We start from the raw sequence: 72,089 nt of genomic DNA on the forward strand, positions 1-72,089 counted from the left end.
TAGAGATGACTGTTATACATATTGTTTCATTCCCATGTTTGTCTACTGAAAACTCTTTTTTTGTAACCATTGGTAACCATAATTCAGTACATTTGTCTTGAATACATATGTTGTGTTGATAAAATGCTGCTTGGTTGGATGTAATTGTACAAAAGCAAAGTATTTTTGCAATTGGTTTTCTAATTTTTAAAATGCAAGTTATTAAAACGCATAAAATATGATTGTGATGTGATATCTTAGTTATGACAAAATAAAAAAGCTACAAGACAAGATATGATCACAATAACTAGCTATATCTCATGAATGAGAAGAACAGGCAGAGATGAGTTTTAAAGCTGATCTTGTCCTGACAAAGCCGTATGAATGTCCTTGCCTGGGTCCATCAGGAGGCAGGTTTCCATTGGCCCATCAGGAGATATGTTTCCATTGGCCCATCAGGAGGCAGGTTTCTATTGGTCCATCAGGAGGCAGGTTTCCATTGGCCCATCAGGAGGCAGGTTTCCATTGGCCCATCAGGAGGCAGGTTTCCATTGGCCCATCAGGAGGCAGGTTTCCATTGGCCCATCAGGAGATATGTTTCCATTGGCCCATCAGGAGATATGTTTCCATTGGCCCATCAGGAGGCAGGTTTCTATTGGCCCATCAGGAGGCAGGTTTCCATTGGCCCATCAGGAGATATGTTTCCATTGGCCCATCAGGAGATATGTTTCCATTGGCCCATCAGGAGGCAGGTTTCCATTGGCCCATCAGGAGGCAGGTTTCCATTGGCCCATCAGGAGGCAGGTTTCCATTGGCCCATCAGGAGGCAGGTTTCCATTGGCCCATCAGGAGGCATGTTTCCATTGGCCCATCAGGAGATATGTTTCCATTGGCCCATCAGGAGGCAGGTTTCCATTGGCCCATCAGGAGGCAGGTTTCCATTGGCCCATCAGGAGGCAGGTTTCCATTGGCCCATCAGGAGGCAGGTTTCCATTGGCCCATCAGGAGGCAGGTTTCCATAGGCCCATAAGGAGGCAGGTTTCCATTTATTTTATTCCACAAAATCAGTGTCACAAAAACCCCCAGAGGAGACATATGTAATGGAAACGGTAGATAGAGGAGACATATGTAATGGAAACGATAGAGACATTTCTTAAGATCAAATTTTTTTTTATCCAAAGCCTCCCGGTTGGTGCAGTGGTTAAAGCTGTGCCACCAGAGACTCTGGGTTCGCGCCCAGGCTCTGTTGCAACTGGCCGCGACCAGGAGGTCCGTGGGGCGACGCACAATTGGCCCAGCGTCGTCTGGGTTAGGGAGGGTTTGGCCGGTAGGGATATCCTTGACTCATCGGTTAAAGGCGACTCCAGTGGCGGGCTGGGTGCAGTGCGCGCTAACCAAGGTTGCCAGGTGTACGGTGTTTCCTCCGACACATTGGTGCAGCTGGCTTCCGGGTTGGCTGCGTGCTGTGTTAAGCAGTGCGGCTTGGTTGGGTTGTGTATCGGAGGACGCATGACTTTCAACCTTCGTCTCTCCAGAGCCCGTACGGGAGTTGAAGCGATGAGACAAGATAGTAAGTCCCGAGACGAGGTGAAGGACAGACTGAAAGCTGCTGACATGAGATTTGACACATTATTTGTGTTGTAGTAGAGAGGTCTACTACTAATATCTTGTAGAGATGTGCTTGACAATCTGGACCCTCTATTTCTGAAACTATCCACCGCGCAACCCCTATAACCAGCCTGTTCAACCTCTCTTTCATATCATCTGAGATCCCCAAGGATTGGAAAGCTGCCGCAGTCAATCTCCTCTTCAAAGGGGGAGACACCCTGGACCCAAACTGTTACAGACCTATATCCATCCTGCCCTGCCTATCTAAGGTCCTCGAAAGCCAAGTCAACAAACAGGTCACTGACCATCTCGAATCCCACCGTACCTTCTCCGCTGTGCAATCTGGTTTCCAAGCCGGTCACCTCAGCCACGCTCAAGGTACTAAACAATATCATAACCTCCATCGATAAAAGACAGTACTGTGCAGCCGTCTTCATCGACCTTGCCAAGGCTTTCGACTCTGTCAATCACCATATTCTTATCGGCAGACTCAGTAGCCTTGGTTTTTCTGATGACTGCCTTGCCTGGTTCACCAACTACTTTGCAGACAGAGTTCAGTGTGTCAAATCGGAGGGCATGCTGTACGGTACTCTGGCAGTCTCTATGGGGGTGCCACAGGGTTCAATTCTCGGGCCGACACTTTTCTCTGTATATATCAATGATGTTGCTCTTGCTGCGGGCGATTGCCTGATCCACCTCTACGCAGACGACACCATTCTGTATACTTCCGGCCCGTCCTTGGACACTGTGCTATCTAACGTCCAAACGAGCTTCAATGCCATACAACACTCCTTCCGTGACCTCCAACTGCTCTTAAACGCTAGTAAAACCAAATGCATGCTTTTCAACCGTTCGCTGCCTGCACCCGCACGCCCGACTAGCATCACCACCCTGGATGGTTCCGACCTAGAATATGTGGACATCTATAAGTACCTAGGTGTCTGGCTAGACTGTGTAACTCTCCTTCCAGACTCATATCAAACATCTCCAATCTAAAATCAAATCTAGAATTGGCTTTCTATTCCGCAATAAAGCCTCCTTCACTCATGCCGCCAAACTTACCCTAGTAAAACTGACTATCCTACCAATCCTCGACTTCGGCGATGTCATCTACAAAATAGCTTCCAATACTCTACTCAGCAAACTGGATGCAGTTTATCACAGTGCCATCCGTTTTGTTACTAAAGCACCTTATACCACCAACCACTGCGACCTGCGTACTCTAGTCGGCTGGCCCTCGCTACATATTCGCCGCCAGACCCACTGGCTCCAGGTCATCTACAAGTCCATGCTAGGTAAAGCTCCGCCTTATCTCAGTTCACTGGTCATGATGGCAACACCCACCCGTAGCACGCGCTCCAGCAGGTGTATCTCACTGATCATCCCTAAAGCCAACACCTCATTTGGCCGCCTTTCGTTCCAGTTCTCTGCTGCCTGTGACTGGAACGAATTGCAAAAATCGCTGAAGTTGGAGACTTTTATCTCCCTCACCAACTTCAAACATCTGCTATCTGAGCAACTAACCGATCGCTGCAGCTGTACATAGTCTATCGGTAAATAGCCCACCCAACTTTACCTACCTCATCCCCATACTGTTTCTATTTATTTACTTTTCTGCTCTTTTGCACACCAATATCTCTACCTGTACATGACCATCTGATCATTTATCACTCCAGTGTTAATCTGCAATATTGTAATTATTCGACTACCTCCTCATGCCTTTTGCACACAATGTATATAGACTCTTTTTTTTCTACTGCGTTATTGACTTGTTAATTGTTTACTCCATGTGTAACTCTGTGTTGTCTGTTCACACTGCTATGCTTTATCTTCGCCAGGTCGCAGTTGCAAATGAGAACTTGTTCTCAACTAGCCTACCTGGTTAAATAAAAGTGCTATGGGTATTAGCTTGGGTATTACAAGCTCTCCCTCACCTTAGTCACTGTAGCTGCTCTTGTCACTGTAGCTCCTCACTATACTGCAGCTCTCCCTCACCTTGTCACTGTAGCTGCTCACTGTACTGCAGCTCTCCCTCACCTTGTCACTGTAGCTGCTCACTGTACTGCAGCTCTCCCTCACCTTGTCACTGTAGCTTCTCACTGTACTGCAGCTCTCCCTCACCGTGTCACTGTAGCTGCTCACTGTACTGCAGCTCTCCCTCACCTTGTCAATGTAGCTCCTCACTGTACTGCAGCTCTCCCTCACCGTGTCACTGTAGCTCCTCACTGTACTGCAGCTCTCCCTCACCGTGTCACTGTAGCTCCTCACTGTACTGCAGCTCTCCCTCACCTTGTCACTGTAGCTGCTCACTGTACTGCAGCTCTCCCTCCAAAACAGCATTAACGGACAGAGTAAATCACAGGCTGTGTCCCTGGCTAAAGTGTTGAATCAAATCTGTTGTGTGTTTAATAAACTACTCTATGCCAGCACAACAAACATTTCTACACGACTTGTGCATCAACCCTTCCTTTATTGACCAAGGAAGTAAGGCTAAGTTTCAAATTAACATAATTAGTTTGTTATTTCAGTAGACGACACAAACACTTTGAAGTAGATGAGTGAAACCAAATGGAAATACAATATACTGGTCCTACAGTACTCAGGGTGTCCACCCACTCTGCAGGGTGAAAATACGATTTGGTGATGACATTTCACTTCCTTATGTTTTACAATACATTTTATCAATACAAATAGAATTATTCATGTTCTGAATCGTTCAGTGGGGTCTTTCTCAAACATATTAACATTATATACAAAAAGACAGATTTCATACCCTAATACATCCGATAATAAGCACCGAGTTCTGTTGACAGAGCAGTACTGCTTTATCGCTGAAACTTTTGAGGATTTTACATTTGTGGTCATCGTCTTCCAAGCTGTTTCCACGGGTAGCAAACAATTATTTACATATACACTAGATGATGAGAAGAGGGCGCTTTTTTAATAGCGGCCACACCTCCATCTTTGTGTTCCCCCATCATTGGGAGATAAAGAAATGCATTTACTAATGTCTACAATTGTTTTTGCCTCGCTCATTATATTACAGACACCTTATTACTTTAAAATGATATTACGTGAGCTAAACATTTAAAGAAAATATACAAACATTTTCCATAAAGTATATATTTTTTTTTTAAATACTAATGTTACTGTCCCTACTACAAAAAACTACTTAAAAACATGTAATTTTGTCATTGAAACATTTAAATGAAATGCTGTAAAATTCAATTCATTCCTATAGAATGGACGTGTTATAATACCCATGAAGGTCAAACAGGGAAATGGTTCCAATTACTTTTTCCACCATTCATTTTTCCCATAGGGAATTTTAGAAACACTTAAAACTCTTTTGGGATAGGGGGCAGCATTTTCACATTTGGATGAATAGCGTGCCCAGAGTGAACTGCCTCCTCCTCTGTCCCAGATGCTAATATATGCATATTATTATTAGTATTGGATAGAAAACACTCTGAAGTTTCTAAATCTGTTTGAATGATGTCTGTGAGTATAACAGTACTCATATGGCAGGCGAAAACCTGAGAAAAATCCAACCAGGAAGTGGGACATCTGAGGATGGTAGTTTTTCAAAGCTTGGCCTACCGAATACCCATTGAGATATGGATAAAGTTGCACTTCCTACGGCTTCCACTAGATGTCAACCGTCTTTAGAAACTTGAATGAGGATTCTACTATAAAGGAGGGGCTGACGAGAGCTCTTTGAGTCAGTGGTCTGGCAGAGTGCCTTGGTCTCATGACGCACGCTCCTGACAGAGTTACCTCTCGTTCCAATGCTTTTCTTCAGACATAGGAATTCTCTGGTTGGAACATTATTGATGTTTTATGTTAAAAACATCCTAACGATTGATTCCAAACATCGTTTGACATGTTTCTAAAGGACTGTAACGGAACTTTTTGAGTTTTTGTCTGGACAAAGTGCCTGCGCCTCATGAAGATGGATTACTGGGCTGAACACGCTAACAACAAGTAGCTATTTGGACATAAATTATGGACTTTATGGAACAAATCAGTCATTTATTGTTGAACTGGGATTCCTGGGAGTGCCTTTTGATGAAGATCATCAAAGGTAAGTTAATATTTATAGTGTTATTTCTAACTTCTGTTGACTCCAAAATGGCGGAAATTCCTCTGGCTGGTTTGGGCTCTGAGCGCCGTTCTCAGATTATGCTTTTCCGTAAAGTTTTATTGAAATCTGACACAGCGGTTGCATTAAGGAAAAGTCTATCTTTAATTATGTGAATAACAGTTGTATCTTTTATCAATGTTTATTATGAGTATTTCTGCAAAATCCCAGATGTTTTGGAATCAAAACATTACTGCACGTAACACGCCAATGTGAACTGAGATTTATGGATATAAATATGCACATTATTGAACAAAACAAACATGTATTGTGTAACATGATGTCCTATGAGTACATAGTGAATATACATAGTGAATTGTACCTTGTCTCTGTATACATAGTGAATTTCACCTTGTCTCTGTATTAATCGTGAATTTCACCTTGAGGATCTATTGTCCAATAGAACAGGATCTAGTGTCCAATACAACAACAGAACAGCATGTAGTGTCCAATAGAACAACAGAATAGCATATAGTGTCCAATAGAACAACAGAACAGGATCTAGTGTCCAATAGAACAGGATCTAGTGTCCAATAGAACAGGATCTAGTGTCCAATAGAACAGGATCTAGTGTCCAAAAGAACAGGATCTAGTGTCCAATAGAACAGGATCTAGTGTCCAAAAGAACAGGATCTAGTGTCCAATAGAACAACAGAACAGCATCTAGTGTCCAATAGAACAACATAACTGGATCTAGTGTCCGATAGAACAACAGAACAGGATCTAGTGTCCAATAGAACAGGATATAGTGTCCAATAGGACAACAGCACAGGATTTAGTGTCCAATAGAACAACAGAACAGGATCTAGTGTCCAATAGAACAACAGAACAGCATCTAGTTCCCAATAGAACAGAACAGGATCTAGTGTCCATTAGAACAACACAACAGGATCTACTGTCCAAAAGAACAACAGCACAGGATATAGGGTCCAATAGAACTACAGAACAGGATCTATTGTCCAATAGAACAGGATCCAGTGTCCGATAGAACAGGATCTAGTGTCCAATAGAACTACAGAACGGGATCTAGTGTCCAATAGAACAGGATCTAGTGTCCAATAGACAACAGAACAGGATCTAGTGTCCAATAGAACAGGATCTAGACCCCAACAGAACTGGATCTAGTGTCCAATAGACCAACACAAAAGGATCTACTGTCCAAAAGAACAACAGAACAGGATCTAGTGTCCAATAGAACTACAGAATGGGATCTAGTGTCCAATAGAACAGGATCTAGTCTCCAACAGAACAGGGTATTTTGTCCAATAGAACAACACAACAGGATCTACTGTCAAAAAGAACAACAGAACAGCATCTAGTGTCCAATAGAACTACAGAATGGGATCTACTGTCTAATAGAACAGGATCTAGTGTCCGATAGAACAGGTATCTGGTGTCCAATAGAACTACAGAACGGGATCTAGTGTCCAATAGAACGGGATCTAGTGTCCAATCGAACAACAAAGCAATATCTTGTGTCCGATAGAAAAGGATCTAGTCCCCAACAGAACTGGATCTAGTGTCCAATAGACCAACACAACAGGATCTACTGTCCAAAAGAACAACAGAACAAATCAAATTTATTTATATAGCCCTTCGTACATCAGCTGATATCTCAAAGTGCTGTACAGTAACCCAACCTAAAACCCCAAACAGCAAGCAATGCAGGTGTAGAAGCACGGTGGCTAGGAAAAACTCCCTAGAAAGGCCAAAACCTAGGAAGAAACCTAGAGAGGAACCAGGCTATGTGGGGTGGCCAGTCCTATTCTGGCTGTGCCGGGTGGAGATTATAACAGAACATGGCCAAGATGTTCAAATGTTCATAAATGACCAGCATGGTCGAATAATATTAAGACAGAACAGCTGAAACTGGAGCAGCAGCACAGTCAGGTGGACTGGGGACAGCAAGGAGTCATCATGTCAGGTAGTCCTGGGACATGGTCCTAGGGCTCAGGTCCTCCGAGAGAGAAAGAAAGAGAGAATTAGAGAGAGCATATGTGGGGTGGCCAGTCCTCTTCTGGCTGTGCCGGGTGGAGATTATAACAGAACATGGCCAAGATGTTCAAATGTTCATAAATGACCAGCATCGTCGAATAATAATAGGACAGAACAGTTGAAACTGGAACAGCAGCACGGCCAGGTGGACTGGGGACAGCAAGGAGTCATCATGTCAGGTAGTCCTGGGGCATGGTCCTAGGGCTCAGGTCCTCTGAAAGAGAGAAAGAAAAAGAGAAGGAGAGAATTAGAGAACGCACACTTAGATTCACACAGGACACCGAATAGGACAGGAGAAGTACTCCAGATATAACAAACTGACCCAAGCCCCCCGAAACATAAACTACTGCAGCATAAATACTGGAGGCTGAGATAGGACAGCATCTAGTGTCCAATAGAACTACAGAATGGGATCTACTGTCCAATAGAACAGGATCTAGTGTCCGATAGAACAGGATCTGGTGTCCAATAGAACTACAGAACGGGAACGAGTGTCCAATAGAATGGGATCTAGTGTCCAATAGAACAACAAAGCAGTATCTAGTGTCCGATAGAACAGGATCTAGTGTCCAATAGAACAGGATCTAGTGTCCAATAGAACAGAATCTAGTGTCCAATAGAACAACAGAACAGGATCTAGTGTCCAATAGAACAGAATCTAGTGTCCAATAGAACTACAGAATGGGATCTACTGTCCAACAGAACTGGAGCTAGTGTCCAATAGAACAACATAACAGGATCTAGTGCGCAATAGAACAGAACAGCATTGTAAACAGGATATGTAAACAGTGTTCCATTGTAAACTTAGTATGGTTCTAACCCTTCTTATGCCCTGCTACTAGTAAAATCATTTCTGCATTACATACCTTAAGGGAACATTTCGACATTTTCTGTATGGTTAGTGAAAAAGTCCATATTGCAAATGTAAGGTCCCTTTCTAGACGTCCGAAAACATTTGTAAAATTCGGGGACGGCGTCGGGCCGAGCGGCAGGGCCAGACCTACCGGGAAGTCATCAAATGAACTTTGTCGGACATTCGCTTTTCGTTTTATAAAATAATCAAATTTTGGTCATTTTTCCGCTATCCCGGAAAATCCCACAAGAGGGCATAAGCAATCATATTGCAATTTGACAAAACATCACGAATCACGACGGGGCCTTATCTCGAAAACTGAAAATATTTCGAAGCCGAAACTTGGTGAGCATAGGTTTGGCATAATGGGCAGTTGGCCCCGAACAAGATGGCGTCTAGGCCTCAACGGTTTTTGAGTTATGGCCATTTTTCTGGGATTAAAGGTCCAAAATGAAAATAGAGAAGTCAAGGAGCCTCCGGTGTCAATAAAAAAAAATCAGCCATTTATCTATATTCATTTAAGAGAAATCGTACAATGACAGATTGATGATGTTCAAATATAGTTTTTTTTTTTCAACAGTTACAGATCCAGTTGCAGGGTGTTCCTACGAATATTTTTAAAGTGTGCTGCGGAGCTCTCCGAGATTTCTGTGATTTTCTATGATTTTCTGATATAACACACACTCACTAAACCCTCTGTAAATAACTCAGTTCTTAACGTAAAGACTTAAAACTCAGGATTCTGTAAAGGCATACCCCAATCAGGATATGGCTTTATTTATAGCTTCCTGTGCCAACAGGAAGTGCCTTAAATGGTGTCATAGTGGCTGTTTCCAGGGGTTAAAAAGGTCAGATCTTTTCAAAACCTCATATGTGTGATTAGGCAACCCTCCTGAACTGTAAAATCAGTCATTTCTCCCAACAGATGTCAAAGAAAAGCTCTCTCACACACACACACAGCAAGGATGGAGTGACAAAGCGCGGTGCTTAAATACTTAGAGAGCAGGCAATGGCATAAACATAATCCCAAGGCCGTGCCGAGTTCAACGAGATATCCCGCTTGACCGTAGCTCGCTCGGTCTAAGCGCAGCGACCATTAGAAAAGTAGGCCCAAAATGAAGCCTGCACCACAATGTCATTTGCTTTTGGGTGACAGTGAGAGAACCGTTAGGGTGAGAAACACAATTCGACCTCAGGTACGTTCCTAAGGTCCCCCCGATCCGTGCAAGCCTAACCTTGACCGTGTGGCATTAACCCTTCACAGTTAAAATAAGGTGTTTACATCAAACAGTTTGCATTGACTTCTCTCCCCATAGGAATACATTGCCTGCTCCTCTAAATTCAACCTGAGGCCTATGTGGGTTATGAATGCCTTATGAACCTGTCTTTGATGACAGTCCATCAGGACACTATGAGGTCTACCTGTGTCGATTCTAAGCTTCCTGGACCAACCCAGAAGTGCTTAAAATCACCCTAAAAGTGTATATCCATACCCTACCTGCAATTTGATAGACATAGTGCATTGAACACTCAATCAGTCAATTCTTAACGTAAAGACTTAAAACTCAGGATTCTGTAAAAGCATAGCCCAATGAGGATATGTGTTGACTTATAGCTTCCTGTGTCAACCAGAAGTGCCATAATTGGTGTCTCATGGGCTGTTTCGAGTGGTTAAAAAAATCAGATCTTTCCAAAACTTCATATATGTGATTAGGCAACCCCCATGAACTGTAATTCAGTCATTTGTCCCATAAAATTTCAAAGGAAAACTAAATCACACACACACACAGCTTGGAAGGAGGGACCCAATTGGGGTGCGTAGAGACATAAACTCCCTGCATTAGTTAACCTTGCTGGAACTTTTAAAGAACCGTCAGACCTAGAGTTCCGAAACTTTAGAATCCTGTTCTAGACCTCAGGTCGATAGTGCGTGGTGAGTTACGTTGCTCATTTGCAATGACTTCAATTCATTTTTGCATCACGAAAATGTCGACATTTAGAAATGTCTCAGAGTCACAGGACTAGGTGCATTGTGACCGTCTCGGCCCATAGAGACAGAACCCAACGTTTCTGTCCGATAGCTCATTCAAGGACCCCGTAGCAAGTCATGTAAAAAAGTGGATTTTCAGCACCAATTAGGGTTTTGCTCGGACACCAAATGACCTATCGAGCCGAAACTTGGGATTCGGGGTCGCCTCAGCTAGGCCTACACATAACACAAGAAATGGACCCGCAGCTAGAACGTGTTTTATGTTTTTTTTATGGTTTGAACCGAAGGCGTTGTGAATTTTGGGCCAGCTCTGAAGTATGTGATACTTGGCTACTAAACGAGTTGGGAAAAGTGGGTTTGGTGTCAGTTTGTTTCAGTTTGGTGTCAGAATGATATCAAATTGACTGATGGACGGTGACTTGCTGGTGACTCTTGTCCATTTGCAATATGTTTAAACAGTGAGGTACCATCACCAAAAGTGACATTCTGAAATCAACCCTAACGAGCGATGGAGAGGTACCAGAATCACTGCCCAGCCATCCCGAGTTCATCGGGCCAGTCAATTTGGCATTCCTTCACGATTTTCAGTGACTTTGCAAAAGTGAAAAAACATTTGCAATATGTTTAAACAGTGAGATACCATCACCAAAAGTGACATTCTGAAATCAACCCTAACGAGCGATGGAGAGGTACCAGAATCACTGCCCTGCCATCCCGAGTTCATCGGGCCAGTCAATTTTGCATTCCTGCACGATTTTTATAGCATGACAAATTTGTGATGGTGAATGCCCATTGAGCCATATTGCAAATGCACAGTGACTTTGCAAAAGTGAGAAAACATCACCAAATGGACATGATGAAATCAACACCACGAGTGATGGAAAGGAACAACAATCACTGCCCGGCCATCCCGAGTTCATCAGGCCAGTCAATTTTGCATTTCTGCAGGATTTTTGAGCATGTCAAATTTCTTATGACATTTGGCTTCCACAAAACATATGCCTTATGCACAAGTTAAAAAGAAAAAAAGAAATTATGATAATAAAATATGACTAAAGTATGTTGATACAGTTCTTATATGTGTGTAATTGACATAAAATTCGAAAGAATTTCGAAAAACGGTCCAGAAAGCACTTTTTAAGGGTATGTGAAGTTTTTTATAAAATGTAGCTTTATTTGACTTTTGACTTCCTATGAAATCATATTCCAAATGGAGAAAACATATGCCTAATGCACAAGTAAAAAATAAATAAAAAATTATGATAATAAAATATGACTAAAGTATGTTGATACAGTTCTTACACGTGTGAAATTGACACAAAATTCAAAAGAATTTCGAAAAACGGTCAAGAAAGCACTTTTTTAGGGGTGTGTGAAGTTTTTTATGAAATTTTGCAATTTTTGACTTTTGACTTTTGACTTCCTATGAAATCATATTGCAAATGGACAAAACATATGCCTTATGCGCAAGTAATTTAAAAAAATGATGATAATAAAATTGGACAAAAGTATATTCATACAGTTCTTACACATGTGTAATTGACAAAAAAAGCGAAAGTATTTTGAAAAACGGTCCAGAAAGCACTTTTTTAAAGGGGTGATAAGTTTTTGACAAAAAAAAACATTTTTTCAAAATTTGGCTTTTGGATGTTGACTTGGGGTCCATTTCCTATATGAAAAACCACGGTGGAGCGCACACGCCACCTGTTGGATTTTTGAAGTGTTACAACTGGCAATTGCCATATGGCATTTGAAAAACATTTTGCATGAATCAACGCCAATTTGGGTGGTATTGGCCATCGTGTACATGGTTTTCCCTATGCCAATGTTTTCCCATTCATTTTTGGCCATTTCAGGGGGTTATTCCCTTACGAACAATTATTCATCAACAACAAAACAAGTATCAGAGCTCCTGAGTGGTGCAGCGGTCTGAGGCCCGGCATCTCAGTACAAGAGGTGTCACTGCAGTCCGTGGTTTGAATCCAGGCTGTATCCAGCTGTGATTGGGAGTCCCATAGGGCGGTGCATAATTGATTCAGCATTCGTCCGGGTGTCACGTACACTCCCTCTCCGGTCTCTAGGTCATCAGGCTGCTGATTATCCCGCACACCTGTCACCATCGTCTGCGCCTCATGACCTGCGTCTCATGACCTGCGCCTCATGACACTCACCTGGACTCCATCACCTCCTTGATTATCTTCCCTATATCTGTAATTCCCCTTGGTTCTTTCCTCAGGTGTTACTGACACTGTTTTCATGTCGGTGCCTTGTTTGTGTTTCGTGTTCATTGTTTCTTTTATTTAGTAAAACACTCACTCCCTAAACTTGCTTCCCGACTCTCAGCGTACTTGTTACACCGGGTTTGGCCGGGGTAGACCATCATTGTAAATCAGAATTTGTTCTTAACTGACTTGCCTAGTTAAATAAAAAAATACATGTTTTTAAAAATCAATAAATGAACTGAAACATACACGGAGTGCACAAAACATTAGGAATACTTTCCCAATATTGAGTTGCACTCACTTTTGTCCTCAGAACAGCCACAATTCCTCGGGCATGGACTCTAAAAGGTGGCGGAATCGTTTCACAGGGATGCTGGCCCATGTTATCTCCAATGCTTCCCATAGTTGTATCAAGTTGGTGGGTCTGGATCTCTACTCTTAATAGCTCGTTCCATCTCATCCCACAGATGCTCAGTTTGTTTGACATCTGGCGACTGGGCAGACCACTGCAATAAGCTGAATTCACTGTCATGTTTGTGGAACCAATCCTAGCCTTGTGGCATGGGGCTGAAAAAAAATATTTGCAGATGGATACACTGCTGCCATGAAGGGATGCACCTGAATGGCAATGATGTTCAGATATCCTGTGACATTCAAACATTGCTTCACTTTTACCAAGGGGTCCAATGTGTGTCCTGAAAACACACCCACACCATCATACCAACAAGCTGCAATGTTGGCACGCGACATGGATGCATGTACTCATGGTATTCTCCATACCCTAGTCCTCCTATCACAACATTATGTACTCATGGTATTCTCCATAGCCTAGTCCTCCCATCACAACATGATGGATACATGTACTCATGGTATTCTCCATACCCTCGTCCTCCCATCACAACATGATGGATAAATGTACTCATGGTATTCTCCATAGCCTAGTCCTCCCATCACAACATGATGGATACATGTACTCATGGTATTCTCCATACCCTCGTCCTCCCATCACAACATGATGGATAAATGTACTCATGGTATTCTCCATAGCCTAGTCCTCCCATCACAACATGATGGATACATGTACTCATGGTATTCTCCATACCCTCGTCCTCCCATCACAACATGATGGATACATGTACTCATGGTATTCTCCATACCCTAGTCCTCCCATCACAACATGATGGATACATGTACTCATGGTATTCTCCATAGCCTAGTCCTCCCATCACAACATGATGGATACATGTACTCATGGTATTCTCCATACCCTAGTCCTCCCATCAGAGTGAAACAGCAGGAACCGGGATTCATCAGACCAGGAAATGTTTTTCCAATTCTCCAGTGTCCAGCGTTTTCGTTCCTTAGCTCACTGCAAACACAGTTCTTTTTTTAAGAATTGGAACTCTGTAAGGTTGTGTCAAGGTACGACAGGTTGTGCATTATTATATGGGTCTTTGGGCAGCTGTACTGGACTGTCAGTTGACTAACTGTAGCCCATCTGTTGCTCTGCACAGCTTTCTCTGTCCTCTTTCATCAATGACCCATTGGCTGAATGTTCTTTGGGTGGTAGGACTGTTGAGCGTGAAAAACCCAGCAGCGTTGCAGTTCTTGACACACTCAAACCAGTGCGCCTAGCACCTATTACCATACCCTATTCAAAGGCACTTAAATATTTTATTTTGCCCATTCACCCTCAATGGCACACATACATATTCCATGTCTCAATTGTCTCAAGGCTTAAAAATCCTTCTTTAACATGTCTCCTCTCCTTCATCTACAATAATTTAAGTGAATTTAACAAGTGACATCAATACATCAATACTTTCACCTTGATTCACCTGGTCAGTCTATGTCGTGGAAAGAGTCCTAATATCTAGTACACTCAGTGTACATACATGATGTTAATGAAGCACAGATTCCAATACATTAAATATGGCCAGCTACATACACTACCACACAACTAACTGATTAAACTCATCAATAAACAACATACATTATACATAGCTCAATATCTACTGCTAGCCATACATTATACACAGCTCAATATCTACTGCTTGCCATACATTAAACACAGCTCAATATCTACTGCTAGCCATACATTATGCACAGCTCAATATCTACTGCTAGCCATACATTATACACAGCTCAATATCTACTGCTAGCCATACATTAAACCCAGCTCAATATCTACTGCTAGCCATACATTAAACACAGCTCAATATCTACTGCTAGCCATACATTATACACAGCTCAATATCTACTGCTAGCCATACATTAAACACAGCTCAATATCTACTGCTAGCCATACTTTATCTGTATATTACTGAAAGTACAATATGCAATTCTTTAGAATCTAGAACATAGTTAATTCCCCAGGTTGGAGTTAAAATCTGTCCAATTGAACCCTGACACTAACTAAAGCCTAACCCTACCTTTGTGTGTGTGTGCTGCTGTGTTATCCAATCAGTGTCTTCATACAGGCAGGCCCACTGAAGGGCCAGTTGTACTGGTTATGAACAGGACCGTTGACGTTACACTCGAAGAAGGAGAACATGGGAAACCAGATCCGAGCACGGCGGCTGTGTTGGAAGGCCCTGGTGTTGGCCAGAGTGTGGTAATACAGGAACAGTCTGGTGGTGATGTAGAAAGCTATGAACACATCTATGGAGTAGTGCTCATGAGCCGCCAGGATGAAGAAGATACCAAACAGATTCAGCACCCAGGAGATGGTATGGATCAGGTGCCAGCTACGAGGAGTATCTACAGGAAATATACAGGATATATAGTATATAATCAGGCATTATAAAATCCCTCTCTGATCTCTAGTAGGGCATGTTGTTCATCAGCACTTGTGACAAATGTTTTTGTTGCACACACACACACACACACACACACACACACACACACACACACACACACACACACACACACACACACACACACACACACACACACACACACACACACACACACACAGAGTACGACTCACACTCTGTGATGAAGAAGTTGAGTATGGTGAGTACCACAGTGTGACCAGAGAACATGTAATCTCCACAGGTATCCACTCCATTCAGCGTCATGCCAAAGCCACTCCATATAGCTAACACCCTCTGGACCTTAGACCACGTATCACCATACATCTATATATATATATACACACACACACACACACACACACACACACACACACACACACACACACACACACACACACACACACACACACACACACACACACACACACACACACACACACACACACACACACACACACACACACACACACACACACACACACACACACACACACACACACACACACACACACACACACACACACACAGTTAGCAATGATCTGAGCATTGTGTCCAGTAATCACCCAGTCATCAGACTCTGCCCTATAATCACCCAGTCATCAGGTAGTCTGGGTGAGTTAGTATGTGTATCCCACCTTACTGGAGCACTGTAGATGTTGTCCAGGTACAGAGAGGGAGGTAACAAACATGGTGACGCAACGCAGCAGAAACACTGTTCCAATCAGAGAACACAGACGCCGCAATATGATAGACCTAGAGAGAGAGAGAGAGAGAAAGACATATTATAGACGTAGATAGAGAGACACCTCAATATGATAGACCGAGAGAGAGAGAAAGACATATTATAGACGTAGATAGAGAGAGACACCTCAATATGATAGACCGAGAGAGAGAGAGAGACCTCAATATGATACACCTAGAGAGAGAGAGAGAGAGACCTCAATATGATACACCTAGAGAGAGAGAGAGCCCTCAATATGATAGACCTAGAGAGAGAGAGCGACCTCAATATGATAGACCTAGAGAGAGAGAGACCTCAATATAATACACCTAGAGAGAGAGAGAGAGACCTCAATATGATAGACCTAGAGAGAGAGAGACCTCAATATGATAGACCTAGAGAGAGAGAGAGAGACCTCAATACAATAGACCAAGAGAGAGAGCGAGAGAGATCTCAATATGAAACACCTAGAGAGAGAGAGAGAGAGACCTCAATATGATACACCTAGAGAGAGAGAGAGAGCCCTCAATATGATAGACCTAGAGAGAGAGAGACCTCAATATGACAGACCTAGAGAGAGAGAGACCTCAATATGATAGACCTAGAGAGAGAGAGAGAGAGAGAGACCTCAATATAATACACCTAGAGAGAGAGAGAGACCTCAATATGATAGACCTAGAGAGAGAGACCTCAATATGATAGACCTAGAGAGAGAGAGAGAGACCTCAATACAATAGACCAAGAGAGAGAGCGAGAGAGACCTCAATATGATACACCTAGAGAGAGAGAGAGCCCTCAATATGATAGACCTAGAGAGAGAGAGCGACCTCAATATGATAGACCTAGAGAGAGAGAGAGAGACCTCAATATAATACACCTAGAGAGAGAGACCTCAATATGATAGACCTAGAGAGAGAGAGACCTCAATATGATAGACCTAGAGAGAGAGAGAGAGACCTCAATACAATAGACCAAGAGAGAGAGCGAGAGAGATCTCAATATGAAACACCTAGAGAGAGAGAGAGAGACCTCAATATGATACACCTAGAGAGAGAGAGAGCCCTCAATATGATAGACCTAGAGAGAGAGAGACCTCAATATGACAGACCTAGAGAGAGAGAGACCTCAATATGATAGACCTAGAGAGAGAGAGAGAGAGAGACCTCAATATAATACACCTAGAGAGAGAGAGAGACCTCAATATGATAGACCTAGAGAGAGAGACCTCAATATGATAGACCTAGAGAGAGAGAGAGACCTCAATACAATAGACCAAGAGAGAGAGCGAGAGAGACCTCAATATGATAGACCTAGAGAGAGAGAGACCTCAATATGATAGACCTAGAGAGAGATAGAAGTACAGCAGTAGTAGAAGCTGAAGTAGCAGTAGTAGTAGTAGCATAAGTAGTAGTAGTAGTAGCTGAAGTAGTAACTGAAGTAGCAGTAGCTGAAGTAGCAGTAGTAGTAGTAGTAGCAGCAGTAGTAGTAGTAGCTGAAGTAGCAATAGTAGGAGCTGAAGTAGCAGTAGTAATAGTAGTAGTTGTAGTAGTATTGCAGTATTACACATGTTTGTCTAGTTGTAGTAGTAGTAGTAGTCGTAGTGCAGTAGTACCTGTGTTTGTGTAGTAGTAGCACCAACAGGAAGATGTAAACTAGGATTAAACCACAAGCCTCCGCCATCGCAAAAGCCCAAGGGATTCTGGGTACACTGTCAGAGAAAAAGAGAATAATAACGTTGGAATAATAATGTGAGGCCAGAGGTTAGAGGTCTAGCTCACCTATTCAGGAAAATGTCTGGCAGTGGGATTAGAGGTCAGGGGTTAGAGGTTAAAGGTCAGACTCACCTATCCAGGAAGATGTCGGGCAGTGGTGGGTAAATTGTCATGTCGGGAACGCGGTCGTGGACGATCACCATGACGAAGGAGGTAAATCCGAAGACGAGCATGACATAAACAGAGCTGACTACTGTCTTCCACAGCTCTGGGTCCAGACGCCCTAGAAGGCACTTCCTGTCCCCAGTGGAGTGAATGTGGCACTGGTCTTCTTCAAACGCCATCCCTGACCGGGGTCGCGACCCTGACCATGACCCTGAGACCCCACAGTCCACCTGACGGCGCCCTGCCTCCTTACACACACAATCCCCTCTATTACACCGCCTGTCAGCCCTGTGATCCCCCGGTCTTCCCCGTGACAGGCCCTGTCCCCCCCAGCAGCAGCCCCTAATCCCCCTAACCCTATCCCCAGCTCCTCCATTTGCTTCTGATTCTGTATTTGGAGCCTCCGCAGGGCCAGGGCCAGCCTCTTGATGTCCCCCAGCACAGTGAGGCTCAGAGGGGGTTCACGCAGGTCAGCCTCCCTTAGAGTCAGCAGGCTGGGGCCATCCACACGATGTTTAGAACACAGCAGCTCCACATACTGCCCAAACCCCTCCTGCTTCAGCCAGCCAGACACCTGCTTACTGCTCCACGTACTAACACTACTCTGAGACACCGCCATAGCATTCCTCCCTCTGAGAGAGAGGGAGAGAGACAGACAGTGTTAATACAGTGGTAACACAACGGCAATGTAATAACAGACCTAATAGTTTGTTCTGGGAAGACAGCATTAAGTCACAGAGGCCAATCACAACAGATAGACCACATACAGTATATACTCATTATTGGCTTAGACCACCAGCTCCATTCAAACTAGACAGTACAAGTAGCCAGTAAACATGAATAATGATACTGAGACTGAAAAACAGCTGCTATCTCAAGGCCATCAGACTGTTAAATAGTCACCACTAGCCAGCCTCTGCCCAGTACTCCGACCTGAATTTAGTCACTGTCACTAGCCGGCTACCACCTGGTTACTCTACCATGCACCTTTAGAGGCTGCCGCCCTATTTACATAGCCATAGAACACAGGTCACTTTAATAATGTTTATATACTGTTGTACTCATTTCATATGTTTATACTGTATTATATTTAACTATTGCTGTACATATACTATTCTATCCTACATATTCTACAGATATACAACATATTATATCCACATACTGTCTATAATGTCTATACATCCCATCATCGTGTTTGGGGTCACTTAGAAAGCATTTTTTGTCCATTAAAGAAGCATTTTTTGTCCATTAAATTAACTTCAAATTGATCAGAAATACTGTGTAGACATTGTTAATTTTGAAATTGACTATTGTAGCTGGAAATGGCAGATTTTTAATGGAATATTTGCATAGGTGTACAGAGGCCCATTATCAGCAACCATCACTCCTGTGTTCCAATGGCATGTTGTGTTAGCTAATCCAAGTTTATATTTTAAAAAGGCTAATTGATCATTAGAAAACCCTTTTGCAATTATGTTAGCACAGCTGAAAACTGTTGTCCTGATTAAAGAAGCAATAAAACTGGCCTTCTTTAGACTAGTTGAGTATCTGGAGCATCAGCATTTGTGGGTTCAATTGCAGGCTCAAAATGGCCAGAAACAAATAACTTTCTTCTGAAACTTGTCAGTCTATTCTTGTTCTGAGAAATGAACGCTATTCCATGTGAGAAATTTCCAAGAAACTGAAGATCTCGTACAACGCTGTGTACTACTCCCTTCACAGAACAGCGCAAACTGGCTCTAACCGGAATAGAAAGAGGAGTGGGAGGCCCCGGTGCACAACTGAGCAAGAGGACAAGTAAATTAGAGTGTCTAGTTTGAGAAACAGACGCCTCACAAGTCCTCAACTGGCAGCTTCATTAAAAATAGTACCAGCAAAACATCATTCTCAATTTCAACAGTGAAGAGGCGACTCCGGGATGCTGGCATTCTAGGCAGAGTTTCAAAGAAAAAGCCATATCTCAGACTGGCCAATAAAAATAAAAGATGAAGATGGGCAAAAGAACACAGACACTGGACAGAGGAACAGAGTCACCTCTTCACTGTTGACGTTGGGTTAAGCTCCAAAATGCAGGTGTTTCAGCCTAGCTCAGTGCTTTCTGTGGTGGTGAGGCAGCCAGTGGAAAATATGGAGCGTAGGGGTTGGTAATGTTCTCTAGATGGGCCGTGATTGGCTCAGTGTTCTGTCACTCATGGGGACACTACGTCACCACCAAATTCAAAAGGGTAGAGCTTGAACATTCAAGCCCCCTTGGGTGCTGCCATAGAGTTACATTAGAAGTGCCCATCCAAGAAGGCTCAAAATCATTGGCCACAGATAAAATTACGTCAAATCACGTTATATCTACACTAGCTTTGATTGTACTAATCATGTCAACATCATACTTTCAAAATCTTAGCGAGCAAACTAGCAGTCATCATCACGAATCAAGTTGACAATCTACAAGCAAATCCTTTTAAATCCTTGTCATATGAAGAGAATTAATGATGAAAAATTATAGATAAAACATATCGGTGCTCAATGGCAATTGGACATACATTACACAACAAGTTGGAAATCGTTAGTTCAAAAATGAGTGGTTTGGAAGGAATCAGTTGCTAACTGCAAGCATTGCAAAGCAATCACTAGCCTGCTATTCAGTGGAGTGGGTCTTTGGTCCCAAGTCTGGGTTTAAGGGTCTGTTTTCCAAGCTTAAATGGATAAACATTCAACATTGGCCTTGCTGTCAATCCAGCACGACTTCTACCGAGCTCAAAGCAAATGGAAACTCAGAACTGGGAAATCTGACATCAGTGAGTTCAAGACAACTTGTTCTGGGAACTCAGAAAAAAACGAGCTCCGACTGGAAAAATACGTTCTGACGGTCATCCAACTCAGAATTGCAAGTCGGGAACTCGGGCCTCTTTCTAGAGCTCTGACCTGAAGATCACTGACGTCATGATTCAACCTTGTTTTTTTTCAGTTCCCAGTTGTCTTGAAAGCACCATAAATCTAGAGAATGCCAGACTATGATGACAAAGGTTGATTATGATAATTTCCCCACAAAGGACCGCCGCGCCACCTTCCTGTTCAAGTGAGCACAGTACAACAGGGTGAGTCCAAAAATATATTGTATGCTGCTGCATAAATGATGTTATATGCCAGGGAGATATGTATACTGTAGCTAAGAAAGTAATACTAAGTGTATGTTGTGTAGTAAGCTGTTAGTAGCTCATGTTCCTCACCCTAATAATAGGGTGAGGAGCCTATAGCCTGTTATAGAGAAATATAATCATTGAATATTGTAAGAGCTTTCATTGTCTGCTTACAGTGCATTCGGAAAGTATTCAGACCCCTTCAGTTTTCCACATTTTGTTACGTTTGCCTTATTCTAAAAATGATTAAATACATGTTTTCCTCATCAATCTACACACAAAACCCCCTAATGATCACTGAAAACAGTTTTTTTATATGTATATTTGCAATAAAATAACCAATTATTTACAAAATTATTCAGACCCTTTGCTATGAGACACGAAATTGCAGTCAAATTGTGCATCCTGTTTCCATTGACCGTCCGTGAGATGTTTCTACAACTTGATTGGAGTCCACCTGTGGTACATTCAATTGATTGGACATAATTAGGAAAGGCACACACCTGTCTCTATAAGGTCCCACAGTTGACATTGCATGTCAGAGCAAAACCAAGCTCCGAGACAGGATTGTGTCATGGCACAGATCTGGGGAATTTTACCAAAACAATTCTGCATTGAATGTCCCCAAGAACATAGTGGCCTCCGTCTTTCTTAAATGGAAAACATTTGGTTTCACCAAGACTCTTCCTAGAGCTGGCAGCCTGGTCAAACTGAGCAATCGGGGGAGAAGAGCCTTGGTCAGACAGGTGACCAATAACCCGATGGTCACCCTGACAGAGCTCCAGAGTTCCTCTGTGGAGATGGGTGAACCTTCCAGAAGGACAACCATCTCTGTAGCACTCCACCAATCAGGTCTTTATGGTAGAGTGGCCAGACGGATGCCACTCCCCAGTAAAAAGCACATGACAGCCCGCTTGGAGTTTGCCAAAAGACACCTAAAGGACTCTCAGGCCATGAGAAACAAGATTCTCTGGTCTGATGAAACCAATATTGAACTCTTTGGCCTGAATGCCAAGCATCACGTCTGGAGGAAACCTGGCACCATCCCTACGGTGATGCATGGTGGTGGCAGCATCATGCTGTCAGGATCGAGGGAAAGATGAATGGAGCATAGTACAAAGCAATCCTTGATGAAAACCTGCTCCAGAGCGCTCAGGACCTTAGGCCTGGGCAAGGGTTCACCTTCCAACAGGACAACGACCCTCAGCACACAGCCAAGACAACGCAGGTGTGGCTTTGGCACAAATTTCAGAATGTCCTTGTGGCCCAGCCAGAGCCCGGACTTGAACCCGATCGGACATCTCTGGAGAGACTTGAAAATAGCTGTGCAGCGACGCTCCCCATCCAACCTGACAGAGGATCTGAAGAGAAGAATGGGTGAAACTCCCCAAATACAAGTGTGCCGGGCTTGTAGCGTCATACCCAAGAAGACTCAAGGCTGTAATCGCTGCCAAAGGTGCTTCAACAAACTACTGAGTAAAGGGTCTGAAAAGTTATGTAAATTTGATATGTTTTTATTAAATTATTTTATTATACGGTCGTGTCTTTGGCACCATTAAAGTGAAGACTGTTATTTTATCAAATCAATTCTCTGTAATTATTATTACGTGATTAAACTAATCATGTAAATGTAATTAACTAGGAAGTCGGCGCTCCAAGGAAAATCTTCAGGTTACAAAGTTATAATTTTAATATCTGATCAATTAGTCTTCTGATTAATGAATTATTCTTTACCTGACGTTAGTCTCATTCCAAATGTCGTAAATGGTTGGTTATCTGCATGAACCCAGCTTTTACTATGAATCATCCATACACCAATTGTCTTAATCATTTATTTACTAACTAACTAAATAATCACAGAAATGCATAAACAAACACAGTAGATATGGTTACAAGGAAATGATATGGGAGGTTCCCTAGTGGGCTAAGCTGATATGACAGCTTGGTGGACAGAGGGAAGTGGGTGTGGACTGAAAACAGGCGGGAATGAACAGAGGGCTCACTACACACAGTTGATAATTATATTAATTGAGATGCTAATCCTTTGCACATGAACGCTCACTCATTCGGGAATAATTGCAATCAATATATATTTATGCCCAGTGTGTCGTCGTGATCTCTGTTGGAATCGTCAGTTGTTGGAGTCAGTTCATCATCGTCTCTCTCTGCTTCCCTGAAGATCAAAGTATTTCCTGGTTAGAATGGGTACTTCAGAGTACCATTCAGAAATGTTCTCATAGAATAGATATTTCGGCAGTTGTCGGTCTTCGCACCCCAGGTTGACATAATTTATAGCTGCAGACTAGTAATTAGTATCTAAGATTTTCTCTTATTCTGTCAGGATCAATAGTCTCAGAGTTTAACCATTTCCCGCCGTGTAGCCAATGCTCCACATGGTATGGTTAGGAATTCAACAGCCATTGCCACCTTAAACTGAGATTTTTGTGGTCTAAACTCAACCTGTGCCCCCTCAGTGTCCATCAAGGTATGAGTGGGCTAATGAGGATTTCCTTAGGAGGATTTTTTATTCATAACAATATATATATATATATATGACGCCAGATCATGTCTATGCTCACGGGGGCGTGCCAATGCCTTAGTTAAACTTTGAATGGAATACAATTATCTTTCATTAAAGGTTTAATATCACCTTACATAATTTCACAAATAGTTTAATCTTTACTCATTCATTTTCTACAAGAATTAGATGCAAACCCCATAATGGAGAAATGTACATATTCAGAGATATAGTTATGTGTGTTTCCTGTCCTCTCTGAGGTCACCAAATGAAACACACTCGTCATACCCATTCCTTAAGTGTCCACGAACCATCTCCACCTTCTCACAAGTGGACCTTTGTATCAAATTCCCATTTTGGGGATTTCACCATGTGAACTCCTTTGTTCTCTATGTGTCTCTCTTTCTGCATGGCTTGTGGGAGCGAGTCTCCTCCAGGAATTTACAACCTGAGATAATAGAACATGGGTGTAGGAGGGAGAGGGGGATGCCATGATCTATACCCAGAAAAGGCCACGTCACGACAATACATTTGAAAACATTTCTAAAAACCTCTTTTTGCTTTGTCATTATGGGGTATTGTGATGTCATTATGGGGTATTGTGTGTAGATTGATGTGGGGGGAAAAACTATTTAATCCATTTTAGAATAAGGCTGTAAGGTATCAAAATGTAGAAAAAGTCAAGGGGTCTGAATACTTTCTGAATGCCCTGTATATATAATACAAAAGAAATTCAAGTTTTTGACAGCACTGGGCCTTTAACCTCAGTCATTCAAATCAAAGTACAGAGACAAAACTGTCCAAATATTTTTGGAACTCTTTGTATATTTAGAATGTATTATTATTACTATTATTGTTATTGTTATTATTCCAGTTAAGTTAGAGAGTATACAGTACTACCAGTCAGTTAAACTAGAGAGTACATTACCAGTCAGTGAAACTAGAGAGTACATTACCATTCAGTTAAACTAGAGAGTACATTACCAGTCAGTAACTAGAGAGTACATTACCAGTCAGTTAAACTAGAGAGTACATTGCCAGTCAGTTAAACTAGAGAGTACATTACCAGTCAGTGAAACTAGAGAGTACATTACCATTCAGTTAAACTAGAGAGTACATTACCAGTCAGTAACTAGAGAGTACATTACCAGTCAGTTAAACTAGAGAGTACATTGCCAGTCAGTTAAACTAGAGAGTACATTACCATTCAGTTAAACTATAGAGTACATTACCATTCAGTTAAACTAGAGAGTACATTACCAGTCAGTTAAACTAGAGAGTACATTACCATTCAGTTAAACTAGAGAGTACATTACCAGTCAGTTAAACTAGAGAGTACATTACCAGTCAGTTAAACTAGAGAGTACATTACCATTCAGTTAAACTAGAGAGTACATTACCAATCGTTCTCTCTCTGTCTTCTGTGACTCCAATACTCCTTTGCTCTCCAGCACACACTTCCTCCTAATCCAAAGGACTGTTGGACCTAAACTGCTGCGTAAACTGCTCTCCATATCAGGACCTTTCTCCTACTGATAGATAGGCTGCTGTCTCCATATCAGGACCTTTCTCCTACAAATTGGAGGTATCAAGGAGATGTGCTCTGATAACAATGTTGTCCACACTGATCTACCCTGATCACTGATCAACCCTCGCCAACAGAACTCAGTAGAACCACTACATGATCAACAGCATTAGTTTAGTAAAAACACATGTGTGAGTAAATACATGTTATCATCCGTGTTTAGAAAAGAAACTCAGCCTTTGACCTTGACTCTTGAGTACTGGTGAGTACACTAGCCAAGTAGTTGGCGGTAATGAGCCATTAAAGTTGGTTGACACACTCAATGAACACCACAGAAGAAGAATCTTCTGATGTCAATATTGTGCAATCTTGTGTGTTAGCTGGCAGAGTCGAGTGGAGTTATGGGATGAAGTAACTTCAGGTGGTTCATGAAATTCACAACTTTCAGCAATGAATACTGTAGTTCCAGAGACGCTACGGGCTATGTGGTGCTATTTCTGGCTAGTGTTGTAAAATTGTTAGCTATAGATGCACACAGTAGCTAGTTAGCTAGCTAACGTTAGCTAGGTAGGTAACGTTATCACAAGCAGACAGACCATTTGGTCCATTATTAGCAATGACAACTTATCAAAGTAGCTAGACATATCTAGCTAGATACATATTAAACCCTCATAAACAAACTATTGTATACTGTAGTTTACTGCTAAAAGGAACGTTTTGGTCCACCAGCCACTGTGGCAGGAAGCTTAAAATAAATAACAATCTACCAGCCACTCAGATGACTTACTAGTCAAAAAACAGATGACCATGCTTTGTAATGTTTCTAAAACAGGAAATGTATTAGTAAGAAGTAATGTGGTATATTGCTACATTTCATTAACGTTTTGGTTACCCCAAGTCTTTTAATCAAAATATCAGAAACAAAATGTTCAGCTGCCCCTTTAAAAGTTTGAAGCTACCGTGATAACGAAGCTACTCGGGTCTTGTCGTGTGTGTGTGAAATTTGTGATCTGACTAGGCCGTCTCCTCTCTATAAATTGAAGCAGCAGACTCAAACAAACATTGAAAAACGACAGAGCTTGATAACAAAACAATTCACACTGAACAAACATATAACGCAACATGCAATAATTTCAAAGATGTTACTAAGTTACAGTTCATACAGGGAAATCAGTCTATTTAAATTAATTCATTAGGCCCTAATCTATGGATTTTACATGACTGGGAATGTTGGTCACAGATACCTTAAAAAAGGTAGGGGCCTTGTCCCACTCCTCTTCAATGGCAGTACGAAGTGGATGGATATTGGCGGCACCAGGAACATGTACAATGGGTGATATGTCGGGTGAGTATGCAGGTCATGGAAGAACTGAGACATTTTCATTTTCAGTGGGCCACAGGATCTCAAAGGTTTCTCTGTGCATTCAATTTGCCATCGATAAAAAGCAATTGTGTTCATTGTCTGTAGCTTATGTCTGCCCATACCATGACCCACTGCCACCATGGGGCACTCTGTTCACAACGTTGACATCAACAAAGCGCTTGCCCACATGACGCCATACATGCTGTCTGCAATCTGCCCGGTACAGTTGAAACCGGGATTAATCCGTGAAGAGCACACTTCTTCAGCGGGCTCGAGGCCAATAAAGGTGAGCATTTGCTCACTGAAGTTGGTTACGTTGCTGAACTGTAGTCAGGTCAAGACCGTGGTGAGGACAACGAGAACGCAGATGAGCTTTGTCGTGTTAGAATCAGAATTATTTAGGTAACATTTATAAATAAAATGTTTTATTTATTTTATTGCATGCTTATTTGAGATATGTCATTAGAATGTCTATTTTGGATAATACTGTTGGCCGGTTGCAGTTGTCTGTTCTCTGTCAGGGTTCAGTTACTTGGGCCACAGAAGGGGAGTGGTCAAGCTTGTCTTCATATGTAAACAAATCTTTTACCATGTTAAGGGGTGATTGAGGGGGAACCAATGATCTCTTGGCTCCACAATGTCTGTGTGCCAGTCACTGTGTCTCCGTGAGCTTGTCCAGAATGGGAGTGTCTAAAATGACAATTGATATATATCCTAATATCTTGGTACTATGTTGTACCAAGAACGAGAAGTTAAAACTCATTTTAGGAGAGCAAACCGAACGATAATTTCTAGCTAATTGTCACGGGATTCTTCTGTTGAAGGATAGGCGGACCAAAACGCAGCATGGTTATTTAGATACATCTTTAATAAGGATGAAAATAGAACAATATACAAACACAAGAAACGTGAAAAACCGAAAACAGCCCTATTTGGTGTAACAAAGACAGGAACGATCACCCACAAAACCCAACACCAAACAGGCTACCTAAATATGGTTCCCAATCAGAGACATTGACTAACACCTGCCTCTGATTGAGAACCATATCAGGCCAAACACAGAAACAGACAAACAAGACATGCAACATAGAATGCCCACTCAGATCACAACCTGACCAACCAAAACATAGAACATACAAAGCAAACTATGGTCAGGGTGTGACACTAATGCTGTCTGGCTATGGAATACTCCTCTATCAAGTAAAGTCTTCCTTTGTAATGTTCCTAAGATCTGTTATTCGTCATGTGAGTTGAGATGGGTGTGTCTTGGCTATAAATGATACTAAGAACTGTTTTGTAAGCACTCTCAGAGAATTCATGTATAGACACTGAATTGATCTGAGAGTCACAGGGTTGTGATGGAGCTCATATAATTAAAGATGGACTTTATGATAACTCTAACTTGTGTGTGGTTTGCTCTCATGATTTGGTAAATACAGGAAATTTCCATTTGGCGACGAGGAAGGGATGTGAATCTTCACTCGGTGACCGTTCCTGATGATCTAGGTAAATAAATCGTGCACGAGGGATCCCCCAAACTTGGGACCTTAGGGAAACCACACTTCGGGAACAAAGCAGATGGACCAACCTTTGATCTGAGAGGAAGCGAGCCGAGTGGATATCACATCTCGAACTGAGTTTTTTTTAAAGAAAAAGGTGAGCGAACCACACAGAGATTTGAAGTCAAGTTTTTTTTAAATATGCCTGTTACGTATACTCTGAGCGTGAATTCCTTTGTAAGGAAGGCACCTTGGCGGCGTAAGCAGGCTCGAGGCAGAGGAGAGTAATCTGAAAGTTTGTGGACTCAAAAGATACTCTGCCACTGTCCGGTTGCGAGTGACCAAGAGCTGTCCTGACACTGAATTGATCACAGTGTGGATTGGTGAGGTCTGTCGGAGTGAGGGGCCAGGGGACTGTGTATTCTAGGTGAAACATGGCACTTGGTGAAGCCCTATTGGAAGAAGGACCTCATTATGTGCGTCTGTGTGATTGTCTAAGGGACCCTCAGAGGTGGTGAATTCCAATTATTTTAAATGTGCTAGCCAGGCATGACCTGGGTTACTCTGTGTGAGTATTGTGTTATGGGATCACTAGGTAATAGTTGTTGGACCATTCTGTGTGAGCGGGGTAGGTTGACTCTGTGTGGGTAAACGTTTTATGTCCTGATGTTCTGTGTGGACGTCTGACCAATCCTGTGTGGGTGATCCTTAAAGTTCTGTGTGAGTACCTAAGATTTCTTAAGTTTTATATGGATTCTGTGAATTATTTGAAATTATGATCAATTGTATGTGTGTTTAATCAATTACTAGAGATTTGATAAAGTAATTCTGAGAATGATTAGATACAATTTAAACCACCCATTCGTAGACGTACGTAGGTTTTGAGTTGGTATCTTAATATGGATAATTTGATAAAGATGAGGTTTTAAGCACTATTAAACTAGTCTACAAAATCTGGGAAATTGATCTCTGGAAACTGATTAGAGTGTGTCCACTTTTGGTTATCTTACCCTAACGATGTAACTATAAAACGCATATTGGATTATCTCCGTCTGGGTGAAACATTTGAAATTAAACTGCCCTTAAGGTCTGAACATGTTATATTTTTTTCTTCCCAGTATGAGAGAAGTTGCGGGATTTATTGAATAAACTGTTTTCCATAAAGTTAGAGAGATGTAATTTATAATGTCGTACAAAGCCTAAGGTTTTCCATCAAACTAATTATCATTGCGTGATTAATGTGATGTAGTAAAGTAATTGAAATACGTTGCATAAGTAAACTTTTATTAAAAGGCGCAATATCTGTTTCCTAGTCATTATCTGTCGATTTTATTCTTTGATTGCTAATCTATTCATTTGGAATTTGAGAATCATAGCTGGAGTAACGTTTGTACTATTAAACTTGGGCTATTATTCTCCTGGGAATTGCCGATAGTGACGTGTCTTGATTTGACTTGTAAAGAGGGTTTATTTGCAGAGAATCTTAGTCATTTACTTAGCATTCGTGGTAGAGTTCTCGCCTGCCATGCGGGAGGCTCGGGTTCCGTTCCCAGTCAATGCGCTAACTGAATTCTGAGTTTTTGATTGTAAATCATCGATTTGTATGTTTTGCCTGGAAAGTTATGGTCGCTAGTGTTTGTATAAACTGAACGTTTTAATAGCTTTTTTTGGTTCAAATTGATAGAAGGGAGAAATTGAACGTTTTTAATAGATTGTTTAGGTTAAATTGATAGACTAATTCATTCAACTTAAAATAATAACGAAGCGAATTTTGATGCAAGACGATGTCTGTTCACTAAATTATCTGCTGGAATAATGTATTGAGAATTGAGTCGTATTTAAATTACTGTATCAATAGAGAAGACAGTTACCTAAGTTAAAGAAATTTGGAATAATAGCGGAGAGATGATGGCGATAGGAAGTGATTACCGAAATGATTTTCATTCTTATAGATTGACTGACGCATGTTATAATTTTGGCGCTGCGTGTGTTATTTTTAAAGAAATAGGATACATTTCATAAGTGTGAAGGGCAGAGAGAAGAGGAAGTTATACAGTTTGGGTTTTAAATCTTACATAGAGGTAAGGAAACCGTTGAAATGAGAGGGGTTATATATTTTTGCCCAATGGGAAAAAAGGAATAGGATGAGTTGAGCTGAAAGTATGGAAGAGAGTTAGTTGCTATGCTGGCTACTAATTGTCAGGGTAAGTTGCTAGAGGCAGGTAGATTGTTGTAGAATAACGTACATTTGCGTTATTAGTTTGAATATACAATAACCTTACTCAAATTGTTTTGACCATTGTTCAGGTACACTCTTTTTCTGTACTTTTGGCAGTACAATTTTGATTGCAAGATGTTGATTGGGCTTTATTTGGCTGTAAGAAAGGGAGATTACATTTAACATTTACATTTAAGTCATTTAGCAGACGCTCTTATCCAGAGCGACTTACAAATTGGTGAATTCACCTTCTGACATCCAGTGGAACAGCCACTTTACAATAGTGCATCTAAATCATTAAGGGGGGGGGTGAGAAGGATTACTTATCCTATCCTAGGTATTCCTTGAAGAGGTGGGGTTTCAGGTGTCTCCGGAAGGTGGTGATTGACTCCGCTGTCCTGGCGTCGTGAGGGAGTTTGTTCCACCATTGGGGGGCCAGAGCAGCGAACAGTTTTGACTGGGCTGAGCGGGAACTGTACTTCCTCAGTGGTAGGGAGGCGAGCAGGCCAGATCTGAAAGTTTGAATTGTAAAACATTGTGAGAATGGATTCTGATGGTTATTGATTATTGGTTTGATTGTTTAGGTAACACCAGTTAATTTGAGCAGTTCATGTAGTTCATGTAGTCTAACATTATAGTATGTTTCCATTATGCGGAACAATGTCAGGTCATTAAAGTTGATTGCTGGTTGAGTAGTTTGAGAGCCTGTTGGCAGAAGACTGAATGGGTATGAATGTTGAAAAGCAAGCTTGGGCCAAACTAGTAAACTAGTATGTTAAGTGGGGAAGTATCATAGATTTTAATTATAGTGTTGTTACCACAATTTCATATGTTTTGGGAAATTAGCTAGGTTGAATTTGGTTATTTGAGTTCCTTTTTTATTTGCTTTTTAAAGGAGAGGTTGGAATCAAGTATGATGCCTTGGCACTTAAAATCAGATACCACCAGGAGCTTTTTCCATCAGTAGTTGTTTTTTGAGGAACATGCAGACTGTGTTTTATTTTATTGAGATGTAAACATGAGTCTCTGAGCAATTTTGTCATCTGAACCATTATAATAGTGAGTTCTTGTGTAGTTTGTTATTTGCATGAATTTATCACTATCATCTGCATACATTGGAATTTCAGACCCTGTACAGACTAAAGGAAGATCATTAATGGATGTGCTGAACGGTATTGACCTTTGGGGAATGAAAACTTTGTGGATATGAGTGGAAAAAAAGTTTTTTTGATTTTTACGCTGATGAGACAGCGCCAACTTTTGAAAGATTTTAGATTTGTTTAAAAAAATCAGGATTGTTTTTACTAAATTTATATCAACAGGTTGAAATTATTAGTTTGCTGATTAAAGGTGTTTGTTTATTTGTTTATGGTTTGTTTTAGGAGTTTATTTAACTTAATTAAATATTGTATCATACATATACATTGATGTTGATTAAAACTTATGATTAATGATTTGAGGTACAGTGGAATTATCATTAGGTTTGGTTTATAGTTCACTTTTGAGCTTCTGAATCGAAGTAGTATAATGAATACTAACAAAGTGTTTTGTGTTTTCTCTGGGAAAATGGATATTTCACTGTCTCTATCTGGAATGTTTCTAGGGACTAAACTCTTGGGGAGAGTGAGTGAAATTGAGGCCATAAACTATCACATTGGAGGGGGCCTGGAGGAAGTGTTTTGTTTCAGTGCAAGGGTATTAAAGGTATCTTAAAGGGGCACTCACCACATGGGATTTTAATGAGTTTTTATTTTCTGAGTTTTCATTACACACTCTAATTCTTTTAATAAAGGAATGTTCTGGGAACATGGGATACAACATGTTGGAACTATTTGACTATTGTTTGCAATTTGTCTAATATAGTGAACAACACTGCTTTGAAGGGTTTTGTATGACCTATGACCTTCTGATGACCTTCCGTTGTGGCTTGATCACCCGCATTGGAAAGCCGTTTGATAATGAATTTATGGTCATTTGTAATACTGTTTTCAAGATAATTTGTGTAATTGGTAAATATGTTTCTTAGCCATATCTGTAATTTGGACCACTGTGAAGAGGGAGAGGGCATTGCTTTTAACTAAGGGTGTGCTGCTTTAAGTCTATTTTCCTATGACCATAGGGGTTAAATCATTTTTCTTCGTGGAGTTTTTTTCAGTTTAGTGATTTTAATTTGATTAGGTTAGTTAAAATGTTGTTTTATATTTTTTTCAGTTTTTGTTTTACATTACTCTCATACGGAGAGATGTGTGTAAAACATGGGGGGGATTCAGCTTTTTGAGGGTTTGAATTGAAGTTATACACCTGAAGTGATATGTGAAGGAGTGTATTGTATTGTTGTGTTTGTTTTGTTCTATTCCCGAGGGGTATAGGTCTAACTTCTTGATCCTTGGCTCTACGATGGAGTTGACAGTGAGATGGGGAGTATAATCCAATTTGAAAGAATAGTTTCAATAGAATGTGTTGATATTCTCTGTGAAATATGTTTAGATAAGTGTATTAAGAATAATTGGTAAAAGTCATAATTTATCATGTAGTTAATGAACTGAACTAAACTGTTGTACTGATCTGTTCTTTCGAGGTTATCATGAAAGTGACATCAGACGGTATCTTAATGCATGGAAGAGATAATTGGACCGAATAGTGTGTGTACCTCAAAACCCCCTCTAACTGGCTGAAGAAGAGTGACAAAGACGTTGAAGAAGGCCTTCTGAACCACTTCTACCAAGAGAAAAGAGCCAAGCCATAAATTGGTGTACAGTATCAGATCTAAGCTATCAACTGCTTTTCTTTCATGGTTCTCTCATACTGTGATGAGTCCACTTGGAGTGATCATGGAGAAAGATCTGTTCTAACATTTTCTTATGATGCTGTTATATTGGTTGATGAATGGACAAGACATGAGTGGTAAAGATGAGACATTGAAATTGGGATATTATCATGGGCCGTCCACTTTGAACTGTAAAGCTATCTGAAGAAGAACGAAAGAGACGCCAGAAGAATCAGTGCCTGAGAGGGGGGGGGGGTTGGTCAACTGTGCCAATAAAATTGTTTATACTTTTGTGGTATCAGGTTGATTGAAGAGGTCTACACCATGTAAATTGTAGTAATTTAGATTAAGAATGCATTGAGATACTGATCTGTATTATAATCATGATTAAAAAAGTGAATAGTAGAATTATGGGATAATTATGCTGAATGTAAATCTGCTAATATTGATGTGTGTTAAATTGAGGATTTTACTTTGAGTGATGAGACATTTGATTCACTGAGGAATGCCATTCTTAATATTGGTTGGATAAATAGTTGGGTTGTTAATTATGATTTGGAATATGAATGATTTCCCTGACCTATTCTCTATTCCTGAGTAGATTTCTGAGCATGAGGACTTAGAGGGATGTCTGTCCTATATGTTGTGAGGAGGCCTGTGTTTAGATACTGGTTCTCATGTAACTTAGGGAGCATTTCTATGTTATGTTTTTCTTTTCCTCAAATGGATTATTCTGTGTTATTAAACATGTGCAAGTTTGTCTTGTAGAATAAAGGTTGTAAACTTAGTTTCAGAAGGGAGAAAGCTTACATATAGGCTAAGGTATTTGACATTGAGGGGATTTGATTTTTTATTTTATTTTAAATATTGAGTTTGTAATTAATATTCTGATTCTTTAGAAGGGACAATGTCCCTGAGAGGGGTATGTCGTGGCGGAATCAGAATTATTTAGGTAACATTTATAAATAAAATGTTTTATTTATGTTATTGCATGCTTATGTGAGATATGTCATTAGAATGTCTATTTTTGGATAATACTGTTGGCTGGTTGCAGTAATCTGTGTTCCTAAGATCTGTTATTCTAAGATCTGCTATTCGTCATGTGAGTTGAGATGGGTGTGTCTTGGCTATAAATGATACTAAGGACTGTTTGTAAGCACTCTCAGAGAATTAATTTATAGACACTGAATTGATCTGAGAGTCACAGGGTTGTGATGGAGCTCATATAACTAAAGATGGACTTTATGATAACTCTGACTTGTGTGTGGTTTGCTCTCATGATTTGGTAAATACAGGAAATTTCCACTACAGCTTCCCAGAGACGGTTTCTGACAGTTTGTGCAGAAATTCTTCAGTTGTGCAAATGTTGGTGCTCCTAAGTGTCACAGCAGTCTTAGCTAATGCATCTCAGCACTAGGGATGACACTACAAACCTGTATCACAACCGGCCGTGACAGTGAGTCCCATAGGGCGGCACACAATTGGCCCAGCATCGTCCGGGTTTGGTGAGGGTTTGGCCGGGGTCGGCCATCATTGTAAAATAATTTGTTCTTAACTGACTTTCCTTGTAAAATAAAATAAATGTTTTAGAGTGGGCTTTCATTGTCCGCAGCACAAGCAATGTGCATCTGTTTAATGATCATGCTGTTTAATGAGCTTCTTGATATGGCTCACCTGTCGGCTGAATGGATTATCTTGGCAAAGGAGAAATGTTCACTAAACTGGAAGAACTTGTCCCGATTGGTGTTTTTAAATCATTGATGAAGGATTCCTTGACCTGTCAATGTTTTTAATTTGTTGGTTATGATTTTGTTATACTCCTGTGAAATCTATGTTTTTTTTAATAGATTACCTGTAGTTTTCATGTTGTCTGTCTGTAATTGTGTAATGATTTAGTGCTGCCAATCTTGGCCAGGAAGCTCTGAAAAAGAGATTTCAAATCTCAACAAGCCCATCCTGGTTACGGGGAGTACGGGGAGTCAAACATTTAATACATTTAAAAATCGGACATGGAATGAGACAGGAACAGCGTCAACACAAGGGTAACAAAGACAAAAACAATTAATGCACAAAAAACACAAATAAAAACTAAGTTGTGCACAAAATGTTATAGAAATAAGCTTTTTGTGTGGAACATTTCTGGGATATTTTATTTCAGCTCATTAAATATGGGACAAACACTTTACATGTTGCGTTTATATTTTTTCAGTATAAATAGCAAAAAAATGTTGGACTTGAGTAAATTAGACCAACTTTTATGCCTGCGCCTCCTGAAATGAATCTATCAGAGGTGGAATATAAGATTTGTATTTCTTTGAGCAATTAGCAGCTATGAAACCATATAGCAGAAATAGTTTGAAAACAGCTACTGCAGTCTAACCCTAACTCACATGTGCTCATACTTGACTTTTGGCTATTTGTATTTGCAAATATAATGCTCATACTCATAGAGCCCTGCAAATTGACCACCCGCCAATGTGGCTGGTGAAATAGACATTCTTACCCGACAATACCTAAATTGATCCGCATTTGACGGGTGGTGAATGTTAATTTTATGCCCTGGTTACTGCACAGAATGTCGTGTCAGTTTGCTAGCTAACTAGCCGAGTCTCAGCTAGCTAGCTAGTAACTTAGTCTGTCTGATTGTCAACAGCGAACTTAGCTAGCTAGTGTCTACTGAGTATAACAGTCAACTGTTTATGTTTACACACGTATTCGGCTCATGCAAGATAGCTAATTCGCACAAGTGGGCACCTCTTGTCTTTTTTCCATTAACAAGCTATGTAAGATGGAGATATGGCCGTGTGGGAAAACTAGCCCAAACCCTATCAAGGTGTGAATCAATTTAACTGTCTTTTTCTTGTGATGCGTGTTAAATGTGAAGAGTAAAGTAATGGAACTGAGAGTCTTGATCAATGGCTAGCACTTAAGCAGCTTATTGCTGCTCTGTAATTCAACCATCTCACTCAAAGATGTTGAGTGAGTAAAGGGTGCTTTGCTATTTGGTATTTTATTAGGATCCCCATTATCTGTTGCAAAAGCAGCAGCTACTCTTCCTGGGTTCCACACAAAAATTTCTACAGAATGACAATACAGAACATCAATAGACAAGAACAGCTCAAGGACAGAACTACATACATATTTAAAAAGGCACACGTAGCCTACATGTCAATGCACAAACTATCTAGGTCCAATAGGGGACAGGCGTTGTGCCGTGAGGTGTTGCTTTATCTGTTTTTTGAAACCAGGTTTGCTGTTTATTTGAGGAATATGGGATGGAAGTTCCATGCAATAAGGGCTCTATGTAATACTGTTGTACGCTTTCTTGAATTTGTTCTGGATTTGGGGATTGTAAAAAAAAAAACGGTGGATGGTCAGTGCTTGCATCCGTAGCTCCGTCTTTGAATTTGAGGTTGGTTACATTTCTTCAGCTTTTTACCGAAACCGGGGCAAGGAGCTGCTTTGTTATTATTTCAAGTGCTGATGATTTAAATTCTTGGAGTGTTTCTCAGGGTTATTCACTGGGTTAATATTGGCAGCATTTGCAGTCAATGCCTAGTGCAGTTAAAAACGTGTTATATAGGTTGGAATAATACTGTGAAATTCAAAGAATGATGACAATGCCCTTTTAGTGTAAAAGCTTTTTAAAAAGAGCCTGATTTGGTGGGATGGAGTTTGTGGCGTGCCTGATGACATCACCAGGCAGTAAATGAGTTAATAGACCAATAAGAAAGATCTTTCCAATTTCTCTGCCAATCCATGTTAATTGAAAACAATTACAGTAAGGTACATAATTGTTACCCTGAAATGATTTTTTTTCAGAAAAGATTTTGAGATTTAAAAAAGAAAAACAGCTGCATTGGACCTTTAAGATAAATGTGAAATTAACCCGAGATTGTCTTGTTTATAAGGATCTCTTTTTAACAGATACAAGCAAGAAAGGAGGCAAGAAGAAGGGTGGTTCCATGCAGACTGTGTCCTCGCAGTTCAGGGTGATCTTTTGAAATGTGTGTATTCAGTCCTTCAAAAGGTGCATTGATTGTCCCAAATTAAATATTTAAAAATTGGTTTGTAGTCCTCTTACAGGAGAACTTGGGCAAACTGATGACCAACTTGAGGAGCACTCATCCTCACTTTGTGTGCTGCCTGATCCCCAACGAGTCAAAGACTCCAGGTACAAGAAATATTGAGTTAAATATTATACACTATGGGTCAAAAGTTTTGAAACACATACTCATTCAAGGGTTTTTGTTTATTTTTGAAAACAATTTTTTACATTGTAGAATAATAGTGAAGACATCAAAACTATGAAATAGGACATATAATAATGTAGAAACCAAAAAAAGTATTAACTTATTCAGGGTCAGTGTCCCGTCCGCGGGACGGTTGAGCTAACGTAGGTTAATGTGATTAGCATGAGGTTGTAAGAAACAAAAATTATTCCCAGGACAAACATATCTGATATGGGCAGAAAGCTTAAATTATTGTTAATCTAACTGCACTGTCCAGTAGCTATTAGAGTGAAAGTATACCATGCTATTGTTTGAGGAGAGTGCCACAGGAGAGAGGAGAGTGAACTTAAAAATGTCTGAATAAAACAATAGGCACATTTGGGCAGTCTTGATATCCCATTTTGAATCTGGTCTCTGGTCTCTGGTCTCTGGTTTAAGGTGAGCCGAATGTGTCAGGGCATTCAAATTGGTTCACTCACCAATAAGGATATTAACTTTATTAAAATAGCTTAACTGATAAGGGAGCTGGTCACAATACCCACACAAAAATGGATAGAGAGAGCCCACTGAATGAGCCTCTGGGTTATATATCGTCTCAGGATAGGTCCAACCTCAGAGATGACATGGTTCCAAACACCATCTCCACTCAGCCAGCACTTGGCCTCCAGTACAAAGAACTTGTTTGTTCAGTACTAAGAACACTTTTCGTTACTTAGTCTCCACCTTGCTAAAAGGAGGGGGTGACTGACGCACAGACACTGTGGAGACAACTGATTGGTTCCCCGTTACTCATATATTCACTTATGGAAACAATGTTTCTGCCTGACCTCCTTTGCCCTATTCTCTTTCTGATATTCTGCATAGCAACAGGGACATGTGGTAGACAAGCCTGACTTCTCCCCTCTCTGGACCCCAGGTGACTTTGAGAGGACGTGCATCTGCCAACACCATAGTCCGAAGGGATACATTCAAATAAGAGTTCAATCATATACACATATTATGCAGATTATCTATGTTACTTAGCCAATTCTGATTCTCCTACCACATGTGTTACAGTGGTATGGCTGCAGTTCTGTATCAGTTTACATTAAATCATCTACCGCTGCCCAATACCTTTCAACTTATGAACACACTATCCCATGGTCTGTGGTGTTGTTCCCCTCTGTTGATCCAACCCTTTATATCTGTTACCATCTGACTGTGGTTCCATTGACCATGTTTACCTGTGGCTCAGTTGTTCTTCAAAGCCGGTCTGCTGGGGGTCCTGGAGGAGATGAGAGAAGAGATGCTGGCCTCTCTGGTCGACATGGTCCAGGCTCTCAGCCATGGGTTTCTCATGGGGAGAGAGTTCACCAAGATGATGGAGAGAAGGTGAGGAATAGTAGACATCTTGGCAAAGCTTCCTATGAACCACCTGTATGTAAGGAATTATTATTATTATTTATTTATTTCACCTTTATTTAACCAGCTAGGCAAGTTCAAAACACATTTTATTTGTCACATACACATGGTTAGCAGATATTACAGTTTTTCTCAATTGCTAAAACACAATTTCTGAAACCTTGCTCCATTTCCTGAAAACATTAAATACAAAACCTCATTTTCAAGCACGATTTACATAACCTCTGACTCTTACGAAATGAAACATTTGCCTCAAAACAGTTTTACCTGTGTTCAAAATAAAACACTGCTCTCAAATCATAAACAAAGTGATCAAAATGATATACACTCTCAAGCAGTCAGTAAACAATACACCGAAAAATAGAAAACACATTGTTCAAAACATACAATTCTCAGGGAGAAGTACATGTTTAATCTAAACAAATATTCATTTTTTTCCGTCATTGTCTTTTGATGAACGAAAACATGTTCTATCATAGTAGCTCAAAATTGATCAGAAATTATTACTCTGCTTTGCTCTTTGTAATTTTGTTTTTTGTTCTTCCTCCTCCTTGTACCCCTAAATTTACAGTACTGTACTCTGCATCTCACAAACTTGTCCTTTGTCTCTGTGATACTGTAATTCTTGTTCTTTGTTGATATGAACCTGCAACCAGTCAAAATCTATTGAGCAGTCAGTACTGTTAATAAATGGAAAGCACAATGTTCAGGACCATACAATTTGTCCACAGCCTACAATGCACTGTACTACAGTATCCATTCTCAGACTTTCTCCTTCCCACCTTCAACAACCTGTTTGCTCTCTGAACTGGCTTATATTGGTTGTGTCGCATCATTTGAACCAGGTTAAATCAATTTTGAGTGGCTGTGTTCAATCAATGACATATGTTCTCTATTTGTATTTGATTGTTGCCACTTGTGTTTACCAGTATGGATGACATGTGCATTAGAGTGCAGAATGTGTTTTGAGAATGAGAATGTGTTTAGAGTTTTGCTGAAAAGTCTAAGTGAGATCTGCAAATTGTGTTTTACCATCTGAAATGGTTTAAGGTATTGACAACAGACTGCGTAATTAGCTAAATGAGTCCAGGCAACTGAGAACTTTGTTCAGCCAATGGGTTTTAGTGTTTTAGCAATTGAGAAAAACTGGAATGCGAGTGTGCAAAATGCTTGTGCTTCTAGTTCCGACAATGCAGTAATAACCAATGAGTAATCTAACCTAACAATTCCACAACTACTACCTTATACACACAGGTGTAAAGGGATAAAGAATATGTACATAAAGATATATGAATGAGTGATGGTACAGAACGGCATAGGCAAGATGCAGTAGATGGTATCGAGTACAGTATATACATATACATAGGAGATGAGTAATGTAAGGTATGTAAACAAGATGCAGTAGATGGTATAGAGTATTTGAGTGTGAGGTTATTTTTCTGACACCACACTCCGAGGGCCCTCACCTCCTCCCTGTAGGCCGTCTCGTCGTTGTTGGTAATCAAGCCTACCACTGTAGTGTCGTCCGCAAACTTGATGATTGAGTTGGAGGTGTGCATGGCCACGCAGTTGTGGGTGAACAGGGAGTACAGGAGAGGGTTCAGAACGCACCCTTGTGGGGCCCCAGTGCTGAGGATCAGCGGGGTGGAGATGTTGTTGCCTACCCTCACCACCTGGGGGTGTTTGAGAACAACACAGAGTTACACATGGAGTAAACAATCATACATTCAATAATACAGTAGAAAAATAAATCTATATACAATGTTCGCAAATGAGATAAGACAAGGGAGGTAAGGCAATAAATAGGCCATGGTGGCAAAATAATTACAATATAGCAATTAAACACTGGAATGGTAGATGTGCAGTAGATTAATTTGCTAAGTAGAAATACCAGGGTGCAAAGGAGCAAGATAAATAAATAAATAAATACAGTAGGGAATGAGGTAGTTGGTTGGGCTATTTACAGATCTACAGATCAGATTTACAGATATTTGAGCTGCTCTAACAGCTGGTGCTTAAAGCTAGTGAGGGAGGTAAGTGTCTCCAGTTTCAGTGATTTTTGCAGTTTGTTCCAGTCATTGGCAGCAGAAAACTGGAAGGAAAGGTGGCCAAAGGAGGAAATGACTATGGGGTGACCAGTGAGATATACCTGCTGGAGCGCGTGCTACGGGTGGGTGCTGCTATGGTGACCAGCGAGCTGAGATAAGGCGGGGCTTTACCTAGCAGGGACTTGTAGGTGACCTGGAGCCAGTGGGTTTGGCGACGAGTATGAAGCGAGGTCTAGCCAACGAGAGCGTACAGGTCGCAGTGGTGGGTAGTATATGAGGCTTTGGTGACTACACGGATGGCACTATGATAGACTGTATCCAATTTGTTGAGTGTTGGAGGCTATTTTGTAAATGACATTGCCGAAGTCGAGGTTCGGTAGAATTTTTACGAGGGTATGTTTGGCAGCATGAGTGAAGGATGCTTTGTTGCGAAATAGGAAGCCACTTTTAGATTTAATTTTGAATTGGAGATATTTGACGTGAGTCTGCAAGGAGAGTTTGCAGTCTAACCAGACACCTAGGTATTTGTAGTTGTCCACATAATCTAAGTCAGAACCGCCCAGAGTAATGATGCTGGCAACGATCGGTTGAAGAGCATGCATTTAGTTTTACTTGCATTTAAGAGCAGTTGGAGGCCATGGAATGAGAGTTGTATGGCATTAAAGCTCGTCTGGAGGGTAGTTAACACAGTGTCCAAAGAGGGGCCAGAAGTATACAGAATGGTGTCGTCTGCGTAGAAGTGGATCAGAGACTCAACAGCAGCAAGAGCAACATCACTGATGTATACAGAGAAGAGAGTCGTCCCAATAATTAAACCCTGTGGCACACCCATAGAGACTGCCAGAGACCTGGACAGCAAGCCCTCCAATTTGACACACTGAAATCTATCGGAGAAGTAGTTGGTGAACCAGGCGAGGCAATCATTTCAGAAACCAAGGCTGTTGAGTCTGCCGAGTCGAAAGCCTTGGACAGGTCAATGAATACAGCGGTTATGATATAATTTAGGACCTTGAGCGTGGCTGAGGTGCACCCATGACCAGCTCCAAAACCAGATGGTCGGTAATCTGTTTGTTAACTTGGCTTTCGAAGACCTTAGAAAGGCAGTGTAGGACAGATCTGTAACAGTTTGGGTCAAGAGTGTCTCCCCCTTTGAAGAGTGAGGGATGACCGCAGCTGCTTTCCAGTCTTTGGGAATCTCAGATGACACGAAAGACAGGTTGAACAGCTTAGTAATAGGGGTTGCAACAATTTCTGCAGATAATTTTAGAAAGAACGGTCCAGATTGTCTAGCCCGGGTGATTCGTAGGTGTCCAGATTTTGCAGCTCTTTCAGAACATCAGCTAACTGGATTTGTCAAAAATGGGGGAGGCTTGGGCTGTGGTGGGTGCAGGGCTGTTGACCGGGGTAGGGGTAGCCAGGTGGAAAGCATGGCCAGCCGTAGAAAAATACTAAATTATAGTATATTTATCGGTGGTGACAGAGTTTCCTATCCTCAGTGCAGTGGGAAGCTGGGATGAGGTGCTCTTATCCCCCATGGACTTTACAGTGTCCCAGAACTTTTTTGAGTTTGTGTTACAGGAAGCAAATGTCTGCTTGAAAAAGCTAGCCTTGGCTTTCCTAACTGCCTGTGTATATTGGTTCCCAACTTCCCCGAAAAGTTGCATATCACTGGTCCTGTTCGATGCTAATGCAGAACGCCACATTGTGTTTTTGTGCTGGTCAAGGGCAGTCAGGTCTGGAGTGAACCAAGGGCTATATCTGTTCCTGGTTCTAAATTTCTTGAATGGGGCATGCTTATTTTAGATGGTGAGGAAGGCACTTTTAAAGAATAACCAGGCATCCTCTACTGATGGGATGAGGTCAATATCCTTCCAGGATACCCGGGCCATTGGAAATGCCTGCTTGCTGAAGTGTTTTAGAGAGCGTTTGACAGTGATGAGGGGAGGTTGTTTGACCGCAGGCCCATTACGGATGCAGGCAATGAGGCAGTGATCGCTGAGATCTTGGTTGAAAATAGCAGAAGTGTATTTGGAGGGCAAGTTGGTTAGGATGATACCTACGAGGGTGCCCGTGTTTACAGATTTGAGTTGTACCTGGTGGTTTCATTGATAATTTGTGTGAGATTGAAGGCATCAAGCTTAGATTGTAGGATGGCCGGGGTGTTACGCATGTCCCAGTTTAGGTCACCTAGCAGCACGAGCTCTGAAGATTAATGGGGGGCAATCAGTTCACATATGGTGTCCAGAGCACAGCTGGAGGCAGAGGGTGGTCTTTTGCAAGCGGCAACGGTGAGAGACTTGTTTCTAGAAAGGTGGATTTTTAAAGGTAGAAGTTCAAATTGTTTGGGTACAGACCGGGATAGTAAGACAGCCTGCAGAGTTCTATCTCTGCAGTAGATTGCAACACCGCCCCCTTTGGCCATTCTATCTTGTCTGAAAATGTTGTAGTTAGGGATGGAGATGAGGGAGATATTGTCTCTAGAAACATCATTTAAACCAGGTGATGTCATCGCATGTGTGGGTGGTGGGACTGAAATGTTGAATAAGGTATATTGAGCAGGGCTAGAGGCTCTACAGTGAAATAAGACAATAAACACTAACCAGAACAGCAAAGGACAATGTTTATTGACATTAAGGAGAGGCATGCATAGCCGAGTGATCATAAGGGTCCAGTGAGTAGTGAGGCTGGTTGGGGACACGATTCAGACAGCTAGCCGTGCCAGGAGTAGCAAGCTAGCAGAAAGCTACCGGACCCGAGGCTAACAAGCTAGCAGAAGACAGAGGAAGTTTGTTTATAGCCTCCTCATGTGTTTCCATCGGTAGACCAGTCGTGATAGATGTCAGGGTAACACACTGGCTAAACACAAAACCAGAATTGGCACAAGAACACTAGATCCTCGTTAGAACAACATCCATGTCAAAGTCACCCACACAAACTTCATCAAACTCTTCCTCTGGATGTATCTTAGCAAAAAGAGGGAAACATCTTTACGCTGTTCAGCAATCAGCTGTTTCGTAGACATCCAAGCATCAATTGAAAGGACCCTCCGATCAGAGGACCTACAAACTCATTGTTTTAGTGGGAGGGGCATCAGGTTTATACTGGGTGTGTTAGTGGGAGTGGCATCGGGTGTATACTGGGTGTTTTAGTGGGAGGGGCATCGGGTGTATACTGGTTGTTTCAGTGGGAGGGGCATCGGGTGTATACTGGTTGATTTAGTGGGAGGGGCATCGGATGTATACTGAGTGTTTTAGTGGGAGGGGCATCGGGTGTATACTGGGTGTTTTAGTGGGAGGGTGTAACGAGTTTCTTCTAACTCCACCTCTGACGAAGAGGTGGAACAAGGATCGGACCAAAATGCAGCGTGTAGATTGCGATCCATGTTTAATGAAAACGTAAAACACGAATCAATACAAAATACTACAAAACAAAAAGAACGTAACGAAAACCGAAACAGCCTATAGTAGTGTAAACTAACATAGAGACAGGAACAAGGACACTAAGGAAAATCACCCACGAAACACACAAAGAATATGGCTACCTAAATATGGTTCCCAATCAGAGACAACGATAATCACCTGACTCTGATTGAGAATCGCCTCAGGCAGCCAATGACTATGCTATACACCCCACACAACCCCAAGACGAAACACACCACAAATAAACCCATGTCACACCCTGGCCTGACCCACTAAATGAAGATAAACATAATAAATATAGACCAGGGCGTGACAGAACCCCCCCCCCCTAAGGTGCGGACTCCCAGACGCACATCAAAACAATAGGGAGGGTCCGGGTGGGCGTCTGTCCATGGTGGCTGACTGGCGGATCTGGAAGAGTCTGGCTGACTGGCGGAACTGGAAGAGTCTGGCTGACTGGCGGATTTGGAAGAGTCTGGCTGACTGGCGGATCTGGAAGAGTCTGGCTGACTGACGGATCTGGCTGCTCCATGCTGACTGGCGGCTCTGGCTGCTCCATGTAGACTGACAGCTCTGGCGTCTTCTTGCAGACTGACAGCTCTGGCTGCTCCATGCAGACTGGCAGCTCCATGCAGACTGACAGCTCCTTGCAGACTGACAGCTCCTTGCAGACTGACAGCTCCTTGCAGACTGACAGCTCCTTGCAGACTGGCAGTTCCTTGCAGACTGACAGCTCCATGCAGACTGGCAGTTCCGGCTGCTCCATGCAGACTGACAGCTCCATGCAGACTGGCAGCTCCGGCTGTTCCATGAAGACTGACAGCTCTGGCTGCTCCATGTAGACTGACAGCTCTGGCTGCTCCATGTAGACTGACAGCTCTGGCTGCTCCATGTAGACTGACAGCTCTGGCTGCTCCATGCAGACTGACAGCTCTGGCTGCTCCATGTAGACTGACAGCTCTGGCTGCTCCATGCAGACTGACAGCTCGGGCTGCGCTAAACAGGCGGGAGACTCCAGCAGCGCTGTAGTGGAGGAAGGCTCTGGCTGCGCTAAACAGGCGGGAGACTCCAGCAGCGCAGGATAGGAGAAAGGATCCGGTAGCGCTGAACAGGCGGGAGGCTCCGGCATCGCAGGAAAGGAGCAAGGCTCTGGCTGCGCTAAACAGATGGGAGACTCCAGCAGCGCAGGAGAGGCGAGGCGCACAGTAGGTCTGATGCGTGGTGCTGGCACTGGTGGTACTGGGCCGAGGACACGCACAGGAAGCCTGGTGCGGGGAGCTGCCACCGGATGGCTGGGATGTGGAGGTGGTACTTGGTAGACCGGACCGTGCAGGCGCACTGGAGCTCTTGAGCACCGAGCCTGCCCAACTTTACCTGGCTCGATGCCCACTCTAGCCCGGCCAATACGAGGAGCTAGTATATACCGCACCGGGCTATGCACCTGCACTGGAGACACCGTGCGCTCCACAGCATAACACGATGCCTGCCCGGTCTCTTTAGCCCCGGTAAGCACAGGAAGTTTGCGCAGGTCTCCTACCTGGCGTAGCCATACTCCCTGTGAGCTTCCCCCCCCAATACCTTTTTGAGGCTGACTCTCGGACTTCCTTCCACGCCGCCGTGCTTGCTTCGCCATCTCCATTCTCCTATAACCCTCTTCGCACTCCTCCAGTGAATCCCAGGCGGGCTCCGGCACTCTCCCTGGGTCGACCGCCCACCTGTCTAATTCCTCCCAAGTAGTGTAGTCCCGATATTGTTGCTCCTGCTGCTGCTGTTGCTTCTCCTCATACCAAAGCCTCTCAGCTCTCGCCGCATCCAGTTCTTCTTTGGGGCGGCGATATTCTCCTGGTTTAGCCCAGGGTCCTCTCCCGTCGAGGATTTCCTCCCAAGTCCAAAAGTCCTTTTTTCGCTGTTTCTCCTGTGGCTCCTGCCTGTTGACACGTTGCTTGGTCCGTTTGTGGTGGGTGATTCTGTAACGAGTTTCTTCTAACTCCTCCTCTGACGAAGAGGTGGAACAAGGATCGGACCAAAATGCAGCGTGTAGATTGCGATCCATGTTTAATGAAAACGTAAAACACGAATCAATACAAAATAAAATGGTCCAAATCCGGTGTTGGGTATTATATGTATCCAGTATGTGAATGCTATAAATGGAAAGGGACCATTTGGGTGCAATCAAATAGTTTCATTTCTCAAAGATCAAATTACATTTCAACAAAATACTTTTGTAGAAATTATAATCTTATCTGTTTCTACCTACAGAAACAATTTCAGAACATTCTGAGATGGTGTGGGTCATTGCTGAAGTGACATAGAACGACTCTAAATTGATCTATTATATATTTTCTGTTTTAAAACCTCAAATGGTTGTTTAAATATTCTATGCTAAATTCATGTTCAATAGGGTGAAACCTTACAGAATGTTCGACAGAAATGTATTGTGAAGAACGGATATGACTGTCTGTTAGGACATATTATGATAATATTATATATATTATTTTTGAGGCCTAGTTTTACACTAATACAGTAGCATGACACTCATGGTTTACATGCCAAATCAGGCCTGCAAGTAACATTGTGCTGGCTTGCAAAGTGATGTGTAATTGCTAATCCAGCCACTCACAACTTGCATTCAGAATGACTGTCAGGAACATTGATAAAGGAGACTACCTAAGCCATTTTAACTGGAACAATCATTTCAGCAATGGGTGCAATAAATCCAATTAAAATGAATGTATTCAGCTTAGAAAAACACAGATATATATATCTTTTAAATCAACCTGCAATAGAGCATGCTGGAAAATATGATAATGGTACAAATGTGCCATTTTAGGGTAACACCACAGTGACAAAGCTGCATTATTGTATTGAGGGTATTGAGGGTGCACAAAATATGTTTGTAGTCTGGGAAACAGAATTGTACTTCCACCTTTTGAGAGCGAGTGTGATGATTGTACCATGATATTTAAAATATTGGGTTTAAAAATGTACCATTATACTCTTTATCCACACATGTACCCTAAAAGTTACCAAACTGTACCATGTACATTATTTGGTACATTATTTGTATTTTGAGATTTTTGTACCCCAGGGAACAATACTTTACCCTAACCGTACCCTTTTTTTCTGAGAGTGTAGAATAGGGAATCGTGACATCTATTCAATACATTTCTTTCAGCAATGTTCAGAACATTTCATCTCAATGAATACACCCTGTCTGTTTCAGATGCAGTGTCCACCCAGCACATCAGTATAAGAAGTCCCATAGGGGGGAAATGACGGATGCACTAGTTGAGCAGGAGGCTGGAACTAAGAGTTTATGACATTCAAGTTATTTTAATGTGCAAGGATCTTGCATGATACATGACCAGTGTTTTTATATTTGTGGGACATGTTTCTCTAAGTTCCAAACTTGATCTGGGCAGAAGTTACCCTCCGCTAATTTGACCTCATTTGGTTGCATTTTAGTTTAATTAATCCTTGTCAACAACTTAATAAACCTTTTCACACATTTTTTGTAATTATTATATAACACATCTGAACTGTCTCCTCACCTCATACTTCAGAAAGGAGTTGGCCCTTACCTCATACTTCAGAAAGGATTTGGCCCTTACCTCATACTTCTGAAGGAGTTGGCCATTACCTCATACTTCTGAAGGATTGGCCCTTACCTCATACTTCTGAAGGATTGGTTCTTATCTCATACTTCTGAAGGAGTTGGCTATTAAGTCATACTTCTGGAGTTCGCCCTTACATCTACATTACATTTACATTTAAGTCATTTAGCAGACGCTCTTATCCAGAGCGACTTACAAATTACCTCATACTTCTGAAGGAGTTAGCTCTTATCTCATACTTCTGAAGGAGTTGGCTATTAAGTCATACTTCTGAAGGAGTTGGCCCTTACCTCATACTTCTGAAGGATTGGCCCTTACCTCATACTTCTGAACGAGTTGGCTCTTATCTCATACTTCTGAAGGAGTTCACCCTTATCTCATACTTCTGAAGGATTGGCCCTTACCTCATACTTCTGAAGGAGTTGGCCCTTACCTCATACTTCTCAAGGAGTTGGCCCTTACCTCATACTTCAGAAAGGATTTGGCCCTACCTCATACTTCTGAAGGAGTTGGCTCTTATCTCATACTTCTGAAGGAGTTCGCCCTTATCTCATACTTCTGAAGGAGTTCGCCCTTACCTTATACTTCTGAAGGAGTTGGCTCTTACCTCATACTACTGAAGGAGTTGGCCCTTACCTCATACTTCTGAAGGAGTTGGCCCTTACCTCATACTTCAGATAGGATTTGGCCCTTACCTCATACTTCTGAAGGAGTTGGCTCTTATCTCATACTTCTGAAGGAGTTCGCCCTTACCTCATACTTCTGAAGGATTGGCCCTTACCTCATACTTCTGAAGGAGTTGGCTCTTATCTCATACTTCTGAAGGAGTTGGCTATTAAGTCATACTTCTGAAGGAGTTGGCCCTTACCTCATACTTCTGAAGGATTGGCCCTTACCTCATACTTCTGAAGGAGTTGGCTCTTATCTCATACTTCTGAAGGAGTTCACCCTTATCTCATACTTCTGAAGGATTGGCCCTTACCTCATACTTCTGAAGGTGTTGGCCCTTGCCTCATACTTCTGAAGGAGTTGGCCCTTACCTCATACTTCTGAAGGAGTTGGCCCTTACCTCATACTTCAGAAAGGATTTGGCCCTTACCTCATACCTCTGAAGGACTTGGCTCTTATCTCATACTTCTGAAGGATTGGCCCTTACCTCATACTTCTGAAGGTGTTGGCCCTTGCCTCATACTTCTGAAGGAGTTGGCTCTTATCTCATACTTCTGAAGGAGTTGGCTATTAAGTCATACTTCTGAAGGATTGGCCCTTACCTCATACTTCTGAAGGAGTTGGCTCTTATCTCATACTTCTGAAGGAGTTCACCCTTATCTCATACTTCTGAAGGATTGGCCCTTACCTCATACTTCTGAAGGAGTTGGCTCTTATCTCATACTTCTGAAGGAGTTGGCTATTAAGTCATACTTCTGAAGGAGTTGGCCCTTACCTCATACTTCTGAAGGATTGGCCCTTACCTCATACTTCTGAAGGAGTTGGCTCTTATCTCATACTTCTGAAGGAGTTCGCCCTTATCTCATACTTCTGAAGGATTGGCCCTTACCTCATACTTCTGAAGGAGTTGGCTCTTATCTCATACTTCTGAAGGAGTTGGCCCTTACCTTATACTTCTGAAGGAGTTGGCCCTTACCTCATACTTCTGAAGGAGTTGGCTCTTATCTCATACTTCTGAAGGAGTTGGCCCTTACCTTATACTTCTGAAGGAGTTGGCCCTTACCTTATACTTTGCTTAGTTTGATTTATCACCCTGGTGAAACAGGGTCTTTAAACTGTTTAACAGTTCATTACATTTCAGTTCAATGTGTAGTTATTTATCAAATACAGAAGATATTTACATGCTTGTGGGTGGGGAGACATTCACTCCATGCAGACTAAGAGTTTATGACAAGTTATTTTAATGTTCAAAGATCTTGCATGATATACGATCTGCATTTTTGTATTTGAGGGACATGTTTCTCTAAGCTCCAAACTTACTCTGGGGGGGATTGATATACTGATAATTGCCAGATGTCATTAAGCAGTTGAGTAAACTGTCACTATAAAACTGTCATTGCATATATTTGAAGTATTTTGGCAGGGACTTGGGAGGACGATCGGATAGTAACACTTGATCCAATACATTTAAGAGTGCTTTAAACTACTGTCTGTGCTCGCAAAGTAGTTTTATCACCACAGACAGGAGTTTGTCTGACATCCAATGCCTTGGCTCATGTCAGGATTTGTTACACAATACCAATACAGCTAACAGCCAGTTAAAATCTAAAACGAAATGTGAAAATGATAATTAATGTCACATGCTCTGGCATGGATCCACTCAACAGCCGAGCTCTGCTTATTTTCCAGGTCACATATCTGGCTGCAGATCTATTATAGGGGCCAATGTCAGCAATGCCAGGACATCCTGGTCGACTAATAAGGTCAAAATAATGTGCTGGCCTGCATAAGATCTCTCTGTGGTCCACAGAATAGATTATCAGGTCCTCACTTTTCATCGTGCAGTGTGAAGTCAATGGAGGGCTAAATGTAATATTAATGTCATACATTTACAAGGATAAACACTTGCATCCAATGGGCAGCTGGTGCGTTTTTCAGCAAGCTTTGCAAATCTTTTTTTGAGAACCTTGTGGTCAACTAATAAGGTCAAAATAATATATTGTATATCTTTACAGATTTCAGCAAGCTTTGCTTTGTTGGCAGGTCTGCTGCCATTTGAGGAATGCACCAGATGACTATAAACAGACTTAAACCTGATGCGGTCATTAAATGAACCAGTAACTGATCTGCTTCTTATTATTACACTCTCAAATGTAAAGACAACACAAATTGTAGGAAGATACAGTCAAGGACAAGAAAAGTTCATCCATAACAGAGAACATCAATAAAACTGTGAATCCCACACCCTGCCTTCAGCTGCAGCTGTTGGAACACAAGTGTCTGTGGGAGCAGGGGACTGGTTTTAGGCAATCCTTAGGAACAGTCAAGTGACAGCCCAATCCACCAGATGGCCTGACACCAATGATCAATGTTTAGAAGTGATACACTTGACATCCCATCACACAGTTGGACGACTATTTTAATACTAGACGTGTTGACTCAATATTTGACTCAATTTTAATAAAAAAAAAAAATATGAATCATGACCCTCTCTATCATTGATTTTTCCTAAATAAGTATTTTAAGGCCAGGCACCAAATGCTAAAATAAACTGTTTCTACTCTTTTTTGTTGTTGTTCATGTTTTTGTATTATAGTCCATTAATATTAGTATTTTCAAAAAGTTAAAATAAAAACATTAAAAAAATCATGAAAATATATGTTTGATGGGGCAGCTTAGATACTCCACATATGCTAGAAACGCCGTTCCAACTTCAGAACGTGCGGAATGGTCTGGATCGAGTTGCTTGTATACAACGTTTTGATATCTACTAAACTTTTTACGTTATTTCACTTTTCTCACTCCATCCGTTGTTAACATGGGATTTGACACGATTCTACAGCGCCCTATTATGAGGTCATCACTTCCAACTGACATTCTGTGTGTAAGTGAAATCATCAGCTAATAATTACACTTTCAACCACTTAGACAAAAAAAGCTTTGTCTACTTGTCTGCTACTCAAATATGGCATTTGGACAAACGATAACATTCGGATCAAAAGTTACAGCAGTTTAAGTAACCGCATCAACATCATTTTCTGTAACATTTTGGCAACAACATCCGTTTTGACCACGAGCGCAACAAGTTAGACAAAAAGTTAGAGCGTATGGAATATTCGTCTACTTCTCTGCTATTCATAGCTGTTCCCACAATCAAAATATTCAACACGGAATTTACGGTACAGCTGTTTTTGTAACTGCATTACCACGTGTTTTTTAAACTTTCCCAAACAGCTGCCGTTTTGACCACGAACACTATTACATACCACACCTTTACAACTCCTGACAACAACCACACAACTGCTTACCTTATCTAGTGACAACAACCACACAATTACATACCACAACTACATCACTTCTGACCACACAACTTCTAATCACACATTTAACTTTCCCAAACAGCTGCCGTTTTGACCACGAACACTATTACATACCACACCTTTACAACTCCTGACAACAACCACACAACTGCTTACCTTATCTAGTGACAACAACCACACAATTACATACCACAACTACACAACTTCTGACCACACAACTTCTAATCACACATTTAACTACTATATCCACACAACTACTGACCACAACTTCTGACCTCAACCGCACAACTTCTGACCACATCTAGTATCCACAACCGCACGACCTCTGACAGCAACCACACAACTGCTTAACATATCTAGTGACAACAACCACACAATTACATACCACAAACTACACAACTTCTGATCACACATTTAACTACTGACCGTATCCACACAACTCCTGACCACATAACTACTGAACCACACAACTCCTGACCTCAACTACACAATTACATACCTCAACCATAAAACAATCAAACACACAACCACATCTCTCTGAGATATGAAAGAAACAACTAAGAGTGTTGTCTCATCAAATATTAGAAATCAACACGTGTCCGGTAACAATTGTCTTTCAAGTTTCTTGTTACCTTAATGGGTTAGGGTTAGGGTTAGCTAACCCTTAATGAGCAATAAATTATACATGTGTCATTAAATAATCTAATGATTTATCTCATGGTATTTAAATAAGTACATTGTTTAACAGAAGTAACATATTGCATCATATACTCTTGGCAAACACTTGCATTTTCATATCAGAACATTAGGATATATATTGCAATTTACATTAAATTGATCCACAAGGTCTGCAATGAGAGGTGACTGCATAGTTCCCTTAAGGAAAAGCACCTTTAGTAAATCCGCTTTCTCTGTGAGAGCTTCCCATGTCTGGAATACACTGCCATCAGACACACATAACTGCAACACCTATCACACTTTCACAAAATGCATGAAGACATGGCTAAAGGTCAATCAGATTTGTGAACATAATCCATGGCTGTGTATTGTCGCTTTCCATGTTGGCTGTTATCTGTAGCTTGTGAGGTGTGGAAACACTCTGTTGCTTTTATGGACTTTGTTTTGTTGCTTTTTGTCCTATGTTGCTCTGTCTGTATGCTTTGTCTTGCTTGTCCTATGTTGCTCTGTGTGTATGCTATGTCTTGCTTGTCCTATGTTGCTCTGTCTGTATGATACGTCTTGCTTGTCCTATGTTGCTCTGTCTGTATGCTATGTCTTGCTTGTCCTATGTTGCTCTGTCTGTATGCTATGTCTTACTTGTCCTATGTTGCTCTGTCTGCATGCTAGGTCTTGCTTGTCCTATGTTGTTCTGTGTGTGCTCACTGCTCATTGATTGTCTGTATTGTAATTGTTTTTAATAACCTGCCCAGGGACTGCAGTTGAAAATGAGCTGGCTGGCTAAAACCGGCACTTTTACTGAAACATTGATTAATGTGCACTGTCAATGAAAACAAAAACCTCAATATTACTGTAATATGATGAGATCTGTTATGAATATGTCATCATAGTTGATACATCCCCAACAGTAACAATGTCCTTCCTTCCTTCCACCAGCAGTGGAGCTGAACAGGGTGCTGCTTGCCTTCTAAAGTACTTTGGTAATGCCCCTGAGGTTCTAGCGATATTACAACATTATTTATGTTACCTAGCCACATTGTCATGCGCATCAGGCCTACAACATTGTTTTATTCATCAATTTTTGTGTATATGGCCACATCTAGTGGATTGAAGTGCCAAGCAGGCAAGTGCAACAACAAATAGTAGTTAATGGTGAATTCAACAACAAATAGTAGTTAATGGTGAATTCAACAACAAATAGTAGTTAATGGTGAATTCAATAATAATGCATTATACAAGCAGTACCTTTCTCTGTCTTTTGTCATCTTCAACTTTAAAGATGCGCAGCGGGAAAAAAGGACTCAGCATCAGTTTTGCATCTGTCTGAAAAGTAATGGATAATGGACTCCATGTTGGTCTCGGAAATGCACTGTTGTAAAAAGTTCCTAATTATCATACTTGAGTAAAAGTAAAGATACCTTTTAATAGAAAACGACTCAAGTAAAGGGGAAAGTCACCCAGTAAAATACAGCTAGTCTAAAAGTATTTGGTTTTAAATATACCGAAGTATCAAAAGTAAATGCACTTGATAAAATATACTATTAAAAGTAAAAGTATAAATAAATTCACATTGGGGTGGCAGGTTAGCCTAGTGGTTAGAGTGTTGGACTAGAACCCAGAAGGTTGCAAGCTGACAAAGTACAAATCTGTTGTTCTACCCCTGAATAGGCAGTTAACCCACTGTGGAAATGCCAGACAGTGTTCTTCTTGGTGCCATCAAACTGAATGAAGAGGATGATAATGAAAATATGGGTAATAATATCATGTTACTCTGATAACAAACAAAAAAATATAGAGTCTTATTGTCTACGCTGTTACATATGGAAAGAGTATGGCATATAGGCCAATGCATGCTTCGAGGGTGACTGTTGTTGATGTGTGCAGAAGGTCCCTGGTTCGCGCCCGGGTATGGGCGAGGGGACGGTCTAAAATCATACTGTTACATTGATGCTGTTGACCCGGATCACTGGTTGCTGCGGAAAAGGAGGAAGGTCAAAAGGGGGGTGAGTGTAACGGATGTGAAACAGCTAGCTTAGTTAGCGGTGTGCACTAAATAGCGCTTCAATCGGTGACGTCACTTGCTCTGAGACCTTGAAGTAGTTGTTCCCCTTGCTCTGCAAGGGCCGCAGTTTTTGTGGAGCGATGGTTAACGACGCTTCAAGGGTGACTGTGGTTGATGTGTGCAGAAGGTCCCTGGCTCGCCCTGGTATGTGCGAGGGGACAGTTTAAAATTATACTGTTACACATGTAGTCATGGCTCTATGTAGTTCTGTGGGCCTCCCATTGTCTGTTCTGGACTTGGGGACTGTGAAGAGACCTCTGGTGGCATGTCTTGTGGGGTATGCATTGGTGTCCGAGCTGTGTGCTAGTCGTTTAAACAGGCAGCTCGGTGCTTTCAACATGTCAATACCTCTCACAAATACAAGTAGTTATGAAGTCGATCTCTCCTCTACGTTGACTGACATGCATATTGTTGCAGTTTACTCTCTGTGTACATACAAGGGCCAGCTGTGCTGCCCTGTTCTGAGCCAATTCCAATTTCCTTAAGTCCCTCTTTGTGGCATCTGGCCACATGACTGGACAGTAGTCCAGGTGCAACAAAACAAGGGCCTGTTGGATCTGCCTTGTTGTTAAGAAGGCAGAGCATCACTTTATTATGGACAGACTTCTACCCATCTTAGCTACTGTTGCATCAACATGTTTTAACTATGACAGTTTAGAATTCAGGGTTTCTCCAAGCAGTTTAGACACCTCAACTTGCTCAATTTCCACATTATTTATTACTATATTTAGTTTAGATTTCAGTGAATGATGTGTCCCAAATACATAACTTTTAGGTTTGTGTGTATTTGAATATATGTGTTTGTAGGCTACAAGTATTCAAATGTTAACACCAGTGTTTCGCCATTCTACATAGTCTTCTGGCTCCTCTCCTGCCTTGTTTTGCAGTGTGGTGGAAGCCGGAGGTCGGTATCTGCCCTGTGACATAATGTCTAGATGCGCTGGGCTGCTTAGCCCAGGATATCCCTGCAGGTGGCTACCACTTGTGATTGGCCTGTCTACTGGGCCCGCTCTGCCGTAGCCTTGGGTGCATTGACCAGATGCCGTAGCCTGGGTGCATTGACCAGATCCACACACTGGGTGAAATCCTTGTCAGTACATTCCTGCAGCGGCTGTTGAACGCCCTGAACGTTCTAACTAAGGCAACAATGCTCTTTAAAAAAAAGGGCAAACACTTGCTTTCTAACTCTACTAGACCTGTAGGCTACAGCTGAACATTTTGGGGGAATTTAAGGTTTCAAAAGATTGACTCAGTATATTTTAATTTTGTAGTATTTTTAAGTGAATTGCTGGATTCAGTGGTAAAAATGTGTATTTTTGTTTGCTGCCTACATGGGTTATGGCTCATTGCGTAGTCTAAACAGTAACAAACAATCTCATCTCCCTGACCCAGAGATACTGCTAAACCCTACTTGGACTGACCGTATAGCAGCTGTAGTCTATCAGAGGGATCTGATTGTGTTACCATTTGACTCCTACTGAGACATGCTTATAAAACCTTCTCATCTAAAAGGTTTGGTCTGGCTAAAATCTGTTTGTTGTACCAGTTTGATTTGGATCTCTTTTAGTCCCCATTTGGACTAATCTTCCAAGAGTCCTTAAACATTAAAATACAATTTATAATACAACCACATTTCCACATTTAACACACTATTACAAACATACATAATATACTAACATAATGACCCAATAAATACTAAATCTAAAAAATATTGATTCTTCATCTACTAGTCCCACAACAGTTCTATGTATTATATTTAAATAATTTAAAAATGTTTAAATTTATATTTTGAAAGGTTTCTGGTTTGCTCAGTTAATTTATAAAATTTCTTTACTGCTCTAAATCGAAATGTTCTTTTGCCTATTTCTCTTTTCTGTCTGGATAACGCATAGATGGTGGACATTCTACTCCTAGTATTTACTGAATGTCTGTCTCTTACCAACTGAATACCATTGTGAATAGAACTTGGTCGTTTTAAATGATGTATATTATAAAATAAGCATATTTTTTTTCAATTGTCTTATCGATTGATGACCAACCAAGAACACTGCGCATGACTGCAACAGAAGAACCTTATCTCCACCGTAAAACAATCCTTGCTGCTTTATTCTGTGCATTCTTCAGCCTCCTAACTTCACTTGAAGATGCATTTCCCCCAGACCACAGAACAGTAGTTCACCTGACTCTCAATTAATGCTTGTTATTTTCTGAAGAATTTTTCCTGGTAAATATTTAGCTATCCTTCTGATTATGCATGCTGTTTTAATATACACTGCTCAAAAAAATAAAGGCAAAACTTAAACAACACAATGTAACTCCAAGTCAATCACACTTCTGTGAAATCAAACGGTCCACTTAGGAAACAACACTGATTGACAATACATTTCACATGCTGTTGTGCAAATGGAATAGACAACAGGTGGAAATTATAGGCAATTAGCAAGACAACCCCCAATAAAGGAGTGGTTCTGCAGGTGGTGACCACAGACCACTTCTCAGTTGCGATGCTTCCTGGCTGATGTTTTCGTCACTTTTGAATGCTGGCGGTGCTTTCACTCTAGTGGTAGCATGAGACGGAGTCCACAACCCACACAAGTGGCTCAGGGAGTGCAGCTCATCCAGGATGGCACATCAATGCCAGCTGTGGCAAGAAGGTTTGCTTTGCTTTGTCTGTCAGCGTAGTGTCCAGAGCATGGTGGCGCTACCAGGACACAGGCCAGTACATCAGGAAACGTGGAGGAGGCCGTAGGAGGGCAACAACCCAGCAGCAGGACAGCTACCTCCGCCTTTGTGTAAGGAGGAGCACTGCCAGAGCCCTGCAAAATGACCTCCAGCAGGCCACAAATGTGCATGTGTCTGCTCAAACGGTCAGAAACAGACTCCATGAGGGACCGACGTCCACAGGTGGGGGTTGCAAATTCGCCACTGGCGCCCTGTGCTCATCACAGATGAAAGCAGGTTCACACTGAGCACATGTGACAGACGTGACAGAGTCTAACCCTAACCCGTTCTGCTGCCTGCAACATCCTCCAGCATGACCGGTTTGGCGGTGGGTCAGTCATGGTGTGGGGTGGCATTTCTTTGGGGGGCCACACAGCCCTCCATGTGCTCGCCAGAGGTCGCCTGACTGCCATTAGGTACCGAGATGAGATGCTCAGACCCCTTGTGAGACCATATGCTGGTGCGGTTGGCCCTGGGTTCCTCCTAATGCAAGACAATGCTAGACATCATGTGGCTGGAGTGTGTCAGTAGTTCCTGCAAGAGGAAGGCATTGATGCTATGGACTGGCCCACCCGTTCCCCAGACCTGAATCCAATTGAGCACATCTGGGACATCATGCCTCGCTCCATCCACCAACGCCACGTTGCACCACAGACTGTCCAGGAGTTGGCGGATGCTTTAGTCCAGGTCTTGGAGGAGATCCCTCAGGAGACCATCCGGAGCATGTCCAGGCATTGTAGGGAGGTCATACAGGCACGTGGAAGCCACACGCACTACTGAGACGCTTTTTGACTTGTTTTAAGGACATTACATCAACGTTGGATCAGCCTGTAGTGTGGTTTTCCAATTTAATTTTGAGTGTGACTCCAAATCCAGACCTCCATGGGTTGAGAAATTTGATTTCCTTTGACAATTTTTTTGTGATTTTTTTTGTTGTCAGCACATTCAACTATGCAAAGAAAAACTATTTAAGAATATTTCATTAATTCAGATCTAGGATGTGTTATTTTAGTGTTCCCAGTGTATAATAGAGCCAGTAAATCGAGCTGGTCTGTCATAATATAATAGAGACAGAAGATCTAGCTGGTCTGTCATAATATAATAGAGACAGAAGATCTAGCTGGCCTGTCATAATATAATAGAGACCGTAGATCTAGCTGGTCCTTCATAATATAATAGAGACAGGAGAGCTAGCTGGTCCTTCATAGTATAATGAAGATAGTAGAGCTAGCTGGTCTGTCATAGTATGATGAAGACAGTAGATCTAGCTGGTCTGTCATAATATAATGAAGACAGTAGATCTAGCTGGTCTGTCATAATATAATGAAGACAGTAGATCTAGCTGGTCTGTCATAGTATAATATAGACAGTAGATCTAGCTGGTCTGTCATAATATAATATAGACAGTAGATCTAGCTGGTCTGTCATAATATAATATAGACAGTAGATCAAATCAAATCAAATTTATTTATATAGCCCTTCGTACATCAGCTGATATCTCAAAGTGCTGTACAGAAACCCAGCCTAAAACCCCAAACAGCAAGCAATGCAGGTGTAGAAGCACGGTGGCTAGGAAAAACTCCCTAGAAAGGCCAAAACCTAGGAAGAAACCTAGAGAGGAACCAGGCTATGTGGGATGGCCAGTCCACTTCTGGCTGTGCCGGGTGGAGATTATAAGAGAATATGGCCAAGATGTTCAAATGTTCATAAATGACTAGCATGTTTGAATAATAATAATAAGGCAGAACAGTTGAAACTGGAGTAACAGCATGGTCAGGTGGACTGGGGACAGCAAGGAGTCATCATGTCAGGTAGTCCTGGGGCATGGTCCTAGGGCTCAGGTCCTCCGAGAGAGAGAAAGAAAGCGAGAATTAGAGAGAGCATATGTGGGGTGGCCAGTCCTCTTCTGGCTGTGCCGGGTGATTATAACAGAACATGGCCAAGATGTTCAAATGTTCATAAATGACCAGCATGGTCGAATAATAATAATAAGGCAGAACAGTTGAAACTGGAGTAGCAGCACGGTCAGGTGGACTGGGGACAGCAAGGAGTCATCATGTCAGGTAGTCCTGGGGCATGGTCCTAGGGCTCAGGTCCTCCGTGAGAGAGAAAGAAAGAGAGAAGGAGAGAATTAGAAAACGCACACTTGGATTCACACAGGACACCAAATAGGACAGGAGAAGTACTCCAGATATAACAAACTGACACAAGCCCCCCGACACATAAACTACTGCAGCATAAATACTGGAGGCTGAGACAGGAAGGGTCAGGAGACACTGTGGCCCCATCTGAGGACACCCCCAGACAGGGCGGATCGAGCTGGTCTGTCATAATATAATATAGACAGTAGATCAGGCTGGTCTGTCATAATATAATATAGACAGTAGATCTAGCTGGTCTGTCATAATATAATGAAGACAGTAGATCTAGCTGGTCTGTCATAATATAATGAAGACAGTAGATCTAGCTGGTCTGTCATAGTATAATATAGACAGTAGATCAGGCTGGTCTGTCATAATATAATATAGACAATAGATCTAGCTGGTCTGTCATATTACATTAGAGAGGGTAGATCTAGCTGGTCTGTCATAATAAAATAGAGACGGTAGATCTAGCTGGTCTGTCATAATATAATAGATCCAGTAGATCTAGCTGGTCTCTCATAATATAATAGAGACAGTAGATCTAGCTGGTTTGTCATAATATAATAGAGACAAAAGATCTAGCTGGTCTGTCATAATATAATAGAGACAAAAGATCTAGCTGGTCTGTCATAATATAATACAGTAGATATAGCTGGTCTTTCATAATATAGTTGTGACAGTAGATCTAGCTAGTCTGTCATAATATAATAGAGACAGTAGATCAAGCTGGTCTGTCAAAATATAATAGAGACAGTTAATCTAGCGGGTCTCTCATAATATAATAGAGACAAGATCGAGCTGGTCTGTCATAATATAATAGAGCCAGTAGATATAGCTGGTCTGTCATAATATAATAGATCCACTAGATATAGCTGGTCTGTCAGAATATAATAGAGACAGTAGAACTAGCTGGTCTGTCATAATGTAATAGAGACAGTAGATCTTGCTGGTCTGTCATAATGTAATAGAGACAGTAGATCCAGCTGGTCTGTCATAATATAATAGAGACAGTAGAACTAGCTGGTCTGTCATAATGTAATAGAGACAGTAGATCTAGCTGGTCTGTCATAATATAATAGAGACAGTAGATCTAGCTAGTATGTCATAATATAATATAGACAGTAGATCTCGTTTGTCTTTCATAATATAGTTGTGACAGGTGGTCTAGCTAGTCTGTCATAATATAATCGAGACAGTAGATCTAGCTGTTCTGTCATTATATAATAGATCCAGTAGATCTAGCTGGTCTGTCATAGTATAATAGACAGTAGATCTAGATGGTTTGTCATAATATAATAGAGACAATAGATCTAGCTGGTCTGTCATAATATAATAGAGACAGTAGATCTAGCTGGTCTGTCATAATATAATAGATCCACTAGATGTAGCTGGACTGTCATAATATAATAAAGACAGTAGATCTCGCTGGTCTGTCATAATATAATAGAGACAGTAGATCTAGCTGGTCTGTCATAATATTATAAAGACAGTAGATCTAGCTGGTCTGTCATAATATTATAGAGACAGTAGATCTAGCTGGTCTGTCATTATATAATAGATCCAGTAGATCTAGCTGGTCTGTCATAGTATAATAGACAGTAGATCTAGATGGTTTGTCATAATATAATAGAGACAATAGATCTAGCTGGTCTGTCATAATATAATAGAGACAGTAGATCTAGCTGGTCTGTCATAATATAATAGATCCACTAGATGTAGCTGGACTGTCATAATATAATAAAGACAGTAGATCTCGCTGGTCTGTCATAATATAATAGAGACAGTAGATCTAGCTGGTCTGTCATAATATTATAAAGACAGTAGATCTAGCTGGTCTGTCATAATATTATAGAGACAGTAGATCTAGCTGGTCTGTCATTATATAATAGAGACAGTAGATCTAGCTGGTCTGTCATAATGTAATAGAGACAAAAGATCTAGCTGTTCTGTCATAATATAACAGAGCCAGTAGATCTAGCTGGTCTGTCATAATATAACAGAGACAAAAGATCTAGCTGGTCTGTCATAATATAATAGAGGCAGTAGATCTAGCTGGTCTGTCACAAGATAATAAAGACAGTTGATCTTGCTGGTCTGTCATAATGTAATAGAGACAGTAGATCCAGCTGGTCTGTCATAATATAATAGAGACAGTAGAACTAGCTGGTCTGTCATAATGTAATAGAGACAGTAGATCTAGCTAGTATGTCATAATATAATATAGACAGTAGATCTAGCTGGTCTGTCATAACATAATAGAGACATTAGATCGAGCTGGTCTGTCATAATTTAATAGAGACAGTAGATCGAGCTAGTCTGTCATAATATAATAGAGACAGTAGATCTCGCTGGTCTGTCATAACCTAATAGAGACAGTAGATCTAGCTAGTATGTCAGAATATAATAGAGACAGTAGATCTAGCTGGACTGTCATAATATTATAAAGACAGTAGATCTAGCTGGTCTGTCATAACATAATAGAGACAGTATATCTAACTGGTCTGTCATAATATAATAGAGACAAAAGATCTAGCTGGTCTGTCATAATACAATAGAGCCAGTAGATCTAGATGGTCTGTCATAATATAATAGATCCACTAGATATAGCTGGTCTTTCATAATATAATAGATCCACTAGATATAGCTGGTCTGTCAGAATATAATAGAGACAGTAGATCTAGCTGGTCTGTCATAATATAATAGAGACAGTAGATCTAGCTGGTCTGTCATAACATAATAGAGACAGTAGATCCAGCTGGTCTGTCATAATATAATAGAGACAGTAGATCTCGCTGGTCTGTCATACTGTATATATATACAGTATATTTTATATAGATTAGTTATTTGAGATGACCATGATACGCAGTTGTCTAGCTGCACTCCCAATAGTTTGGTTTCTGCCACTTCTTAAATTTGTACTCCCCCATACTTAATTGTATCCCATGCTGCATTGGCTTTTTCCTTTTGGAACAGACCAACATAACTTTGGTTTTCTTGGTGTTTAAAACAAGTTTGTTTTGGCAAACCGACTCTCTAATATTCTCCAAATCTCCTTGTAAAGCTTGCTGTACCTGTTGACCCGATTGTCTTGCTGCATAAATTGTAGTATCATCTGCAAATATAGTAGCTTGAGTTTCAGCTAAGGCATAGGGAAGGTCGTTGGTATATATTAAATAAAGAAGTGGCAGCTGTAAAGAATGGCAGCTGCCCTACGGTATTCCACAGTTTAACACACAAGGGGAAGAAAATGAACCATTGATATAGGTGGACTGTCTCCTGTCAGTTTGATATGACTGTGCCCAATTCAATGCTAAAACCATAATGCATTAATTTGGTCAATTATTTCATGATCCACTAAATCAAATGCTGCACTGAAATGTAAAAATAGTACACCCACAATGACTGATGACTGTACTTTAAATCATCTGAGTGCAGAGAGATTTTAGGAAGACACAAATGAAGGTGTTTTATTATTATTCTGCTTCTGATGACAGGAAACATTCATACAAACAAAAAGTGTCCATGAACTTCCCAAATGATTTCAAACTAGATCAGGGTTGGGAGTGATGCACATTAATGTGAGGAGTTTGATGCTGAAATTGGATATGATCAAAGTCTGGGTTCACACTGCTGACCAAGATGTCTTAGTACTGCCCGAGACCTGGCTTAAGAAATCTGTCCATAATCAGTGTCATGACTGGCCTGCTCGGGTCATGTTACCGTGGACCACAATCCTACAGAGAGATCTCTCACACCCACCAGAGGGGAAGAGATGGAGAGGTTTGGAGATGGGGGTTTTATGACACCTCATGCCAATTGTAAATCTAAGGCAGTAGACAAAATTCCTTTGTCCTCTCACTATGGAGAACTGGCCTCAGAACATTAACATGCAATAAATGGACTTTGGGACAATAGGTTTTGTCAGCCACAATGGTGGTAATGACGATAAATCTTCATATTCCATCTATGTCATTTTTTCTTATGTTATTAAAAGTTAAAGGACGACGTTATAACGAAAACATTTTAACTTTAAGAGTTTTCCTAATATGTGCCTGATGTTTGCATATTGTACTTTGTTTGGAAAATGTCCAGATCAAAGAGAATGTTTTCGTAAAGATGAAATGTGAAGTTAGTTGTATAAATGACATCTGAGTAAAATCCAGACCTTGCCTAAAGGCAGAAATGCCCATTTTTTTTTGACCTGAGGGTATAAAACATGTGAGTTAAGAATTAACATACTAGACTAAGTGACCCTGAGCTGCAGCCAAACCCAAAACGAACACGAGGTTGAAGAAGACAAAGGAACCTTTTAACAACCTACAAATATGAATGTGGTCATAGACTCAATCCCAGAGACATCTAAGTCAACACTTATTGATGTTATTCTAACAAACAATCCGCATAAATACTCACCTGTTGGTATTTGCGTTAATGGTTTAAGTGATCATTGTGCAGTTTCTTGTATTAGAGACACCAAAATCCCCAAAGTGCTCTCTCGGTTCATATTCAAATGAAATTTACGCAGCTCTGTGAGCAGACAATCCTGCATGAACTTTATGCATGCAACTGGGAAAGGATTGCAATTTTTCCAGATATCGAAGAGTCATTCACCTATTTTCATTCTATGTTTTCTGCTATCTCTGCTATCTCTGCTATCTCTTTGTGTTGGTTTACAGGGGAATTGGCTGATTTGATCCATACACAATGGGCCAAACGAGAAAGGGTAATTCTCAGGCTGAATGGCAGTTATTCAGGGCACTGAGAAATAAGTGCACCTTGTTAATACGGAAATGTAAATCTAGCTTCTATTACGAATCTGCCAAGGCAAACCTAAATAACCCAATGAAATTATGGGAAAACCATTTAAATCCAAGAATGCCAACACAAACTCCTCTAGTCTTCCTCTGAAAGTGACCTCAAATTCAATGGATGTGACTGACAAGAATAAACTGCTTGACATGTTTAATGAGTATTTTTCTAAAGCTGGGCAATTATTTGATAATGAACTCTTCCTAACATCTCAAATGAGACTGTGAATGAAACATGCCGGCCTATGGTTCATCCATTTCATTTTTGGAGATCCAGCCTATGTCACACCCTTTACATAAGGGTGGAGATCCAGCCTATGTCACACCCTTTACATAAGGGTGGAGATCCAGCCTATGTCACACCCTTTAGATAAGGGTGGAGATCCAGCCTATGTCACACCCTTTACATAAGGGTGGAGATCCAGCCTATGTCACACCCTTTACATAAGGGTGGAGATCCAGCCTATGTCACACCCTTTACATAAGGGTGGAGATCCAGCCTATGTCACACCCTTTACATAAGGGTGGAGATCCAGCCTATGTCACACCCTTTACATAAGGGTGGAGATCCAGCCTATGTCACACCCTTTACATAAGGGTGGAGATCCAGCCTATGTCACACCCTTTACATAAGGGTGGAGATCCAGCCTATGTCACACCCTTTACATAAGGGTGGAGATCCAGCCTATGTCACACCCTTTACATAAGGGTGGAGATCCAGCCTATGTCACACCCTTTACATAAGGGTGGAGATCCAGCCTATGTCACACCCTTTACATAAGGGTGGAGATCCAGCCTATGTCACACCCTTTACATAAGGGTGGAGATCCAGCCTGTCACACCAGTACATAAGGGTGAAGATCCAGCCTGTCGCACCTTTACATAAGGGTGGAGATCCAGCTTGTCACACCTTTACATAAGGGTGGAGATCCAGCCTGTCACACCTTTACATAAGTGTGGAGATCCAGCTTGTCACACCTTTACATAATGGTGGAGATCCAGCCTATGTCACGCCTATACATAAGGGTGGAGATCCAGCCTGTCACACCTTTACACAAGGGTGGAGATCCAGCCTATGTCACGCCTAAAGATAAGGGTGGAGATCCAGTCTATGTCACACCCTTTACATAAGGGTGGAGATCTGTCCCAGTTGGAACTCACAATTGAAATACTTTAAAAAATAATAACTCAGTTTTATCTCAACTCCAGTCGGGTTTTAGAGCCAAGCATAGTACAATTACTGTTGTAAGTAAGGTTGTAGGTGATATTCTAGATGCTCAGGACAAGGAAAAATCACTGTTTCACTTTTTATTGACTTATCGGAGGCCTTGGACACTGTTGACCATGCCCTACTGTTGAATAGACTAAAAAAGGTTGGTTTAAGAATTAGTTTTGAAGACTTACAAAAGGAGTTCCCCAGGGCTCAATTTTAGGTCCGATCCTTTTTACACTGTATATAAATTATATAGGGAAGACTATTGACTTTGCAAATCTCCATCGGTATGCTGATGACATTATTTATTCTATCGCGTCTAATATTGAGAAGGCTTTTCAGGACATACAGGTGGCCTTTGATGTTATTGAAAGGCAGCTTTTCCAATTGAAACTTGTGCTTAATGAAATGAAAACAAAGTTCATGGTTTCCTCTTCCCTGACAGTAAACAGATGGAGTCAGTTGGAGATTTGAACTAGGCCAGCAAATTGATAGTCACCTCCTATAAGTATCTTGGGATTTGGTTAGATGAAAGGTTGAATTTTAAACAGCACATTGATAGCTTGACCAAGAAACTGAAGTTGAAATTGTGTTTCTATTTCAGGAACAAATCTTGCTTTTCAATGTTAGTCAGAAAAGATCTTGTTCAAAGCACTTTTTTTCTGTCTGTGCTGGATTATGGTGACATTGTCTATATGCCTCAGCAAGGACCTTAAACTCTGGACACAGTGTATCTTGGTGCTTTAAGATCTATTACCAATGCTAAATCACTCACCCATCACTGTGATCTGTATGTTATGGTGTAATGGACCTTTCTCTCCACCAGGAGGCTAAAGCACTGATACACTTTTATATACAAAGCATTGACGGGACAACTCCCTTTGTATCTCTGTTCCTTACTGACCAGATCAGTCACTCAATACAGTCTTCGTTCACAGTCCCTGCTGGCCTTGTCTGTTCCTAGGGCTAGAACTGAGATGGGGAAACATATTTTTCCCATAATGCCCCTTCATCCTGGAACATGCTTCAGAAGATTGTAAAGTTAGGGGAGTTAGTCTCCTTGTCTGTTTTTAAGACACTGATCGACAACACTGTTTGTGACAACTGCAGTTGTATCTGATCTTCAATTGTATCTTTAACTTGTGACACTTTGTCTTTTGTGTGTATTCTGTATTTTTCTGTAATGTTTTATGGACACGCTGCTATTTCCCTGTTTTGACTTCTTGCCAGGCCGCCCTTGCAAAATAGGTTTTTATCCTCAATGGGTTTTACATGGTTAAATAAAAGTTAAATATATTTTTTTAATGACTAAGTTGCACATTACAGTAAAAATATTTTTTTGCAGTAATGAGTAATATAACGAAGTACTGTTATAATAATATAGTGATAATACAGTAATAATATTACAGTAATATAACAGAGACTGATAATAAGTGATAATACAGTAATATAACAGACTGTTATAATAATATAGTGATAATCCAGTGACATTACAGTAATATAACAGACTGTTATAATAAGTGATAATACAGTAATATTACAGTAATAACAGACTGTTATAATAATGTAGTGATAATACAGTAATAATATTAGTTACTGATCAAAGTTTGGATAGGTCATCGTTACTTCCTTACTTGTTCAATATGTAAAATCTTTTGAGTAATGACCCAAAACACTGGTTTAGCACACACACACATACAGGTGTAAAAAGGGGGAGAGAGAGAGAGTAGCAATATGATAACAATTATAGATAAGTCAGTGGACTTTTATTTTATAACCTTTATTTAATAACTATGATGAGTTATGTGTGTGGATGAGATCTCTCTGTATTTGAGTTGAGAGAGAGAGACAGTAATGTTTACCGTTTGTTTATTACCTATTTCACTTGCTTTGGCCCTTTGAATTTAATTGAGTTGACAGAGAGAGACTGAGACTGAGACAGAGGCAAGACAAACGGTTTAAGTGCCTTTGAACAGGGTATTGTAGTAGGTGCCAGGCGCACTGGTTTGTGTCAAGAACCGCAACACTGCTGGGTTTTTCACACTCAACGGTTTCCCGTGTGCATCAATGCTCCTCCACCCAATGGACATCCAGCCAACTTGACACAACTGTAGGACGCAATGGAGTCAACAGGGGCCATCATCCCTGTGGAACTCATTCGACACCTTGTAAAGTCCATGCCTGGATGAACTGAGGCTGTTCTGAGGGCAAATGGGGGTGCTACTCACTATTAGGAAGGTGTTCTTAATGTTTTGTACACTTAGTGTAAATCGACCTGTAAAGGGAAGGGAAAGTGGGATACCTAGTCAGATGTACAAATGAATGCATTCAACCAGCATCTGTCTTCTGCATATAACCCTCTGAATCAGAGAGGTGTGGGGGGCTGCCTTAGTCGACATCCACGTCATTGGCGCCTGGGGAGCAGTCAGTGTGGGGGTTCACTGCCTTGCTCGAGGGCAGAATGGCAGATTTTTCCACCTTGCCGACTCGGCACTACCAACGACCTTTCGGTTACTGGCCCAACTCTGAACTGCCAGGTTACCTGCCGTCCCCCATAAACAATATACTGTATATTGAAAGCATAATATAGGAGTTTGTTTTTATTTCTATATTTTGTAACATAACTTGACCCAATGTTTTTTTAAAGAACCTCCGTATCAAACGATTTGGAAATTGGCGGATGAGATCCTCCTAGCCATGGTGATGTGGGGAACTCTGAGGGAGACTGAACCTGTTCGTGCAACGATGGGAAACAGATCACTAGGACTGTCACTCCAATGATCCTGATAGCTTAACCCGGAGGGGGTAAATATCCCCAGCAGGTGCAACTGAGCCGGACAGGTCAAAGAGTAGGAGGAAACAGTCCCTGGTCATCCAGGTTGGGGGTTGTGCGTGGGGCCAACTCCCCACCGCATAAAACATAACTTGTTACATAAACCTCCACTAAAGAAAGCAATGGTCTGATCAAAGGCAACGACAGTTGATAGCTACAATCAAATGTCTATTCTATTCATGACAATTCAAAACCTATTGATCTACAGGTAACTGCTAAAATGAACTAAACACATGAGTTAATGAGGGATACAAAGTATATTAAAAACAGGTGCTTCAACACAGGTGTGGTTCCTGAGTTAATTTAGCAATTAACATCCCATCATGCATAGGGTCATGTATAAAAATGCTGGGCAGGTCATTATCTTGGCTACCATGGCTATGCCCCCATAGGATGACAAGTGGTCACTGAATGGTTTGATGAGCATGAAACCAATGTAAACCATGGCCGTCTCAGTCACCAGATTTCAACCCAATTGAACACTTAAGGGAGATTGTGAAGCGGCACCTGAGGTGACGTTTTTATTATTGTGTTAAGTGACAGGTTGATTCAGGTGTTCTAGCCCTCTACTACAAACCTGGGGCCACATTTAGAAACGTTGAGTACATACAAAATATATCACATAACATTTGCATCAGTTTTCATCCAAAGGTTGGCATTTATAAAGTCTGAATTTGAAGTGAGAATGTGGTTATCCTCACACATACTTTGGACCATGTGCGTATGCAGTTTCTAGTGGTTGAAGTATTGCATGGCAAGAAGGCAAAACTAGCCTAGCCTTGTGCAGGAAAATACTGTATGTAGAGACTTTAATTCATAACAACAATAAAACAGGTAGCTTAAAATAATAACAAGATCCAATCATTTACCGTTAGTGAGAAGAGCGAAAATCTATTTGTTTTATCTTTGCATTCTAAAATAATTAGAAATAGGCATCAATTTGCTATTATTTATTTCATGTCCATGATCATTGCTAAATAAATTCCTCTCCTTTTCTGACTGTGATGGTTTCATAGGCTACTCGCAAAATAGCCTATAGGGCTACAAGTTAGGATAGGCTGCCATTTCTTTCATCTCTCATTGGACCCACTTCGTAGTAGTAGGCTAAATAGATCAACTATGTCAAGTATTTTGCTTTATGTGATCTGAAGTTTAACAGACAGTTGATCTTTTCCATTGACGTTTGTAGGCTACGTCTGAATACTGTAATGTCAATTTTCTCCAATAGACCATATTTAATTTATAATTCAAATACATAATACAGTTGGCTAACGCAGTTTTGTACATTGCGCTGTAACTTAGCTTTTATTTTAGCGCCCAAAAAACGTAATAGTTCCAGGTCAACTGTAATATGAATACCATTGTAAAGCGCAATTTCTCCCCTTTCCAGCAAAATCAATGACGAGACCTTCGTGATGCCCGTCTCTGCATGATTGAAGAAGGCAATGAGGTCCATCCAGTCTTTTTTTTAAATTATGGAAGTGGAGAATAATTTTTTCTTCACCCGATCTGTCCAACTTATCACCTCTAAAATGTAACTAAAACACTATAAAGAGTTTAGGTAATGTCATTACATACCTATTTGAATGTTTGTGTCGATTTTGAATCAGGTTTTTAGAGAGCCGCTAAAGTTATCTTCACAAGTAAACAGAGGCTGTCGCGGCTTTTGAGTCATGATGGCTGGCAGTGATGACGCAAAAAATGAATGCATTTAGTTGTACAATTGACGAGGTATCCCCCCTTACCCTGTCCCTTTCCTGTTTTAATCTGTGAGAGAAGCGCTACACCTGGTGGAGAGAAACTGTACGACACAGAATGAGTTGCATTATGCGTGTTGTACATTACTTCATGACACATGACAATTTCACATCAAATCAAATTTTATTAGTCACACGCACCAAATACAACAGGTGTAGACCTTACAGTGAAATGCTTATTTACAAGCCCATAATCAACAATGCAGTTAAAAAAATACTGATAAGAATAAGAAATAAAAGTAACAAGCAATTAAAGAGCAGCAGTAAAATAACAATAACAAGACTATATAAAGGGTACCGGTACAGGATCAATGCGAGGGAACTGGTTAGTTGAGGTAATATGTACATGTAGGTAGAGTTATTAAAGTGACCATGCTTAGATGATAACAACAGAGAGTAGCAGCTGTGTAAAAGAGGGAGGTGCAATGCAAATAGTCTGGGTAGCCATATGATTAAGTGTTCAGGAGTCTTATGACTCCGGGGTAGAAGCTGTTTAGAAGCCTCTTGGACCTAGACTTGCCTGCTGTAGCAGAGAGAACAGTCTATGACTAGGGTGGCTGGAGTCTTTGACCATTTTTTGGCCTTATTGATGAGCTTTGAGGGCACTATAGTGTTGAACGCTGAGCTGTAGTCAATGTATAGCATTCTCACATAGGTGTTCCCTTTGTCCAGGTGGGAAAGGGCTGTGTGTAATGCAATAGAGCTTGCATCATCTGTGGACCTGTTGGGGCAGTTTGCAAATTGGAGTGGGTTTAGGGTTTCTGGGATAATGGTGTTGATGTGAGCCATGACCAAAGCACTTCATGGCTACAGACGTGAGTGCTATGGGTCGATAGTCATTTAGGCAGGTTACCTTAGTGTTCCTGGGCACAGGCACTATGGTGGTCTGCTTAAAAGATGTTGGTAAGGGCCTCCCGGGTGGCGCAGTGGTTAAGGCTGCTGTACTGCAGCGCCAGCTGTGCCACAAGAGACCCTGGGTTCGCGCCTAGGCTCTGTCGTAACCGGCCACGACCGGGAGGTCCGTGGGGCAAAGCACAATTGGCCTAGCGTCCGGGTCTGGGAGGGCTTGGCCGGTAGGGATATCCTTGTCTCATCGTGCACCTACGACTCCTGCGGAGGGCCGGGCGCAGTGCGCGCTAAACCAAGGTTGCTAGGTGCACGGTGTTTCCTCCGACACATTGGTGAGGCTGGCTTCTGGGTTGGATGCACACTGTGTTAAGAAGCAGTGCGGCTTGGTTGCATTGTTTATCGGAGGACACATGACTTTCAACATTAGTCTCTCCCGAGCCCTACGGGAGTTGTAGCGATGAGACAAGATAGTAGCTACTAAAACAATTGGATGCCATGAAATTGGGGAGAAAAAGGGGTAAAATTCAACAACAAAAAAGATGTTGGTATTACAGACTCGGACAGGGAGAGGTGTCAGTGAAGATGTCAGTGAAGATACATTTACATTACATTTAAGTCATTTAGCAGACGCTCTTATCCAGAGCGACTTACAAATTGGTGAATTCACCTTCTGACATCCAGTGGAACAGCCACTTACAATAGTGCATCTAAATCATTTAAGGGGGGAGAAGGATTACTTATCCTATCCTAGGTATTCCTTGAAGAGGTGGGGTTTCAGGTGTCTCCGGAAGGTGGTGATTGACTCTGCTGTCCTGGCGTCGTGAGGGAGTTTGTTCCACCATTGGGGGGCCAGAGCAGCGAACAGTTTTGACTGTTCGCTGCTGTTCGCTGTTTTGAAGATACTTGCCAGTTGGTCAGCTCGCAGTACACGTCATGATAATCCGTCTGGCCCTGAGGCCTTGTGAATGTTGACCTGTTTAAAGGTCATGCATGTTTCAGGTTAATTTGCCTCGAAGCGAGCGTAGAAGTAGTTTAGCTCGTCTGGTAGGCCCGTGTCACTGGGCAGCTCTCGGCTGTGCTTCCCTATGAAGTCTG

At 41.4% G+C, this 72,089-nt stretch overlaps 1 protein-coding gene and 1 pseudogene across 1 annotated transcript in view; one reads left to right on the forward strand and one right to left on the reverse strand.

Moving 5' to 3' along the window:
• LOC135503798 (neuronal PAS domain-containing protein 4A-like) overlaps window positions 1–253 on the forward strand; it is an 11,812-nt gene extending 11,559 nt beyond the window's left edge. Inside the window, exon 9 of the mRNA XM_064921935.1 lies at window positions 1–253. This exon is cut by the window's left edge and continues 720 nt beyond it. The gene's annotated coding sequence lies outside the window, so the exon portion shown is untranslated.
• A 5,686-nt stretch (window positions 254–5,939) lies between these two features.
• LOC135505301 (sphingomyelin synthase-related protein 1-like) lies at window positions 5,940–24,777 on the reverse strand (annotated as a pseudogene).
• Window positions 24,778–72,089: the final 47,312 nt, after the last annotated feature.

This window comes from Oncorhynchus masou, chromosome 18 (genome assembly GCF_036934945.1).
Source record: "Oncorhynchus masou masou isolate Uvic2021 chromosome 18, UVic_Omas_1.1, whole genome shotgun sequence".
NCBI classification, from domain to species: Eukaryota; Metazoa; Chordata; class Actinopteri; order Salmoniformes; family Salmonidae; genus Oncorhynchus; species Oncorhynchus masou.